Source organism: Eucalyptus grandis, chromosome 8 (assembly GCF_016545825.1).
Source record: "Eucalyptus grandis isolate ANBG69807.140 chromosome 8, ASM1654582v1, whole genome shotgun sequence".
NCBI lineage: Eukaryota > Viridiplantae > Streptophyta > Magnoliopsida > Myrtales > Myrtaceae > Eucalyptus > Eucalyptus grandis.
The window spans coordinates 23277228-23349316 of NC_052619.1; the positions used below are offsets into that span (position 1 = coordinate 23277228).

At 42.0% G+C, this 72089-nt stretch overlaps 2 protein-coding genes, 2 long non-coding RNA genes and 4 other non-coding genes across 8 annotated transcripts in view; all 8 read right to left on the reverse strand.

The window, feature by feature from the left end:
• Nucleotides 1-36896: 36896 nt before the first annotated feature.
• LOC104457227 lies at nucleotides 36897-40721 on the reverse strand. Its single transcript, XR_727475.3, has 2 exons — nucleotides 40598-40721; nucleotides 36897-39619 (listed from the first exon to the last, which is right to left on the reverse strand). It is a non-coding gene; the product is annotated as an uncharacterized LOC104457227 (long non-coding RNA).
• On the reverse strand, nucleotides 38952-39033 carry LOC120287950. Its single transcript, XR_005546203.1, has one exon. It is a non-coding gene; the product is annotated as a small nucleolar RNA R38 (small nucleolar RNA).
• On the reverse strand, nucleotides 39211-39304 carry LOC120287959. Its single transcript, XR_005546212.1, has one exon. It is a non-coding gene; the product is annotated as a small nucleolar RNA snoR20a (small nucleolar RNA).
• LOC120287958 lies at nucleotides 39368-39445 on the reverse strand. Its single transcript, XR_005546211.1, has one exon. It is a non-coding gene; the product is annotated as a small nucleolar RNA snoR64a (small nucleolar RNA).
• LOC120287974 lies at nucleotides 40277-40366 on the reverse strand. Its single transcript, XR_005546227.1, has one exon. It is a non-coding gene; the product is annotated as a small nucleolar RNA SNOR75 (small nucleolar RNA).
• Nucleotides 40722-47176: 6455 nt separating the features above from the next.
• On the reverse strand, nucleotides 47177-50482 carry LOC104457228 (BTB/POZ domain-containing protein At5g66560). The gene is made up of 6 exons (XM_039300742.1): nucleotides 49923-50482; nucleotides 49720-49789; nucleotides 49565-49624; nucleotides 48270-49523; nucleotides 48041-48169; nucleotides 47177-47921 (listed from the first exon to the last, which is right to left on the reverse strand). Exons 1-6 carry the CDS (start codon nucleotides 49958-49960, stop codon nucleotides 47418-47420), a joined length of 2055 nt encoding a protein of 684 aa, XP_039156676.1. The 5' UTR covers nucleotides 49961-50482; the 3' UTR covers nucleotides 47177-47417.
• Nucleotides 50483-53456: 2974 nt separating this feature from the next.
• On the reverse strand, nucleotides 53457-54362 carry LOC120286553. The gene is made up of 2 exons (XR_005545197.1): nucleotides 54149-54362; nucleotides 53457-53810 (listed from the first exon to the last, which is right to left on the reverse strand). It is a non-coding gene; the product is annotated as an uncharacterized LOC120286553 (long non-coding RNA).
• Nucleotides 54363-68318: 13956 nt separating this feature from the next.
• LOC104457229 (NASP-related protein sim3) overlaps nucleotides 68319-72089 on the reverse strand; it is a 4461-nt gene continuing 690 nt past the window's right edge. Inside the window, 6 exon segments of the mRNA XM_010072166.3 lie at nucleotides 68319-68851; nucleotides 68853-68944; nucleotides 69044-69314; nucleotides 69456-69546; nucleotides 69636-69839; nucleotides 71237-71487. Coding sequence (XP_010070468.2) covers nucleotides 68620-68851; nucleotides 68853-68944; nucleotides 69044-69314; nucleotides 69456-69546; nucleotides 69636-69839; nucleotides 71237-71487 — 1141 coding nt within the window. The 3' untranslated portion in view covers nucleotides 68319-68619.

Consider the following 72089-nt stretch of genomic DNA (forward strand, 5'->3'; position numbering starts at 1 on the left):
TTTCTTATTATATTACATGGTGGGGGCTTTTAGCAGGACGAGTTGTTCTTCTCTTCTTTGATTCAATTTATTAAATATCAGGACAATTACAGTGGGCGCAGAGGAAGAGATGAAATCGCGACGAAATCACGATAGTCTTCTCCTCCTTCCGTTAGATTTGACCGTTCGAAATGCTGAGTTGGCTGCCGTCCCTGGCAGGGCCGATGAGTTAGCAAGTCTTTGGGCCTACTTTGTGTCTATGCGGCTCACGAGTCATTATTCTTCAATGGAAAAGTATCGCCGAGACCCAACCGCGAGAATGAATTGCGAGCATGACTTTCCCAACTTGATTATAAAATAACATTGAAAGAATGATCCAAAGCCATATTCCACCAGCAGAGGAATCATGAAGAAATGAAATGGTAAACCAAGTGTGTTATACTGTTACTAGACAATATTTTATATCGAGGTGTTTTGTCAACATATTATTATTATTATTCATCCATATGACAAGAACATATACTTTAAAATATGGTAATATGTTGGAATAAGCAAGCTTTTAAAATGTTTCATCCCGATTTAATCTAGACCTTGAGACTTTCAAGAAGTAAAATAGCAAGAGGATATTCCCTCCTCCTATATAGAAGAGAATTTAAGGGGACAGAGCGTGCAGGTATCGACACGTTAAAATAAGGAACGCAGTCCTATTGGCCCACTTGAGTTACTAGGCAAGTGGGGCAGCCTCAATTCGGAGCTTTCTAGCTCTTCCTGCTAGGTGAGGTTACTCTATAATCAAACACCAAGGATCCAAGCAGTGTTGTCAACATATTATTATCATTATTATTCATCTGTATGGTAAGAACATCTACTTTAAAATATGGAAATCTGCACAATTCTCCCATCACGCTCCTTTGATTTTCTTCCCTCTTATCTTTCGGGTTTTGTTTATCTTTCCGCACGCTCGTAATGACTTTGACAAATTTGCACTCTTGGAAGGTTAAAGTTGAAACTTGCCCGTGCACTGGGGTATGCATTTTGTATTGTGCATATCCTTAGATGACGTCTCCCAAGATCAGGTCTCTCTTTCCTTTTTCGTGTCAAATGCTCCAAATTGGAAGGGATAGAAACGAGCGTCACGCGCTCGCTTCTCCTTTCCATCTTTTCTAGGCAAAATCAAGAGGTAATGCATTCATCCAAGGGAGGCTACAACATATAAAAAGGTGGTCTTAGCAGCTCCATCGGCAGCTGCAATTTCGAAAGTTTGTCACCATTGCCACGAATTGGTCCTCCCCTTCTTCTTAGTCTATATTCCCTTGAGTATCCATAACAGGTTGAATCCGCGGAGTGCAAATTATCCTTTACGTCTACAAAATGCAAAACACGGACACAAGCACAGTCTCATTCGTGGTTTGGCTTTCAAATCGAGCTCACTTGGTTCGTGGGGTCGCTCGCCCTTGGCCACCAGTGACCGAGAGGTTGCTTGTTCGATGAGTAGGTCACTTGCTGAAGCTGTACGTTTAATTTAAACAGGACAGCTTGAAAAACCCATCAATTGGACATCACTTATCGTGCGGCGGTGGGAGAGGGAGTGTTTGAGGCGAGAACAACCGAAGGTGGTGCGTTGGAGAGCGAAGAACATGAATCGGACATTTGGTCGGCTAAAATGGCACAAAAGCAGGTCAATCTCGTGCACTCGCTGATGTCTTAGCTTAGCTAACATCTGCCATTTTAAGGCATGCGAAGAAATGGAAGGCAACGACCTGGTAATGACATTTCTAAATGTCAAAATAGAAACAAGAACTCCAACCATTGACACCAAATGAACAGAAAACTTATTCATGAAAGTGCAATTGAGTCCTAAAAAATTTGAAAAATGTAGTTAAATTCTAAAACTTGTCAAATTTGTGCAATTTAATTTAAAAACTTGTTAACATTTTTCATTTGTCAAATTGGACGGAGTTAATAGAAGAAGTTTATTGCACCAACTAAATAAATTTTAGGAGTTGATTGAAATTTTCGAAATTTTTAGGACTTAATCACACTTTTGTGATAAATTTTAAAATTTGATTGTACTTTTTAAAAGTTTTAAAACATTAGAATTCTAAACTTATCCCCAAACATATCGTAGAAAGCTGACCGGGCCTAAGCGAGCTTGGGCGGGCCAAGTTGGGCCATATGCAAGAAAGAAGTGGATGGCTTGCCCAAGCCCGCCCATTTCTCCTTTCCGGCCGATCAGGCGCAGGTGTGTCCTGCGTGCCTCCCAGCCCATGTTAACCTCTAATTTTCACCTTAGGAGCGTTCTTTAGCCTGCTTCACTTTTTTTTTCTTCTTTCTTTCGATCTGTCTTCGCTCCATTTCTTAGAATGATCAAATGTTCTCATGTCCTTCAACCTAAAAGAGCAAATTCCTAGCGTACTTTGCATCCAATTTTCGGTTTGCCAATTGAGTGAATAGAACTAAACTTGTTATTCTCGACCCTCTTCGATTAGGAGCAATAATGACATAGAAAGTAGCACCAAAGTCCGTTGAAGCTTTCTCCACCGCAAAAGGAAGGCTGACAATTGTGCAAAAATGGCAATTTGTTGATCTCAAAACCGTATTGCGTGCGTCTAAGTAGGACTCCCAAGTGTGGAAGCCGATAACCTAGGAACTCAAACTTTAGGATTTGGATTGCGTTGATATCGCTTCGATGAGAATAGAGTAAGGGGGCGAGACTCAATCAATTATCTACAGACATGCTCTGGCTTTGATAATTGAATGAAAGATATCAGGGTCTAGTTCATCAAAGTTTCAACACGCAGCGTCCACCATCCTTTACACAGCCAAAAACATTTGAGCTACGAGTACAGCAGCTACTACAAACTATAAAGAAGGAAAAAGAAGTCCTAGATACTCACTACATAGTATCTCTTTGTATATACTTCACCTTCTGTTTTTTTATTCAGGAGGCCGGATTTTCAAGCCTCAAGTTTCTTCAGTGATGGTACTCAACTGTTTTTCCCGTTTGCCCCTGTCGCCGGCAAGGACGACAGGGGCGACCAGTCTGCCTTCCAAGCACTCTCGCAGGATCAAGGGGCCAAGCTCCCCGTAGCCTCGGCTCGGATCGACTCGGGACATCAGCTTCCTCAGCTGGGTCCGGGTCATGCGCACCTTGACTCGGACGTGGGGCCTCGGATGCGCCCGGGGGTGCACCTGCGCTTTCTTCCCCAGCCAGTTCCCATCTCCGTTATGGAATTGTCGTCAGTGCGAACGCGGATGGAAGAAGACCAAGATTCTGATCTTGCACGCGCGAGGAAGGGGGCTTCTAGCAGAACGACTTCTTCTTCTTCTCTTTGATTTAACTTATTAAACAGCAGGATATTTACAATGGGCTTAAAGGAAACGACGAAATCACGACGATGGTCCTTGTACTCTTCGGCCGAATATCGTGATTTTCAATCTAGATCTTACTCAGTTTCTGCCCCATGACGGTTGTCGCGCCTCCTACCGTTGGATTTGACCGTTCGAAATGCCGTGTTGGCCGGCGGATTTCTTGCGTGTTCGGCCTATCTAGAGAGAGCACGCTTTACTTTCTTTACTTGCACACGTAGGGTTGAGGTGACTTCTGCGGTGCCATGTGGGCATATCTGTGTCAGCAATTTAAACGGCAAGAGAAACGACAGCAAACAGAGACTTTGCAAGGCACGCAGGAACCGCTTCACCTGCCCAGGACCTCCTCGCGAAGACGGCCGCAGGCGGAGGGCGACCACCGCGTGACGGCTGCCGTGTCACCAGCGCCTCTCGGATCCAAAGTCAACTGGGGACTAGGCAAATCTCTGGGCCTACTTTGCGTCCGTGCAACACGCAAGTCGCTGTTCTTCAGTGGAAAAGCATCGCCGGGACCCGATCGCAAGAACGAATCACAAGCATGACTTTCCCCCTATGATTGGTTATGAACTGACCTTGAAAGAATGATCCGGAGCCACGGAAAGGACTCCACCAGTGGGGGAATCATGAAGAAATGGAACGGTAAACCAAGTGTGTTACTAGACAATACTTTATATCGTGATCTCTCGTCAACATGTTTTTATTATATTCATCCATATGACAAGAACATATACTTTAAAAAAATGGAAGCCTGCACAATTCACCCGTCACGCTCTTCTGATTTTTCTTCCCTCTTATCTTTCGAATTTTGTTCTTTCCACACGCTCCTATGACTTGGAAAGATTTGCACGCTTTGAAGATTTTTCATTTATTTCACAGAAAATAATTTTCAAAGAAACGTTTTTGAATTTTTCAATGTTCGTTTCATGGAAAATGAATTGATTGAGGAAAATATTTTCCATAAAGGGAAAAATGTATTCTAAGATAGGGAAAATGATTTCCACTTTTAGGAAGTTGAAAATATTTTCCACACCTTCTTTCACCTCACTTTCTTTTGTCAAATACATTTTCCTTTTTATTTTTTAATTTTTAAATCTATTTTTAAATGATTTTTCTTTTCTTTCTTTTTTTCTTTTTCATTGGTTGATCGCCATCGGCCAGAGAAACCAACTTTGACATAAGTGATTGGAAGATCTGATTTTTTTTTTTTTTTTTTTTTTTTGAAGACCGGTCTGATTGAATTTGAAGTAAAATTGAATGAAAGAAAGAAATTAATCATTGTCTTGTCAACTTTCTTATTTTCTTTCAATAAGACGATTGGATGGTGAAAAACGGGAAAGAAGATAACCTCGATTGGGCCTAAGTCATCTTCCCTTAGTCTGAATCTCAATCAAAAAGGAGTTCAACTAACTTGGAATACAAACCTAACCAGATTGGAATACTGGACACCTTAGCTTCTTCAAAAGCTAAGGAACAACTATGGGCTTGGGACGATAACTACCTCTAAGACGAATGAAGAAAGAAGGGGGATAATTTCTTTGAACATCTTTATCCCCAAATTCATCATCTGGAAGCAATCCACTTCCGTAATAGCATTGGCTTTAACTTCTTTTTGGTTACCCTTTAACAGACTCAACCTATTGCGGCTAATAGATATCTGCTTGCTTCTTACTTACTTGCAACCTTCATTTGATCTCCATCTTCAAGCTTTATAGCAAGGAAAGAAAGTAGCAAAAGGGGTATAGCGGGCAATTCGATCGAAGAAGAAAGAGAGATTTTCTAATAAAAAAAATGAGCTCTCGTCAGCATAGGCCGGAGTCTGTGTCCTTCTCAGCAAGATTGAGTAGGATTCCATGTTTTTCCTTTCTTTCACGAATTATGTTTTATATAGAAATAGGAAGAAAAGACGTAGCTCTCTATATGCTGTTAGCAAGATTCGTTACTAAATTCAACTATTTCAAAATTTCTACTTCATTACCTTTCTTTGAGCTCCTACACAACATATTCTTCTCCCTAAGAAGAATCATTAAGAGAGATGGATTCTTTTTGATAATTCATAGCTGCAACCTATCTTGTATTAGCGAAAAGTTACCACCCTCGATCACAAACTAAAAAATTTAGAAGAGAACGTATAGAGCGGATTTTGGGCTAGGTTCAAGGTAACCAAGGAGCGAACCAAGGCTCTACTGCTAACCAGTCTTCTTTTCCGACTCCTTCCTTTGAAACTACTAGCTATCTTAATCTAATTCATGCGCCTACTTAACTAGTGAAGCAGCCCGCTAAGAAGAGATCCTCCCCCCGCTCTCTACTAGTTTATGATGCCCCACGTACAAGATCTACCGGCAGGGTGTGAACCTTGTCTTTTAGATGTCTTCGGCAACTTCATGCTCATTATAAAGTCCATATAACTTCTAACCAAAAGATTCATTATTTATGAATCAAGTACCAGGTACATTGCCTCTTTGAGTGAAGAAGAGAAGGCCCATGCATAAAAAGTCTTTAGCCATGTTCGTCACCCTAGGCTCGCCCATTATTTTTCGATAGAATTGGATAGATGCGTGGGGATGTTTTACTCTGAAGCTATCTTCGGATGATGATTGGAACTTCTGGGTGTCATCTTTCATCTTTGCCTTGTTTTCTTTTCCTCCCATGCATCAATTCTCAAAGTCTAATTTCAGCAGGTTTTCTTAATAGATTGAGTGAGTCCATGAGTAAAGAAAGAGATTCCATTCTTCTTCATCTACGAATTGAGCTTCTCTCGATCTGAAAAATAATATTTTCAACTTCATCATAAGTAGGATAGAATGCTCAGCCAAGGAAGTTGGGAATAAGGGATAAAAAGAATCTCTATGTAGTAGATAAGTTTGAAGGGGGCGTAAACTCCACTACTCGAATCTAGTCTCGTATATATTCTTGACGAGGAAGGGTCTCTAAGGCCGTTAATTAGTGTGAGAAGGCGGCTTAGGTGACTTTGAAAAGACACTCTCTCCGGTAGTGGGTTGTAATTAATCTCAGCTTCCGTTGAGATGAGAACAACTTTCACTCTCTTGCTTTCCAGCGCCCCTCACTTGCAAGTAGAGGCTCTCGCTCCACTTTTCATAAAATAGAGAATGGTTTCCTAAAACGAGAAGGAGAGAGGGGAGGGTAAAGGAGTTTACTAAGAGGTGGAGGTCAGGGATTTTGAACTTACTTGTTTTAGTAAGCTACTTTTCTTTTGTGGAGCATTAGAGGTTGTTGCCACATGGCTAAGTTGAAAGGGCTTAAGTTTGACGCAAGGCTTTTTTGTTGTTAAGTTATAGGAGTATTAAGCAACATCCAACAGTTTCAATCCTTCTGGTTTGCCCTAAATAAAGTGCCTTAAGTAGCCCTCGAGGAGTCTATTTATTCTCTCCGTTTGAGCTATCATTCATGGGCTCTTTGTTAAGTTCCATGTCGCTCGAAAATGCAAGGAAAAGCCCCTCATGGGTCAACCAACCTGTGACTATGAAAAAAGGGTACTTGCCTAGTCTTTGCTAACTAGATATTTTGGTTCCCGGCGACCCTAGCCGACCCTCCCCCACCATCGCCGGCCCTTCCCAACGGCGACGGGTAGCGGCGGCGGGCGATTGAGGGCGATCCCTCGGCCGCCACCCCCCCCAATTGCCCTTTTTTATTTTAATTTTTAAAAGTTTTTAAAAAAATTTAAAACTTTTTAAAATTTTTAATTATTTTTTTTAAATATTTTGACTAAATTTAATTTTAAAATTATTATTTTTTAATATTTTAACTAAATTTAAATTAAAATTAAAATTAATTAATGTTTTATTTATTTTTTCCACGTCAGCCCAAAACGACGCCGTTTGCCGACCACTCCATAAGCCACTAGTGGCTGAGAGAAAGCGAGCAGCACCTTGTATAGGTTGGGCGGAGCTTGAAGAAGCGAGCCCCTTTCGGAGAAAGCCATTGCGCGCTAGCCTAGCTAGCTAACTTCAGCTAGCTGTTATCTTAGTTGTAGCGCGCCTTCCCTCCTTCTCTCACTTCGAAAAGATTTAGCAGTATTTTTCTTATGATGACCGGGTCGAGAGAGTACGATACATCGGTGAGAGAAATGTCTTTCCACTAGAATAGAACAAGTCCGCTGCGAAATGAAATGAAGTTTTTTTTTTTCAAAATCAGGAAAAGTTATTTATTTTTTATTTAGACTAATAAAATATTATGAAAGCTTAAGAAGGCTTCAACGTGCAAAATGGCGTCGTTTTTGGCGCGCTTCACCGGAAAAATGCCACGTCGGCATTTTGGTCAGATTTTGGCTGGATTGGCACTCAAGTGATCCATTTTACTCCGATTTTGGCACTTAAGTGTACCTTTCGTAAGTTATGGCACTTAAGTGTCCCTTTGGCCAAAGTTGTGGCACTTGAGGGGTTCGCATGTCCTAATTGTGTAATGTTAACTTGAGGTAGCGAATGAGACAACGCATGGATGGAAATTCTCCACTTTATGGCTGTCGCTTTCTAGCTCCAACACTCTGAATATCGGGTATGATTGGTGAGCTTTGCCGGAAGGAAGCTACTCAACCAATTTCGGAGGCTACTATCGGCGAAGCTTCTTTGCTTTGGAGCGTGCTAAGGGAAATTGGCTTCTACCACTATTCTTCTTCTCCCCGAGGGTTGCTTGCCTCTCCATTAGCTAAACCCTGTCTTACCCTCCCCTTTGACTTATATTTTGTTTTTATAAAGCAAACTTTCTTCAACCAAAAGGAAAGAAATCTCCAAGCAAGAAGGAGAGAGTTAAGATATCAAAGAGCCTCAGTCTAGTCACTCAACTAATCCACTTGCAAAGTGCTAGTGGTATATAGTAGTGTGGTAGTTGAGACTCTGTCCCTTCTTCTTCAATAAAGACACCCTCGTTGGAATGGGTCACCAATAGAAACGTTGGTTCAAATGTTGAAAATCTAACATCGGGACGAACTTTACGCTTACCTGCTCTGGGCAAACAAACTTGCCATTCATTCAACATTGCTACATTAAACATTCTCTTTTCCTCTTTGAATCAATAGAAAAAAAGAATTCCTTTGCGGCTTACTACGTACCTATCTTTCTCCAAAACCCTCTCCTTGGCTCCCACAATTGTCGTAGAAAGAACAAGAGCATCTATACCATCTCCTACAAATTCCGAAAGAGGATTACCAGCTACAAGTGAGCTGGAGCCTCACCACAGTCTGGGGAGGCTCCACCTCACCTAATCAGGCAAGGCTGAGTTCACCCAACACTGGCGAGCTCGAGTCCCGCCAAATCTAGCCACCTAGGCAAGGCTCGAGCTCACTCAATCGACCTCAAGCAAGCTCGAGCCTCGCCAAACCAGGCGACTTGGGTAGGGCTTGAGCTTGCTGACATTGGATGAGGTCAACCTTGTCTAATCTGGTAAGGCTTTAGCTCATTTATGATCGATCACCAGCCATTAGCCGCCAATGAAAAAGGAAATGAAAAAGAAAGAAAAATAATTAAAAAATCAAATAAAATTATAATAATAAAAGAATTATTGAGATTGGTGCATGAAGGAAAAGATTTCCTTATCGAACAGCAAAATATATTTTCTAATTCATTTTTAGATTTTAGTTAAACATTAGAAAATATGTTGATTTTCTTAAAAAATGATTTCTTGAAATGCTATATTTTCCGTCAAATAAGTGGAGCTTAAAGTTAGAAAACTTGCATGTTCATTGGGGTATGCATTTTGTATGTGCACGACCCCAAGATCAGGTCTCTATTTCCTTTTTTGGGTCAAATGTTGCAAATTCAAGGCCCACGCGCTCACTTCTCCCTTCTATCTTTTCTACGCAATATCAAAAGGCAATGCATGCATCCAAGGGAGGCTACGACATATAAAAAGGCGGTCTTGGCAACTCTATTAGCAGCGGCAATTTCAAAAGTTAATCACCATTCTTCTCTTCTTTTTTGTTTGTATTCCCTTGAGTGTCCATAATGGGTAGAATCCTCAAAATGTAAATCACGACACAAACACGGTCTCATCTACAAAGTGGCAGAAAAACAGCCCAAGTGCCATAACTTGGCACGGAGGGACACTTAAGTGCTATAATTTCAAAATGATACACTTGAGTGCCAGTTTCGAAGTTAAATGGAACACTTAAGTGCCACTCTAGCGAAAATCCAGCCAAATGGCTAACGTGGCAACTTTCCGGCGAGTTTGGTCCAAAACGGCGTCGTTTTGCATGCTAACGTGGTAGAGAGAATGCAAAAACGACGTCATTTCGTGTAAATAATAATATAAAAATTAATTAAATTAGATTTAAACTTAATTTTATTTAAAAAATTAAAAATTAAAAAAATTAAAAATTAAGAAAATTTTAAAAAAGGGGGAGGTCGAATGGGGCGGTTGAGGGCTGAGCCCTCGCCGCCGCCACCTCCCCACCGTCACCGGGAAGGGCTGGTGACGGAGGGGGGAGGGTCGGCCGAGGTCGCCGGCCCTCGGCCAACCGACGGCGAGGGGCGAGCCTCGCGGATCACGGCGAGGGCCACGACCCTCACCCAGATCCGGGCGAGGGCTCGCGGGCCCGGCGACCCCGGCCGACCCTCTTCACTCCGTCGTTGGCCCTTCCCGGCGGCGGCGGAGGCGGCGGGCTCGCGAGCCCTCGCCGAATCTGGGCAGGACCGCGACCCTCGCCCCAGATCCGGGAGGGCTCGCATGGGGCGAGGCCGGCCGACCGGCGGCGAGGGCCTGCAAGCCCTCGCCCGGATCTGGGACGAGGGTCGCGGCCCTCGCCGCGATTCGGCAGGGCTTGCAGCCCTCGCCGTCGGTCGGCCGAGGGCCGGCGACCCGGTCGACCCTCCCCCATCGTCGCCGGCTCTTCCGGTGAGGGCTCGGCCCTCAACCGCCCGTTCGACCTCCCCCTTTTTTTAATTTTTTTAATTTTTCTTATTTTTTTAATTTTTTGAATATTTTAAATAAAATTAAGTTTAAATCTAATTTAATTAATTTTTATATTATTATTTACACGTAGACACGAAACGGCGTCGTTTTTGCATTTTTTCCGCCACGTCAACATGCAAAACGACGCCGTTTTGGACCAAACTCATTGGAAAATTGCCACATCAGCCATTTGGCCGGATTTTTGCCGGAGTGGCACTTAAGTGTTCCATTTTACTCCGATATTGGCACTTAAGTGTACCATTTCAAAGTTATGACACTTAAGTGTCCCCCCGTGCCAAGTTATGGCACTCCAGGTGTCCCAACCTCCATCTACAGTCTAGCTTCCAAATCGAGCTCACTCGGTTCATGGGGTCACTCACCCCTGGCCATAGGTGACCAAGAGGTGCTTTTCGATGAGTAGGTCGCTTGTTGAAGCTGTATGTTTAATTTAAACAAGACAGCTCAAAACCCATTGATTTGACATTACTTATATAAGATGAAGAAGAAGATATAATGCAGCTGAAGCCAAATTAGAAATTGCAGGGGCTTGAAAACCGCTAATCTTGCACGATCAGTCTCATTAGCATTGTCTTCAAGATCTCTCTCTCGATTCCACGAAAGAATATCAATACCATCTTTGAAAATCTATACCTCAAACGGTTTGCTTGACCACTTTTTCGAAAAAATTGATCCTGAGTTTTCTATTGGCGGAAGATCTAGCACAGTTGACTTCAAACAATTCACGGCGACTCCTAGCCCAAATCATTTTAAGTTTTCATTTCAGCCTGCTTCAATGGAGAACCAAACAATTCATTATGAAAACCCATATCTGCTACGTTGATGAACTAAACGGCAAATTATCAACGCTTAAAAGGCAGGAACGAACCATTAAGGCTATTAGTAGAAGATGCCCACTTAGAAGTTTGCAACACGGAGCAGCCTGCGATCCTAAATCCAATGTGCAATACTAAAAGGTTCGTATTTCAAAACTGGGAGTTGTATCGAGACTTCGTATTGATTGCGAGACAAGCACTGACAGGGATCTGGTTTGCAATAACATGCAGATGAATAAGAAAGTAGGCTAACATTTTCATTTCAACTCTTTTGAGCAAAAAAAAAAAAAAAAAACTTTTCAATTCAAGTACAAAACAAACCGAAGTAACCAGCAGTTTGATCATTCTCACTTCAAATGTTAATCATCAATGCTATGTTTCCCACGTGAAGAAATCAAGAACAAATTGACAAACCTAGCTGGAAATTTTGGTCAGGTACATGAGTTTTTTGAGCTTATGAGAAAGAACCAGAGAGAGAGAGAAAGAGAGAAGCTCAAAGGTGCTTGATGAGAAGAAATGGAAGATAGAATATAACCTGTGTATGAAAGAATTGTAGATCCCGAACAATCAATTGAAATACCTCAGCTCTGATATTCTTTTTCAAAACTTCTGGTTCATCTTTTACATAACTTCAACTATTATCGAATACAGAAGTAGAAGAGAGAGATCTAAAGATGAATGGAGGAAAATCAGAAGTAGAAACAATGAACTAACACACTTAACTCTTCTCTCCTTCACTTGCCCTTTTATACTCAACACTTGTTTAACAACTTCTGTTATAGAACTATTATAACAGAATAACTAATATGAGAAACACGTGCATTTCCTCTGGTTGTGCAGCTCCTTCAGTTAGCTTGATCAGCTTCTGTGTTTCAGGTTTTGATGTCATGGATTGCCAGCTCATCAATTCAGCTCAAGATCGCCAGCTCATCTTACTTTGAGCTTCGTTTAGAAGTTTGCGACCTTCCCTCGCTTCAGCTTCCCGCCTCGTAACTTCCTCTTGACTTGCCTTAGTAACTTCCTCAGGTTCAACTTTTCTACTATCACCAGCTTCTTCATTCATCTGTACTTTTACTGTCTGTTTTATTTCTTTAACATCCCCCCTCAAATTGGGAATGGATAGAGCACAGATTCCCAATTTGATTCGCATATAAGAATGTGCTCTCCTTGACAGTGGTTTTGTAAAAATATCAGCTAATTTGCAATAACTTGGAATGTATTTGACATGTAATGATCCTGAGGATACCTTTTCTCGAATGAAGTGGAAGTCCACTTCAATATGTTTGGTTCGAGCGTGTAAGACATGATTCAGAGTAAAAGAGATTGCTTATTTATTGTCACAGTACAGATGAATAGGAGGAGTAAGAGAACAACCTATATCTCGTAATACAAAACTGATCTAAGTGAGATCAGCAGTGGTTGATGCAAGAGCACGGTATTCAGCTTCAGTGGAGGATCTGCTCACTGTGGGCTGTTTCTTTGCTGCCCAGGATATAAGATTGGATCCAAGATATGTGCAGAAACCAGTTGTTGATCTTCTGGTTTCTGCACACCCTACCCAGTCTGCATCTGAGTAACCATAGAGATGCATGGTACTTTGAGAATGAACGAATAAGCCAAGCTTTATAGTACCTTTTATATATCGCAAGACCCTTTTTAATCTGTTGAAGTCTGCAATTGTGGGTTGCTGCATTTTCTAGCAGAGTATATTTGTGGCATAAGCAATGTTTGGTCTAGTTAATGTGAGGTATTGCAGACCTCCAACTAGGCTTTTGTACTTAGTAGGATTGTTCAAAGGTATAGAATCATTGATCAAAATAGGTGGTTTTAATGAAAGAGGAGTTGAAATTGGTTTGGATTCTAGCATATGAGCTCGAGTGAGGAGGTCTAAGGCATATTTAGTTTGGCAAAGAAATAGATAATCAGTGGTTCGTTTAGCTTCAATGCCAAGGAAATAGTGTAAGGAGCCTAGATCCTTCATATGAAAATGAATACTCAGAGAAGTAATGAGACTAGAAAGCATTTGAGAGGAGCTTCCAGTTAGAATGATATCATCTACATACAGTAATAAGAGAATAGTTTCTGTTTCAGTATGCAGGATGAATAGGGAAGGATTAGTGGAGCTGCAGAAAAATCCATATTCTAGCATAAAGCTGCTAAATCTATCAAACCAAGCTCGAGGAGCTTGTCGAAGTCCATAAAGTGACTTTCGAAGAAGACTAACATGGTGAGGCTTTTGTGATTCTTTAAACCCTGGAGGCTGCTCCATATACACTGTTTCACTTAAGGTTCCATGTAAGAAGGCATTTTTGACATCTAATTGATGAATTTTCCACTGTTTCATCATAGCTATTAATAAGAGTATTCGAATTGTTGCATGCTTCACTACAGGGCTGAAGGTTTCTGTGAAATCAAGACCTTCTTCTTGATGGAAGCCTTTAGTTACAAGTCTGGCTTTGAGTTTATCTAAGCTCCCATCAGGTGCAAGTTTTGTCTTAAACACCCATTTGCAACCAATTACATTCATGTGATCATTTCTAGGAATCAATTCCCAGGTTTTGTTTTGATATAAGGCATCCATTTCTTCTTTCATTGCTTGGTGCCATCCTCTGTCTGCTAAGGCAAACTTTACTGATTTTGGTTCAACAGGAAGCTGATACTCAACTAGACATGCATATTTAGGATTTGCTTTAACAATTCCAGATCGAAGTCTAGTCTGCATAGGATGAGTTGAAGAAGTACCTTGTATATTTCCTGTTTCATAACTAATTTGTATTTGTCCTGTATTAGCATTTGATGTTAAAACGGGCTCTTGATTTGTAGGCATTTGTTCCTCAATGCTTGGAGATCTCTGATGAGATTCAATATCACTGGGAGCATTATTAACATCAATCTGCATCTCAGCATCAGGTACTATATGCATATGTGATATATCTGTAGGATTAACTATACTGATCTCATTGTCCTGCATTTCTGGAGTTATTTGAGTTAATCTAGTATGCTGCAAATATCCCATCGATATATTGTTTTGTGATTGAGCCTGCTTAGTAGAGTTGGAAATAGAAGATAATACTCCTCTTATCCACTGTTTGTATAGTTCAGATCCCTGCTGATACTCGGTATTTACTATATGAGTAAAAGGGAAGACTTTCTCATCAAATATTACATGTCTACTGATGTAGACTCTCCCATTAGTAGGCAAGAGACACATGCATCCTTTATGCTTCTCACTATATCCAAGAAAGATACATGTAAGAGATCTTGGATCAAATTTATGCTGTGTGTAGTGCCTGAGACATGGATAACAGGTTGATCCAAAAACTCGAAGATGAGAATAATCTGATGTCTTATTGTAGAGCTTATAATGGGGTGAATGCATATGCAGTTTTGTTATAGGAAGGAGACTGATAACATAAACTACTGTTTTGAATGCATCTACCCAATATCTCAGTGGTACTTTAGCATGATACATCATTGCTAGTCCCAATTCAATCACATGTCAATGTTTCCTCTCAGAGACACCATTTTGCTCTGGTGTATGAGGACAAGAGATATTCTGCTTAATTCCACACTTTTGTAGATAGTTCTGAAATTTATTACTAGTGAACTCTCCTCCTCCATCACTCTGGAAGACTTTGATCTTGTGATCAAGCTGATTTTCTATAAATCTTTGAAACATAATAAACACATCATAAACTTCTGACTTTTGTCTCATTGGATATATATCCAGCTATATCGAGAAAAATCATCCAAAAAAATGACATAGTAGGAGAATTTCTGAACAGATTGAATTGGTGATGGTCCCCATACATCGCAATGTATTCTTTCTAATGGAACATTAGAAATATGGTCTGAGAAAGAAAAAGATAGTGCTGAACTCTTAGCAACTTGACAGCTGCTACATATATTCTGAGCTTTAGAACTATACTGAATGAGATGTTGTTTCTGTAAAATCTTCACTGTTTTCAGATTGGTGTGAGCAAGTCTTTGATGCCAGACATCTTCTCCTACTTCCTGTTGAGTCTAGGTGAAGAAGACTGCTGCAACTTTAGGTTCCACCTGGTATAGCCCCTTGACCTTCCTTCCTAGCTTCACTGTTGTATGATTGTAATTGTCCTTCATATATACCCCATGTTTATAAAAAATAAAAGAGCAGGGATAATCATTTGTTAGTTTTGATACAGATAGAAGATTCTTTTTGATTGCAGGAACCATTAATATATCATTCAGTGGTAATTTGCTATTTTCTGTATTCAATATTCCATTACCAATGCATGAGATTGACAAATGAGATCCATCTCCTATCATGACAATGTCATTACCATTATATGCATTGTAGTTTCGAATCATACCAGGTTCTGAGGTAATATGTGAAGTAGCCCCTGTATCTAGATACCATTCTGAACCATAGGGTTCTTCAATGTGCACAGCTGCTAATGCAGTTGGTATTTCATCTGCCTGGTATGAGTTATCAAATCTATACCAACATCTGAGTGCTGTATGACCTGATTTCTTACAGATCTGGCATTGCAGAGGGCCATTACTTATAGGCTTTGTAATATGTGTTTGTCTATCACCATTTGAACTTTGTGGTGGATAAGACCTAACACTTTGATACCTCTGTGAAGGGTTTGAATATGGTCTAAATCCTTGTCCATAGTTAGGCTAGTTATCCTTATTAACCTGACCTTACTGAGTTGAATTCAGGTTATTCATTCTATTTTGTTGATTCCTTCCTGCTTCTGTAAAATTATTTCCATATTCCCTTCTATTGAGAGATTGACCTCTGTCATAGCTAAATTCCCCCCGAATATTTTCTCTTTGATTTCTGGGATTGACTTTCTGCAGACTTGTTCCAGTTCTTCTTTGCCCATAATAGGCCAAGTTAGTATGGTACTCGTTCACAGAAAATGTTTGCAATCTAGTTTCAAATCTCTCAAGTTGTGAGATAACCTCATCATACTCTGGCTAGGGTTTAAGGCAATACATGGTTGTCCTGAAGGTTTCATATTCAGAACCTAACCCTTCAAGTATGCCAAACATTCTGGTTATATCATCAACAGGCTTTCCAATTGCATTTAATTGATAACAGATGGTTTTGAATTCTCGAAGGTATTCACTTAATGATCTGTTTCTTTTCCTGCAAGCCTGTAATTTTCCTCTTAACTCAAATTCCTTTGCAACAGACTTCTATGTAAATCTATTTATGAGAGCTTGCCATACTTCGAATGAGGTTTCTAAGCCAATTATTAGACTTAGAATATTTTCTGATACCGCACCACTTATCCAGGATGATATAAGCTGATCAGTTTTTATCCAATCCAGGTGATCAAGATTCATCACTTCTCCTGCCTCAGTCTGTATCATTTGAGTAGGAGGTAATGTTTCACCATTAATAAAACCAATCAGATCTTGGCTTTTCAGAAATCTGTTGAATTGGGCTTGCCATAACAGGAAGTTTTCTTCATTCAACTTGATGGTGACGAAGTTAGCTATATTCACATGGATAGGAAAATGCTACTTCTGCACTCTAGTTGCCATTCTTATATGTTCAGAAACTTTGAAGATTCGAAGAAACAATCCAGTAAACTTTGAAGGTAAGCTAACTAACAAACAACAAGATCTTTATAATATCTTGCAATAAGAACACATCATATCTATCATTCCCAGGATTGTGCTCTGATACCATGAGAAGAAATGGAAGATAGAACATAACCTGTGTATGAAAGAATTGTAGATCCTGAACAATCAATTGAAATACCTCAGCTCTGATATTCTTCTTCAAAACTTCTGGTTCATCTTTTACATGACTTCAACTATTATCGAATACAGAAGTAGAAGAGAGAGATCTAAAGATGAATGGAGGAAAATCAGAAGTAGAAACAATGAACTAACACACTTAACTCTTCTCTCCTTCACTTGCCCTTTTATACTCAACTCTTGTTTAACAACTTCTGTTATAGAACTATTATAATAGAATAACTAATATGAGAAACACGTGCATTTCCTCTGGTTGTGCAGCTCCTTCAATTAGCTTGATCAGCTTATGTGTTTCAGGTTTTGATGTCATGGATCGCCAGCTCATCAATTCAGCTCAAGATCGCCAGCTCATCTTACTTTGAGCTTCGTTTAGAAGTTTGCGACCTTCCTCTGCTTCAACTTCCGACCTTCCTCAGTAACTTCCTCTTGACTTGCCTTAGTAACTTCCTTAGGTTCAGCTTTTCTACTATCACTAGCTTCTTCATTCATCTGTACTTTTACTATCTGTTTTATTTCTTTAACACTTGAAACCTACATAAACAAATTGAAATCTCAAACTACACATCGAAACAGAAACAAGAACTCCAACCATGGGTACCAAATTGATAGCAAACTTGTCACAAAAGTGCAATTAAAACTTATTAGCATTTTTCGTTTATTAAGTTAGATGGAGTTAGTGAAATAACTTGTTTGCACATACTTGACAAGTTTTAATATTTGATTACACTATCTGAAAGTTTTACAACTCAATTACATTTTCATCCCAAGTTTCATAATTTAATTACACTTTTTAAAAATTTTAAAACTCAATTGCACATTAGTCTTTCATAATAAGTTTTAAGATTTCCAGCACACTATCGAAATATATTGCAAAAAGCCGACCAGGCCTAAGCGGGCTTGGCGGGGCCAAGTTGGGCAGAGTGCACGTAAGAAGGGAATGTCCTGCCTCGGCCCACCAGCTTCTCCGTTCCGGCCAATCGGGCGTGGGTGTCCAGCGTGCCTCCAGGCTCCAAGCCCATGCTCACCTCTCATTTTCACCTCAGGAATGTTCTTTAGCCTGCTTCGCTTCCTTTTGTCTTCCTTTTTTAGATGTTCTATTTCTTAGAATAATCAAACTTTCTCATGTCCATCAAACTAAAAGAGCAAGTTTCTAGCATACTTTGCATCTAATTTTCGGTTTAGCAATTGAATGGATTGAAATTGTTATTCTCGAGCCTTTTCAATCAAAAGCCATCATGACTTCGAAAGATAATATCGCAATCCCTATAAGCTTTCTCCATGGAGCACCCTTCACCATGCATCCGCAAAACGGAAGACCGATGATCATGCAAAGTTTGAAATCTTTGATGAGCTCAAAACCGTATCGCACGAGTCTAAATAGGACTCGGAGTGTGTGAAAGCGGATAAAAGGGTCCTAAGAACTCGAATATTAAGGTTCGAAAAGGCGCTCATGGCGATTCAATCTGTGTAGACAAAACAAGTGCTCTTTCATCCACAGACATGCTCTGGCGTTGATAATTGAATGAAAGATATCAGGGTCTAGTCCATCAAAGAATCAATACGCAGCATCCACCATCCTTTACACAGCGAAAAACATTTGAGCTACAAGCACAGCTACTACGAATCATAAAGACGGGAAAAAAAAGTCCTAGATGCTCTCTACAAAGTATCTCTTCGTATGTACTTCACCTTCTCTTTTTATTCAACATCGCCGGATTCTCAACTTTCAAGTTTCTTCGGAGATGGTACATAGCTGCTGTTTGCATTCACCGCCGGGGATGATGACAGGGGCGGGAAGTCTGCCTTCCAAGCACTCTAGCAGGATCAAGGGGCTGAGCTCTGTGCTGATATTGTCTTGAATTCCACAAATTCAATCAGGAAATCTAGGAAGACTTGAAGATTGCAAGCTATTTGTTTCCTAATATATTTCCTAGATTTTGGTTTTAAATTTGATAGTATCTTTATGGTGGAATTCCTTTCCTACTAGGTTTAGGAAAGTGGGGATCTAAAGATCTATTTATTTCAGCAATGTACCTTGTACTCTTGACATATGCTCAAATAAGAAATCGTCTCTCTCTCTCCCGTGGACATAGGCGGATCGTTTGCCGAACCACGTAAATCTCCGTGTTCTTGATTATTCTTGTTTTTCTTTCTCATCTAGTTAGGGTGTTCTTCCGCACAACAATTGGTATCAGAGCAATCCAGGTTCTCTGTTCCTGTATTGCGACTTCTAACTAGATGGCTAGAAAAGGTTCAACCGTTCGATTTGATATTGAACGATTCACCGGGAAGAATAGTTTTACACTATGGCGGAGAAGGATGAAGGATCTGTTGATTCAACAAGGTTTATCAAAGGTTCTTCTTGGGAAGATCAAACAAGCCGAACACCATCACTGATGATGATTGGGCTGACATGGAGGAGAGGGCGTGCAGCGCAATCCGATTGAACCTATCGGATGAGGCCCTTCAATATGTAGCGGAAATCGAATCTACTCCGGAGGTATGGCTCAAACTCGAAAGCATTTATATGACGAAATCTCTTACGAACAAGTTGTTCTTGAAGAAGAGATTGTATTCACTTCAGATGAGTGAAGGAGGAGATCTGTTGGAACACCTTAACGTGTTCAATAAGATGATTAGTGAACTTACAAGCTTGGAGGTAAAGTTTGAGGATGAAGACATAGTGCTTCTACTACTGGCATCGTTGCCGGATTCGTTTGACCACTTGGTGACTACGCTCCTTTATGGCAAGGAAACCCTAGAGATCGGAGAGGTGACTGCTGCCCTAATTTCAAACGACACTCGGAAAAGGGCAAGTAGTTCAAAATCTTCGAGAGAGGGACTCTTTGCAAAGGAGAAAAACAATCAAGGAAGAGGAAGATCAACGGATCGAGGATCGAGCGGTAGGGGTCGATCAAAATCCAAGGGAAGGTTCAAAGGAAGATGCTACGGGTGTAATCAGGAAGGGCATACCAAGAGATTCTGTCCAAATAAGAACGATAAAAAGAAGAAGAGCTCAGATGAGGCAAGTATAGCCGACAGCATTGAGACCAATGATGGGGACGTCTTGTCCATATCATCGGGGAAGGACACCTTTGAAGATTCGTGGATCATGGACTCCGGATGCACTTTTCACATGCGTCCTCATCGAGAAGCCTTCGATGAATACAAGGCATATGATGGTGGTTCAATTCTCATGGGTAATGATACTTCGTGCAAGACTGTGGGTGTTGGAACCGTGAAAATCAAGATGTTTGATGGCATGATTAGAACCTTGGCAGATGTACGTCATGTTCCAGGTCTAAGGAAGAATTTGATCTCATTGGGAGCACTTGAATCCAATGGATGCAAGTACATGGCTCAAGGTGGAGTCTTGAAGGTGATTAAGGGAGCTCTGGTTGTTCTTAAGGGACAGAGGCACGGGAACCTATATCGACTTATAGGAACCACAGTGCAAGGTGGAGCATCTGTGTCCACGGATGCTAGCATGGAGATAGATAACACTTATCTATGGCATATGCGTCTCGGGCATATGGGAGAAAGAGGATTGATAGAGCTTCACAAGAGGAATGCACTCAAAGGTATAAAAACATGCAAATTAGATTTCTGCAAATTTTGTGTGTTTGGAAAACAATGCAGAGTTCGGTTCAATGCTGCAACTCATACAAGCAAGGGCGTGCTCGAATATGTACACACGGATGTATGGGGTCCTTCACCGGTAAAGTCAAAATGAGGGAAGGAATACTTTGTGACATTCATTGACGATTTCTCTCGCAAAGTTTGGGTCTACTTCATGCGACACAAAAGTGAAGTCTTTGAAAAGTTCAAAGAATGGAAAGCTAAAGTTGAGACTTCAATGGGGAAGAAGGTTAAGTGCTTGAGATCGGACAATGGAGGAAAGTACAAATCGACACCTTTCACTTCACAGTTCCGGATACTCCCCAACAGAATGGTGTAGCGGAAAGGATGAACCGGACCTTATTAGAGAGAGCTCGAAGCATGAGGCTACATGCGGGACTGAGCAAGGAGTTTTGGGCAGAAGCTGTCTGCATGGCATGTTAACTTGTGAATCGGTCTCCATCAACTGCAATTAAATGCAAAATTCCTGAAGATGTATGGATTGGTAAAATTGTCGATTATTCTAATTTAAGAATATTCGATTGTCCTGCTTTTGTACATGTGCAGAGCTCGAAACGCTCGAAGTTGGATTCAAAATCAAAACAATGCATATTTCTCAGTTATGAGAAAGGAGTGAAAGGCTACAAATGATGGGATCCAAGTGAGAAGAAAGTTCTGATGAGTAGGGATGTTATATTCGATGAATCTGCAATGTTGAAGTCAAGTTGCGTGCCACGCGCGGCTGCTGAAGAGGAGAGTGATAAATCTATCGTTAAGGTGGAGCTTGAAACCAAAGAATCTACAGAGAATGGCGAGTCATCCGATGAAGCTCCGGAAGTCAAAGAAACGGTAGAAGTTCCTCGTACCATTGCGACGGGTCGAGGAAGGCGCACTCCCAAAGCACCGGAGAGGTACGGTTTTGAGGATATGGTTGCTTATGCTCTTACCGTAGGCTCTGGCGATCCAGGCTCCTACCATGAAGTTTTGAAAAGTGATCACAAAGAAAAGTGGATGACCGCAATGATGGAGGAGATGGAATCGTTACAAAAGAATGAGACATGGGAACTTATGAAGAAGCCCAAGGATCATAATGTCATTGGTTGCAAATGGGTTCTTCGAAGAAAGGAAGCAGCAACGGAGAAAGAGCAAGAGAGATACAAGGCCCGACTTGTTGCTAAGGGCTATGCACAGAAGGAGGGGATTGATTACGACGAGATATTTTCCCCTGTTGTAAAACACACATCAATTCGTGTTTTACTAGCTATGGTAGCCATGTATGACTTGGAGCTTGAGCAGCTAGATGTGAAGACGGCATTCCTTCATGGTGACTTGGAGGAGAAAATCTATATGGAGCAGCCCGAAGGCTTCAAGGTGGAAGGGAAAGAGGATCATGTTTGTTTGCTCAAGAGATCACTTTATGGTTTGAAGCAATCTCCGAGGCAATGGAATAAAAGGTTTGATTCTTTTATGCTTCGTATTGGCTACATGAGGAGTGTGCATGATTCTTGTGTCTACTACAAAGTTTTGGATGATAAGTCGTTTATTCTGTTGATGCTCTATGTTGATGACATGTTGATTGCTGCAAGAAAAATGAGAGACATTAATTCCCTAAAGTCTCAGTTAAGTAGTGAGTTTGATATGAAGGATCTTGGTGCTGCAAAGAGGGATCCTTGGCATAGAAATCTTTCGAGATAGACATGCAAGTAAGCTTTGGGTGAATCAAAAGAAGTATGTTGAGAAGGTCTTGGAGCGGTTCAACATGGGTAAAGCTAAACCGGTTAGTACACCCTTAGCAAATCACTTCAAATTATCTAAGAAACAATGCCCTGTTTCACATGGGAAGTTGTAAAGATGTCTCGAGTACCCTATGCCAGTGCAGTAGGGAGCCTCATGTATGCTATGGTTTGTAGCAGACCGGATTTGGCTCATGCGGTGAGTCTCGTTAGCCGATACATGAGCAATCCGGGTAAGGAGCATTGGGAAGCTGTTAAGTGGATCTTTTGTTATTTGGCTAGAACTATTGGAATGGGTTTAATGTTCAATTCCAAGGGAGGATCGATCGATTTAGCAGGTTATGTTGATTCAGACTTTGCTGGTGATTTGGACAAGTGAAGGTCCATCACGGGATATGTCTTTACTCTTGGTGGTGGAGCTATTTCGTGGAAGGCAATGCTTCAAGCTACTGTAGCATTGTCTACAACCGAAGCTGAGTATATGGCAGTAACTGAGGCTGCGAAGGAGGGAATATGGCTGACTGGTTTGGTCACAGAGTTGGGTATAAAGCAAGAAAGTGCTACATTATATTGTGATAGCCAGAGTGCAATATGTCTCGCGAATAATCAAGTGTTCCATTCTAGAACGAAACACATTGAAGTACCACAAAATTCGAGAATTTGTGGAGAATGGTAGCATTGCTTTGAAGAAAATCCATACTAAAGATAATCCCGCAAATATGCTCACGAAGACGGTTACTACAGAGAAGTTCAAGTCCTGCAGGGACTTGATTTCTCTTACTCATCATTGAAGTTGATGGAGGCCGCACTGATCCAGGTGCGGGCGTACCTTTGCGAAGGTACAGTGGAGGGAGAGATATGTTTGTTTTCTTGGTTCAAGTGAAGGCTTGTGGTTTATTCAAGCCAAAGGTGGAGATTTGCTGATATTGTCTTGAATTCCACAAATTCAATCGGGAAATCTAGGAAGACTTGAAGATTGCAAGCTATTTGTTTCCTAATATATTTCCTAGATTTTGGTTTTAAATTTGATAGTATCTTTATGGTGGAATTCCTTTCCTACTAGGTTTAGGAAAGTGGGGATCTAAAGATCTATTTATTTCAGCAATGTACCTTGTACTCTTGACATACGCTCAAATAAGAAATCGTCTCTCTCTCTCCCGTGGATGTAGGCGGATCGTTCGCCGAACCACGTAAATCTCCGTGTTCTTGATTATTCTTGTTTTTCTTTCTCATCTAGTTAGGGTGTTCTTCCGCACAACACTCTGCGTCGCCTCGGCTCGGATCAACTTGGGACATCAGCTCCCTGAGCTGAGTCCGGGTCATTCGCACCTTAACTCGGACACCGGGGCTCGGCTGCGCTCGAGGGTGCACCTGCGCTTTCTTCCCCAGCCAGTTCCCCATCTCTCTCTCTGTGGGACTGAACGAGGAGGGCGTGTGGCGAGCACACGAGATGGTTTTATCTATGTGTATGGAGCTGTCGTCAGTGAGAACGCGGATTGAAGAAGACCAAGATTCTGATCTTGAACGCGCGGAGGAATCTGTAGATCTCTTTGAACTCGACCACTGGCTGTTGGTTTTTTATTATATTACATGGCGGTGGTGGGGAGCTTTTAGCAGGACGAGTTCTTCTTCTCTCCTTTGATATAACTCATTAAATAGCAGGATAATTACAGTGGACGCGAAGGAAACGGCAAGCTCACGTTAGTGGTCCTCGTACTTTCCGGCCTAAAAGCGGAAAATGTCTATCTAGATTTGCCTAGTTTTGGCCCCAGAATGGCTGTCGCATTCTTGCGTTTCTCCGATCATTTATTTCGGACATTTAGTGTTAACGTGACTTTTACGGTGCAAGTAGGCATCGTGCCAACGATTGAAACAGCGAGAGAAATTACAGCACAGGGAGACTTTGCAAGGCACTGCGACCACCACACCGCCCCGGAGAAAATATTGGCCCGAGACCACCTTGCAAAGACAGCGGCTCGGAGAGGGTGGCAGCCGCAAGCGATTTGAAAGCGACATGGGTGTTTGGGGGTTGGGGGGAGGTCTGTGATTGGGAAGCAGTGGAAAAGAAAGCTGGTGGCTGCCCTCACCGGCGCTCTTTGATCCAAAGTCAACCGACGACTAAGCGAGTCTCTGGGCCTACTATGCAACCACGTGACTCGGATCAAAGACAACCGACGACCAAGCGAGTCTCTGGGCCAACTATGCAACCACGTGACTCGCGAGTCGCTGTTCCTCAACGGAGAAGTAATCACGGAGACCCAGTCACAAGAACGAACAACGAGCATGACTTTCCAATGCGATTATGAAAGAACGTAGTAGGGGTGATCCGGAGTCATGAAAAGGACCCTGCCGGTAGAATCACCAAGAAGGGAATGGCAGCAAAGCGTTCTAGACGATATTTTATATCGAGATGTCTTATCAACACAATCTTATTCATCCATTTGAAAAGGAATCCATACTTTAAATATGGTAGCTTGTACAACTGTCCATGATTTTCTTTCACTTTATCTTGCCAGTTTTGTTCTTTCCACAGGCTCGTACTGACTTGAAAAATTTGCACGCTTTGGAGATTAAAGTTGACACTCTCAAGTGCTTTAGGGTATGCAATTTGTATGTCCACAGCCTTAGATGACGCCTCCCAAGATCAAGTATCTTCTCTAGGCAATATCAAAAGGTAATTCATTCATCCCAGGGAGGCTATTTTAAAAAGGCGGTCTTTGCAAATTCCATCAGCAGCTGCAATTTCGAAAGTTTGTCACCATTGCCACGAATTGGTCCTTCTCTTCTTCTTCGTCTGTATTCCCTTAAGTATCCATAACAGGTTGAATCCGTGGAGTGCAAATTATCCTTTACGTCTACAAAATGTGAAACGCCGACACAAGCACAGTCTCATTCGTGGTCTGGCTTTCAAACCGAGCTCACTCGGTTGGCGGGGTCGCTCACCCTTGGCCACTAGTGACTGAGAGGTTGCTTGTTTAATTAGTAGGTCACTTGCTGAAGCTGTACGTTTAATTTAAACAGGATAGCTTGAAAACCCATCAATTGGACATCACTCATGTAAGATGAGGAAGAAGATGAACAGTGCAGCCGAAGCCAAATAAGAAGATATCGTGCGGCGGTCGGAGAGGGAGTGTTTGAGGCGAGAACAACCGAAGGTCGTGCGTTGGAGAGCGAGGAACATGAATCGGACATTTGGTCGGGTAAAATGGCACAAAAGCAGGTCAATCTCGTGCAGTCGATGATGTCTTAGCTTAGCCAACATCTGCCATTGTAAGGCATGCGAAGAAATGGAAGGCAACGACCTGGTAATGACATTTCTAAATGTCAAAATAGAAACAAGAACTCCAACCATTGACACCAAATGAACAGTAAATTTATTCACGAAAGTGCAATTAAATCCTAAATTTTTTAAAAATGTAATTAAATCTTAAAACTTGTTAAATTTGTGCGATCCAGTTTTAGAACTTATTAGCATTTTTCATTTGTCAAATTGGACGGAGTTAATAGAATAAGTTTATCGCACCAACTTAACAAATTTTAGGAGTTGATATAAATTTTTAGGACTTAATCACACTTTTGTAATAAATTTTAGAATTTAATTGTACTTTTTGAAAATTTAGAACATTAGAATTGTAAACTTATCCCCAAATGTATCGTAGAAAGCTGACCGGGCCTAAGCGAGCTTGGGTGAGCCAAGTTGGAACATATGCAAGTAAGAAGTGGATGGCTTGCCCAAGCCCGCCCATTTCTCCTTTCGGGCCGATCAGGCGCAGGTGTGTCCTGCGTGCCTCCCAGCCCATGTTAACCTCTAATTTTCACCTTAGGAACGTTCTTTAGCCTGCTTCACTTCTTCTTTCTTTCGATCTGTCTTCACTCTATTTCTTAGAATGATCAATTTTTCTCATGTCCTTCAACCTAAAAGAGCAAATTCCTAGCGTACTTTGCATCTAATTTCCGGTTTGCCAATTGAGTGGATAGAATTAAACTTGTTATTCTCGAGCCTCTTCGATTAAGAGCGATCATGATATTCGAAAGTAGTACCACAGTCCCTAGAAATTTTCTCCACCTCAAACGGAAGGCTAACAATTGTGCAAAAATGGCAATTTGTTGATCTCGAAACTGTATTGTGTGCGTCTAAGTAGGACTCCCAAGTGTGGAAGCCGATAATCTAGGAACTCAAATTTTAGGATTTGGATTGCGTTGATATCGCTTCGATGAGAATAGAGTAAGGGGGCGAGATTCAATCATTTATCTACAGACATGCTCTGGCTTTGATAATTGAATGAAAGATATCAGGGTCTAGTTCATCAAAGTTTCAACACGCAGCATCCATCATCCTTTACACAGCCAAAAACATTTGACCTACGAGTACAGCATCTACTACAAACTATAAAGAAGGAAAAGGAAGTCCTAGATATTCACTACATAGTATCTCTTTGTATATACTTCACCTTCTGTTTTTTTATTCAGGAGGCCGGATTTTCAAGCCTCAAGTTTCTTCAGTGATGGTACTCAACTGTTTTTCCCGTTTGCCCGTCGCCGGCAACGACGACAGGGGCAGGCAGTCTGCCTTCCAAGCACTCTCGCAGGATCAAGGGGCCAAGCTCCCTGTGGCCTCGGCTTGGATCGACTCGGGACATCAGCTCCCTCAGCTGGGTCCGTGTCATTCGCACCTTGACTCGGACGTGGGGCCTCGGCTGCGCCCGAGGGTGCACCTGCGCTTTCTTCCCCAGCCAGTTCCCCATCTCCGTTATGGAGTTGTCGTCAGTGAGAACGCGGATGGAAGAAGACCAAGATTCTGATCTTGAACGCGCGAGGAAGGGGGCTTTTAGCAGAACGACTTCTTCTTCTCTTTGATTTAACTTATTTAACAGCAGGATATTTACAATGGGCGCAAAGGAAACGACGAAATCACGACAATGGTCCTTGTACTCTTCGGCCGAATATCGTGATTTTTAATCTAGATCTTAGTTTCTGGCGCATGACGGTTGTCGCACCTCCTTCCGTTGGATTTGACCGTTCGAAATGCCAAGTTGGCCGGCGGATTTCTTGCGTGTTCGGCCTATCTAGAGAGAGCACGCTTTACTTTCTTTACTTGCACAAGTAGGGTTGAGGTGACTCCTGCGGTGTCATGTGGGCATATCTGCGTCAGCAAACAGAGACTTTGCAAGGCACGCAGGAACCGCTTCACCGGCCCAGGACCTCCTCGTGAAGACGGCCGCAGGCGGAGGGCGACCACAGCGGGCGAGGGTCTGTGACTGCGAAGCAGCGGCAACCGTGACGCGGTGGCTGCCGTGTCACCAGCGCCACTCGGATCCAAAGTCAACTGGGGACTAGGCAAATCTTTGGCCCTACTTTGCGTCCGTGCAACACGCAAGTCGCTGTTCTTCAGTGGAAAAGCATCGCCGGGACCCGATCGCAAGAACGAATCACGAGCATGACTTTCCCTCTATGATTGGTTATGAACTGACCTTGAAAGAATGATCCGGAGCCATGGAAAGGACACCACCAGTGGAGGAATCATGAAGAAATGGAACGGTAAACCAAGTGTGTTACTAGACAATATCTTATATCGAGGTCTCTCGTCAACATGTTTTTATTATATTCATCCATATGACAAGAACATATACTTTAAAAAAATGAAGCCTGCACAATTCTCCCGTCACGCTCTTCTGATTTTTCTTCCCTCTTATCTTTCGAATTTTGTTCTTTCCACACGCTCCTTATGACTTGGAAAGATTTGCACGCTTTGAAGATTTTCCATTTATTTCACGAAAAATAACTTTTAAAGAAACGTTTTTCAAATTATTCAATATTCGTTTCACGGAAATAACTTGACTGGGGAAAATATTTTCCATAGAGGGAAAAAAGCATTCTAAGATAGGAAAAATGATTTCCACTTTTGAAAAGCTCACTTTCTTTCACCTCACTTTCTTTCGTCAAATACCTTTTCCTTTTATTTTTAAAATTTTTAAAATTACTTTTTTTCTTTTTCTTTTTCTTTTCTTTCTTTTTCTTTTCATTGGCCAATCGCCGCCGGCCAGAGAAACCAACTTTGACATAAGTGGTTGGAAGATCTGATTTTTTTTTTTTTTTTTTTTTTGAAGACCGTCTGATTGAAGTTGAAGTAAAATAAAGAAGTCAAGGTTATGACATAAAGAAATCAATCATTGTCTTGTCAACTTAAGGTCAAGTTTCTTATTTTCTTCCAATAAGATGATTGGATGGTGAAAAACAGGAAAGAAGATAACCTCAATCGGGTTTAAGTCATCTTCCCTTAGTCTGAATCTCAACCAAAAAGGAGTTCAACTAACTTGGAATGCTAACCTAACCGGATTGGAATACTAGACAGCTTAGCTTCTTTGGAAGCCAAGGAACAGCTATGGGCTTGGGACGATAACTACCTCTAAGACGAATGAAGAAAGAAGGGGGGATAATTTCTTTGAACATCTTTATCCCCGAATTCATCATCCGCATGCAATCCACTTCCGTTAAAGCATTGGCTTTAGCTTCTTTTTGGCTACCCTTTAACAAACTCAACCTATTGCGGCTAATAGATATCTGCTTGCTTCTTACTTACTTACAACCTTTAGTTGATCTCCATCTTCAAGCTTTATAGCAAGAAAATAAAGTTGCAAAAGGGGTGTAGCGAGCAATTCAATTGAAGAAGAAAGAGAGATACTCTGATAAAGAAAAGGAGCTCTTGTCAGCATAGGCCAGTAATTCGTGTTATTCTCAGCGAGATTGAGTAGGATTCCCTATTTTTCCTTTCTTTCACGAATTATATGTTATATAGAAATAGGAAGAAAAGGCATAGCTCTCTTTCTACTGTTAGCAGGATTCGTTACTAAATTCAACTGTTTCAAAATTTCTACTTCGCTACCTTTCTCTGAGCTCCTAGACAACAGATTCTACTCCCTAAGAATAGTCATTAAGAGAGAGGGATTCTTTTTGATAATTCATAGCTGCAACCTATTTCATATTAGGGAAAAGTTACCACCCTCGATCACAAACTAAAAAATTTATAAGAGAACGTATAGAGCGGATTTCGGGCTAGGTTCAAGGTAACCATGGAGCGAACCAGGGTTCTACTGCTAACTAGTCTTCTTTTCCGATTCCTTCCTCCGAAACTACTAGCTATCCTAATCTAATTCATGTGCCTACTTAACTAGTGAAGCGGGCCCACTAAGAAGAGATCCTCCCCGCTCTCTGCCAATTTATGATGCCCCACGTACAAGTTCTACCGGCAGGGTGTGAACCTTGTCTTTTAGATGTCTTCGGCAACTTCATGCTCATTATAAAGTCAATATAACTTCTAGCCAAAAGATTCATTCTTTATGAATCAAGTACTAGGTACATTGCCTCTTTGAGTGAAGAAGAGAAGGGTTGTGTATAAAAATTCTTGAGCCATGTTCGTCACCCTAGGCTCACCCATTATTTTTTGATAGAATTGGATAGATGCGTGGGGATGTTTTACTCTGAAATTATCTTCAGATGATGATTGGAACTTCTAGGTGTCATCTTTCATCTTTGCCTTGTTTTCTTTTCCTCCCATGTATCGATTCTCAGAGTCTAATTTAAGCCAGTTTTCTTAATGGATTAAGTGAGTCCATGAGTAGAAAAAGAGATTCCATTCTTCTTCATCTACGAATGGAGCTTCTCCCGGTCTAAAAGGTAATATTTTCAACTTCATCATAAGTAGAATAGAATGCTCAGCCAAGGGAGTTGGGAATAAGGGATAAAAAAAATCTCTATCTAGTAGATAAGTTTGAAGGGGGCATAAACTCCATTACTCGGATTTAGTCTCGTACATATTCTTGCTAAGGAAGGGTCTTTAAAGCCATTTATTATCGTGAGAAGGCAGCTTAGGCGACTTTGAAAAGACACTCTCTTCGGTAGTGGGTTGTAATTAATATCAACTTCCGTTGATATGAGAACAACTTTCACTCTCTTGCTTTCAGCGCCCCTCACCTGCAAGTAAAGGCTCTCACTCCACTTTTCATAAAATAGAGAATGCTTTCCTAGAATGAGAAGGAGAGAGGGGAGGGTAAAGGGGTTTACTAAAAGGTGGAGGTCAGGGATTTTGAACTTACTCGTTTTAGTAAGCCACTCTTCTTTTGTGGGGCGTCAGAGGTTGTTGCCACATGGTTAAGTCGAAGGGGCTTAAGTTCGACGCAGGGCTTTTTCGTTGTTAAGTTATAGCAATATTGAGCAACATCCAATAGCTTCAATCCTTCTGGTTTGCACTAAATAAAGTGCCTTAAGTAGCCCTCGAGGAGTCTATTTATTCTCTCCGTCCGAGCTATCATCCATGGGTTCTTTGTTAAGTGCCAAATTGCTGAAAATGCAAGGAAAAGCTCATCATGGGTCAACCAACCCGTGGTTATGAAAAAAGGGTACTCGCCTGGCCTTTGCGAACTAGATACTTTAGTTCCTGGCAAGTAGTTTATTTATTTATTTGTTTGTTTGTTTTTATGTGGAATGTTCATACAGAACTGAACCTAAACTAATTGTGTAATGTTAACCTAAGGTAGTGAACGAGATAGCAATTGGATGGAAATTCTCCACTTTATGGCTGTCGCTTTCTAGCTCCGACACTCTAAATATTGAGTATGATTGGTGAGCTTTGCCAGAATGAAGCTACTCGACTAATCCAGGAGGCTACTATCGGCAAAGCTTGTTTGCTTCAGAGTGTGCTAAGGGAAATTGGCTTCTACCACTATTTTTCTTCTCCCCGAGGGTTGCTTGCCTCTCCATTAGCTAAACCCTTTCTTATCCTCCCCTTTGACTCGTATTTTGTTTGTATAAAGCAAACTTTCTTCAACCAAAAGGAAAGGAAATCTCCAAGCAAGACGGAGAGAGTTAGGATATCAAAGAGAGCCTCGTCTAGTCACTCAACTAATGCACTCATGGAGTGCTAGTGGTATATAGTAGTGTGGTAGTTGAGACTCTACCCCTTCTTCTTCAATAAAGCCGCCCTCGTTGGAATGGGTCACCAATAGAACCGTTGGTTCAAATGCTAAGAATCAAACATCGAGACGAACTGTAGGCTTACTTGCTTTGGGCAAACAAACCTTATGTTCATTCAACACTACTACATTAAACATTTTCTCTTTTCCTCTCTACATAATCAATAGAAAAAAGAATCCTTTGCGGCTTACTACTTACCTATCTTTCTCCAAAACCCTCTCCTTGGCTTCCCACTACTGCCGTAGAAAGAACAAGAGCATCTATACCATCTCCTACAAATTCCGAAAGAGGATTACCGGTTGCAAGTGAGCTGGAGCCTCACCATAGTTTGGGGAGGCTCCACCTCACCTAATCAGGCAAGGCCGAGTTCACTCCACACTGGCGAGCTTGAGTCCAGTTAAATTTGGCCACCTGGGTGAGGCTCAAGCCTCGCCCATGTGGCCAGATCTGGCAAGGCTCGAGCTCACTTGACCGGCCTCAAGTGAGCTCGAGCCTCGCTAGATTAGGCAACCTAGGTGAGGCTCGAGCTCGCTGACATTGGGTGAGCTCGGCCTCATCTGGCAAGGCTCTAGCTCACTTGTGACCGGTTACCAACCACTGGCCGCCAATGAAAAGAAAAGGAAAAAGAAAGAAAAAGAATTTAAAAAAATTAAAAATCAAATAAAAATATAATAATAAAATAATTATTGAGATTGGTGCATGAAGAAAAAGATTTTCCTTATCAAACAGAAAAATATATTTTTTTAACTCATTTTTAGATTTCAATCGAACATTGGAAAATACGGTGATTTTCCTAAAAAATGATTTCTTGAAATGCTATATTTTCCGTAAAATGAGTTGGAGCTTAAAGTTAGAAAACTTGCACGTGCATTGGGGTATGGATTTTGTATGTGCACGGTCCCAAGATCATGTCTCTCTTTCCTTTTTTGGGTCAAATGCTGCAAATTCAAGCCCCACGTGCTCGCTTCTCCCTTCTATCTTTTCTACGCAATATCAAAAGGTAATGCATGCATCCAAAGGAAGCTACAGCATATAAAAAGGCGGTCTTAGCAACTCTATTAGTAGCGGCAATTTCAAAAGTTAATCACCATTCTTCTCTTCTTTTTTGTTCGCATTCCCTTGAGTGTCCATAATGGGGAGAAGTACACTATCAGTGCCATAAGTTATGTACGGCGCTCACTTTGGTGTCAAAAGTTTCCATTGGATCACTTAAGTGCCAAAAAGTTTGAAAAACAATCATTTTAGTACCAACTCTGTTCAAATTGACCGGAAATCCGACGTGTCACTTTTTTATTAATTTTTTACGCTGATGTGGCTTACCGAACAGTACAGTCAGCATGTAAACCACAAAACGACGTCGTTTGGTGTCTCTCCCCCAATTCAAAACCCTAAACCCTAAATCTGCCGGATAATCTCAGCCACCACCGCCCTCTTCTCCTCCCTTGCCGTCCTCTCCGCCACCACCCATGGCACTACCAAGCACGGCCACCTCCTCCACTACCTCAACAAGTTTAGCAACCGCAGCGAGCAAGTCACCATCAACCCCTCCGCCTCCTTCGAGAATCTGCGCCTCCATAGTGCCTACGTCGCCCTCCAGGCCTTGAAGAAGGCCATCCTCTCCCACCCCCAACAACTTCACCATTAACTGGGTCAACCCCAACGTCTGCGGCTACTCCAACATCTTCTGCTCCCTCGCCCTCGACGACCCCAGCGACCGCACCATTGCTAGCGTCAACCTCAACCACAGCGACATTGCCGATGATGGGCTAGTCGCCGTCCTTGACAACCCCCGCACTCGGTGGCCGCAACTCCGACCCCAACCCCGACCTCGACTTGGCCACTCAACGGCCAAGTCGAAGGCCATGATCTTGCTCAAGTGCAAGCCTCACGTCGCCAAGCAATGGCGGCCGAGAGAGCTAGGTCAACGGCCGAGTGAGCTAGGTCGATGGCTGACGAGGATCGGAACCCTAATTTCAATCTCCAAATTTAAAAAAAAAAAAAAATCCCAAAATGAGTTATGAGGCATCATTTTTTTGAGGCCATCCACTTAGGACAGCAAAACGAAGTCATCTTCTTAAGGAGGATGGAAAACGACGTCATTTCTCAAGCCATGTCAATTTTTTTTAAAAATATAAAAGCCACATAATCATTTTGGCCGGAATCTCTCGCCGGTAGCACCAAAGTGATCGTTTTTCCTCCAATTTGGCACTTAAGTGATCCGATTGAAACTTTTGGTACCAAAGTGAGCACCGTACACAACTTATGGCACTAATAATGTACTTCTCTCGTCCATAATGGGTAGAATCCTCATAATGTAAAACATGACACAAACACGGTCTCATCTATGATCTGGCTTTCGAACAAGCTCACTCGGTTCATGGGGTCGCTCACCCCTGGCCACAGGTGATCAAGAGGTGCTTTTGATGAGTAGGTTGCTTGCTGAAGCTATATGTTTAATTTAAACAGGATAGCTCAAAGTCCATCGATTGACATTACTTATATAAGATGAAGAAGAAGATATAATGCAGCTAAAGCCAAATTAGAAATTCCAAGGGCTTGAAAACCGCTGATCATGCACAATCAGTCTCATTATCATTGTCTTCAAGATCTCTCTCTCGATTTCACGAAAGAATATCAATACCATCTTTGAAAATCTATACCTCAAACAGTTTGCTTGACCGCTTTTTTGAAAAATTGATCCTGATTTTTCTATTAGCAGAAGATCTAGCACAGTTTAACTTTAGATAATTCACGATGACTACTAGCCCGAATCATTTTAAGTTTTCATTTCAGTCTGCTTCAATGGAGAACCAAACAATTCATTATGAAAACCCATATCTGCTACGTTGATGAACTAAACTGCAAATTATCAACGCTTAGAAGGCAGGAGCAAACCATTAAGGCTATTAGTAGAAGACGCCCACTCAAAATTTTGCAACATGGAGCAGCCTGTGATCCTAAATCCAATGTGCGTTACTGAAAGGTTCGTATTTCAGAACTGGGTTGTATCGAGACTTCGTATTGATTGCGAGACAAGCACTAACAGGGATCTGGTTTGCGACAGCATGCAGATGAATAAGAAAGTAGGCTAACATTTTTATTTCAACTCTTTTGAGCAAAACAAAAAATAATTTTCAATTCAAGTACAAAACGAACCGAAGTAACCAGCAATTTGATCATTCTCACTTCAAATGTCAATCATCAATGCTATGTTTCCCACGTGAAGAAATCAAGAACAAATTGACAAACCTAATTGGAAATTTTGGTCAGGTACATCAGTTTTTTGAGCTTATGAGAAAGAACCAAAGAGAGAGAGAGAGGGGGAGAGAGAGAGAAGCTCAAAGGTGCTTGAAAGTTGAAACCTACATAAATAGATTGAAATCTCAAACTACACACCGAAATAGAAACAAGAACTCCAACCATGGATACCAAACGGATAACAAACTTGTCACAAAAGTGCAATTGAATCCTAAAAATTTGAAAGTGCAATTAAATTTTTGAACTTATTAGCATTTTTCGTTTATTAAGTTAGATGGAGTTAGTGAAATAACTTGTTCATACCAAATTAACCATTTTTTTTAAGATTTGATTACACTATTTGAAAGTTTTATAACTCAATTACACTTTCATCCAAGTTTTATAATTTAATTACACTTTTAAAAATTTTAAAACTTAATTACATTTTCATAATAAATTTTAAGATTTCCGGCACACGTCTAAATATATTGCATAAAGCCGACCAGGCCTAAGCAGGCTTGTCTTGCCTCGGCCCACCAGCTTCTCCTTTCGGGCCGATCAGGCGTGGGTGTCCAGCGTGCCTCCAAAGCCCATGCTCACCTCTCATTTTCACCTCAGGAGTGTTCTTTAGCCTGCTTCGCTTCCTTTTGTCTTCTTCTTTTAGATGTTCTATTTCTTAGACTAATCAAACTTTCTCATGTCCATCAAACTAAAAGAACAAGTTTCTAGCATACTTTGCATCTAATTTTGGTTTATTAATTGAATGGATCGAAATTGTTATTCTCGAGCCTCTTCAATCGAAAGCCATCATGACTTCGAAAGATAATATCGCAGTCCCCATAAATTTTCTCCATGGAGCACCCTTCACCATGCATCCGCAAACGGAAGACAGACGATCATGCAAAGTTTGTAATCTTTGATGAGCTCGAAACCATATCGAGTGAGTCTAAATAGGACTCGGAGAGTATGGATTCTATGGAAGCCGATAAAAGGGTCCTAAGAACTTGAATACTAGGGTTTGAAAAGGCAAACCAATCTATGTAGACAAAACAAGAGCACTTTTATATACAGACGTGCTCTGGCGTTGATAATTGAATGAAAGATATCAGGGTCTAGTCCATCAAAGTATCAATACGCAGCATCCACCATCCTTTACACAGCGAAAAACATTTGAGCTACGAGCACAGCCGCTACGAATCATAAAGACGGAAAAAAAAAAAGTCCTAGATGCTCTCTACAAAGTATCTCTTCGTATGTACTTCACCTTCTCCTTTTATTCGGCATCGCCGGATTCTCGACTTTCAAGTTTCTTCGGAGATGGTACATAGCTGCTGTTTGTATTCACCGCCGGGGATGATGACAGGGGCGGGCAGTCTGCCTTCCAAGCACTCTCGCAGGATCAAGGGGCCGAGCTCCACGTCGCATCGGCTCGGATCGACTCGGGACATCATCTCCCTGAGCTGAGTACGGGTCATTCGCACCTTAACTCGGACGCCGGGGCTCGGCTGCGCTCGAGGGTGCACCTGCGCTTTCTTCCCCAGCCAGTTCCCCATCTCTCTCTCTCTGGGACTGAACGAGGAGGGCGTGTGGCGAGCACACGAGATGGTTTTATCTATGTGTATGGAGCTGTCGTCAGTGAGAACGCGGATGGAAGAAGACCAAGATTCTGATCTTGAACGCGCGGAGGAATCTGTAGATCTCTTTGAACTCGACCACTGGCTGTTGGTTTTTTATTATATTACATGGCGGTGGTGTGGAGTTTTTAGCAGGACGAGCTCTTCTTCTATCCTTTGATATGACTCATTAAATGGCAGGATAATTACAAGGGCGCGAAGGAAAAGGCAAGCTCACGTTAGTGGTCCTCGTAATTTTCGGCACGAAAAGCGGAAAATTTCTATCTAAATTTGCTTAGTTTTGGCCGCAGAATGGCTGTCGGATACTTGCGTTTGTCCGATCATTTATTTCGGACATTTAGTGTTAACGTGACTTCTACGGTGTGCAAGTAGGCATCGTGCCAACGATTGAAACGGCGAGAGAAATGACAGCACGGGGAGACTTTGCAAGGCACAGCGGCAGCCACACCGGCTCGAGACCACCTTGCGAAGACAGCGGCTCGGGGAGGGTGACCGCCGCAAGCGATTTGAAGGCCACATGGGTGTTTGGGGTTGGGGGGGGAGACTTACTGTGATTGGGAAGCAGAGGGGAAGAAAGCTGGTGGCTGCCCTCGCCGGTGCTCTTGGATCCAAAGTCAACCGACGAGAAAGCGAGTCTCTGGGCCTACTATGCAACCATGTGACTCGCGAGTCGCTGTTCCTCAACGGAGAGTTAATCACGGAGACCCAATCACAAGAACGAACAACGAGCATGACTTTCCTATGCGATAATGAAAAGAACGTAGTAGGAGTGATCCGGAGTCATGGAAAAGGACCCTGCCGGTAGAATCACCTAGAAGTGAATGGCAGCAAAGCGTTCTAGACGATATTTTATATCGAGATGTCTTGTCAACACAATTTTATTCATCCATTTGAAAAGGAATCTACACTTGAAATATTGAAGCTTGTACAACTGTCCGTGATTTTCTTTCCCTTTATCTTGCCAGTTTTGTTCTTTCCACAGGCTCGTACTGACTTGAAAAATTTGCACGCTTTGAAGATTAGAGTTGACACTCTCAAATATCTTCTCTAGGCAATATCAAAAGGTAATTCATTCATCCCAGGGAGGCTATTATAAAAAGGTGATCTTTGCAAACTCCATCAGCAGCAGCGATTTCAAAAGCTGTCACCGTTGCCATGGATCGATTCTTCTCTTCTTCTTCGTTTGAGTGTCCACAATAGGTTGAAACTGCGGATTGCAAATTATATTCTTTTGGTCTTCAAAATGTGAAACAACACACGGTCTCATCTAGGGTCTAGGTTTCAAACCGAGCTCGCTTGGTTCGTGGGTCACTCACCCTTGGCCACGGGTGACTGAGAGGCAGCTGAAGCCAAATAAGAGATTTCAGGGGCCTGAAAACTGTAGATCCCACACCATCAGTCTTATTAGCATTGTTTTCAAGATCTATCTCCCAATTCCATAAAAGAATATCACTACAATCCCTGAAAACCTATACCTCAAACAGTTTACTTGACTGCTTTTTGAAAACATTGATCCAGAGTTTTCTATTGGCAGAAGATGTAGCACAGTTTACATGAGACAATCTACAGTGACTACTAGCCTGAATGATTTTAAGTCTTCTTTGCAGCCTGCTTCAATGGAGAACCAAACACTTCACCATGAAAACCCAAATCTGCTACGTTCATTAACTAAATGGCAAATCATCCATGCTTGGAAGGCAGGACCGAACCATTAAAGCTATTAGTAGACGCCCACTCAAAAGTTCACAACACAGCAGCCAATGATCCTTCCAATGAATCCAAAGTGTCATACTCATCATTCATACTTCAGAACTGGGAGTTGCATCCAGACAAGCATCGATTGCAGGACAAGCATTAACAAGGAAATGGTTTGCAATAGCATGTGGATGGATAAAAATGCCGGCTGACAATTTCAATTCAACTCTCTTGTACAAAACAAAAATCATTTTCAATTCAAGTACAAAAAGAATCAAAGTGAATAGCAGTTTAATCATTTTCACTTCAAATGTGTCAATAAATCAAAAACAATTAGACAAACCTAGCTGGAAAATTTGGTCTGGTGCAGAAGTTTTTTGAGCTTATAAGAAAAAACCAGAGAGAGCAGCTCAAAGGTGCTTGAAACCTACATAAACAAATTGAAATCTTAAGACCTAGCTTGATATCTATACATCGAAGGCTATCATTGAGCTGATCTATATAGACTGAGTCTAGCATAAGGTTTCACAATAGTGAGCATATAATTTAGTGAAATGTATCAGTCAAAAACTTCATGCATCCTGCAATTATTGGTGCATCATACGACAAATACTCAAATCTCTATGTTCTTCACAAAAGACATGGTGCACCTAGGACACAGTTCAGCCAACCAGTGCTCCGGCATCAGTTAGGTTAGTATCCATGTTGAACCTGCATAATCTAACAACACCCAAGTCGCCAAAACCGTGCAATCTCAGAATATAGGCTCATATTGGCACAAGGAAACCATTGAAAAAACAGAGTGAAATTAGTAATCCAACCTCTGTTTGGATAAGACAAAAATGTCGTTACAGTACAACAGAACTAGCGTCTAAAAATATTAACTTTGTTCCCAAAATAAGTTGAGAGAGAAAAACAAGGGTAGGTGTACGAAAGAAAAAATTAAAGTGGAAAGAAGCAAGCGTTCCTTCCAACCTGGGAAGGAAGAAACGCCAAATCATTCCCTTTGATGAAATGCTTATTCCTACAAATGCATCATAAATAAGTAAAGGAATAGCAATTCCATCTATTTCCCATTTCCTTCCCTGAAAACATGGCCTGAAGTTCTAGCCCTTCTACATCAGGGCTGCTTTTATACTAAAGTGTGATCACATGAGCAGAATTGAGAAGGAACAGCAAAAATTCCTCCAATCTTTCAAGCAAGCAAACAAAAGTACTGTGGTTGTGTCAGATTTACAAATTTCAGCACCTGATGCATCAGCCAGGGATAACTGTAATATTTATATCTCATCATCCACAACGTTTTTGCTTTCTGAAACACGATGAACAGAGATAAAAATAAATAAATAAATGACCAAACAAAACAAGACAATCGTTTGACTCATTCGCCATTTGTATGGTACTGATCAATACCATCTACTGATTCAGAAATGGAGGAAACAATGTACATATATAAACACACAAGTATACACAGAAGAAGCCTCAGACCGTCCTAGTTCAGAAATTTCAACACCAAAAGCCAAGCCCATAAAAACCTGCCTTCAGGAATTTAATCCAATTTGTCATCACTGGCTTCCATTTAAAATTGATAACAAAAAACAAAACTAATTTGACAAGAAAATATAAGCCAAGAGAAGCATCAGATCTTCCTATTCAAAGTGTTGAATCATTATACTCAACGCAGAGCATGAGTACTCAACCACTAGAAAAAGCTCGTCATTTGCTATCTTAAAAAGCAGATCCTCCCACTGCAGAAATTAAAACCATCCATAAGCAAGCAAACAGGCAGAAAAACACATTACCCGATAAAAAAACATCTGCATTGTCAATAAAAGAGAGAAGATGGGGAAGACGGTGGTCTTGAATTCGCAACAATGGATGACATTACCTGATAGAAAACAAAGTGAATGTAGCAGTTTGTTCATTTTCACTGCACCCAGTGATTTGATAATACCATGTTTCCCATGTGAAGAAATCAAAACAAATTAAAAACAAACCTAACTGGAAAATTTGGTCAGGTTTCTAATCAAAACACAAGTGTTTGAGCTGATGACAAAGAAACAGAGAGGGAGAAAGAGAGAGAGGAAGAGAGCAGCTCAAAAGTGCTTGAAACACAATCACAGGGTGTTCCTCAAAGCAGTATTGAGAGAGTAAGATGGTTTTATCATCACGGCCGCAATCATCCTCCTCTCTCAACAAAACCTGAAGAACAATCAACAAGAGCATTGCAGAAACTGAAACAAACCGAAAACAAAAGACCCACCAAACCAGAAAAACAGAGCAACAGCAACAAGACACAAATACCCAAAAAAAAATCCTTTTTTTCTCAAATTTTCATAGGACTCAAGCGGCAATTGTTCAACGCAGACATTCAGTATGAGTAGGAGGTTAGAAAATCATCAAATATTCATCAGATGATTTTTCTTGTCATCATCACTATGCCCAAATCTCAACCATACACACCCAAGATTTTCCCCAAAAAAATAAAAATAAAAGTACAAAGCAAATAAAACAAAACAATCTGCGATTCGGGAATCGAAGGAGTTCCTCTCAGACAAATGCCTCGTTTGTCGTCACGATTTTAAAAGAATGGATTCAATCGGACTCGTCATCATATATTTGTACATCACTGAGAAACTCCCATCTCAAAAAACCTAAAAAAGATTCGAACTTTACAAGAACAAGACCGACCCATGATTGAACAATGATGAACAACACGGTGCATCGGAACACCGAGCTCGAAGATGGGCAAAACCGGAGCAATCATTCACAATTTTTCAAGCTGGAAAGAAAGCTACTTCGGATCCCTCTATGCTTCGAATTAATCAATCTGCAAACCTAGCGAAGAGGGGGCAATAAGCGATACCTGAGAGCCGCTCAAGGAGTTCGAAGCTCGGCGACGGGCGAGAGATTGGAGACGCCGTGGGGTTTTTATAGGGTCGCGAGGCGAAGGGTTCTAGGGTTAGGGTTTTGCCCGTTTTCGCTTTCGCATTCGCAGCGCAAGCGGAGGTGGGGAAGACGCGGGGAACGGCGTCGCGGGCGAGCCGGATCGAGGCCTCTTGGCCCAATGGGCCTGAACGGGCCCATCGGTCTGGGCCGAGCTTTTTCTGTTTGGGCTGGAGCCCTCCCAATTTGGGCCTGTCGGGCCCGCCCAACTCCTCTCGTTTTATTTTTATGAAGAAAATGTCATGTTTTTGTTCTTCTATCTGAACGGTGGGTTACAAATGATATGAATAGTTCCATGCATTGCACCAAAGCTTGTGGAGCCTATGCAGGCAAGAGATGAACTTACAGACCAAGGGCAAGACTACTAACTAGTAACTACGATATAAGTCATGAGCGGTAGCGAAATCAGAGGCATTCTGGCTTTAGAGGCAGGAAAGCCGGGTCCAAAAGGAGTTTGATTGCAACCCATGGCCGGGTCAAGGAACCAATTCTTTTGGAGACTTGGATTTAGTTGATGAAGAGGTGTTTGGATGATAAATTGTATAGAGTCTCGATAAAAGATGAAGAAAAAGCTCTCTTTACCATCACATGTTAATTTCCTTTTGTTAATATTTGCACGTGAGCGATATGCATATTTGCAATCTACCAAACCAAACGTCAAATTTTAGGTCTTTTAGTACACTTATTCTCGTAAAACCACTTATTAGGGCCTGTTGGGCTAGCCCAACTCCTGTCATTTTATTTTTTGGAACTACAATATAAGTCATAAGCGATGGCTGACACCGGAGGCATTCCGACTTCAGAGGCAGGTGAGCCGGGTCCAGAAGGAGTTTGACTGCAACCCGTGGCCAGGTCAAGGAACCAATTCTTTTGGAGATTTGGATTTAGTTAATGAAGTGGTTTTTGGATGATAAATTGTATAGATAAAAGACGAAAAGAGCTCTCTTTACCATCACCTTAAATATTTTTTTGTTAAGATTTGCATGTGAACAATATGCGTATTTCCGGTCTATCAATTAGAATGGTAAGTTTTAGGTCTTCAACACATTTGTCTTTATATAACATTAAAGATCTACCAATCAAAACGTTAACATGTCAAATCGGTGCATATAAGTCCTTTTATTAGTTCCATTCAACTTCATAAATGAAAAATGCCAACATGATTTTTTTTTATCGTTATTTTCTCTAATCTATGTGGTAATGATGTGGCTATAACGACGTCTTTTTGGTCCAAATATAATTTTTAGTAGAAATTTTATTTGAGTTATATAAATAAGAAAAGAAAATTTCAAAAAATACCAAAAGAAAAAGGGAAATGCAAGTGAGGACTTGCAGCACTCTATGCCACCCCACCATCACTGAAAAGGACTAGCAAGGGTCGTCGGGTCCTAGCCAAGTGTCGGCGACCCTCATTCAAATCAGGTGAAGGCCACCAATGGTAGCCCTCAACTAGATCTTCTCACCATTCCCCCACCATCACTGGCCTTGCTTGAGTTTTCTTTCTTTTTTGTGTTTTTTATCAGTTTGCTTTTTAAATATAATTTAAATAAAAATATGCATTAAAAATTAGATTTAGACCAAAACAAGTTTCGGCTTTATATTTAATGTTGTAGCCACGGCATCGCCACATATCAGGGAAAAAAAAATAATGTCAACATTTTTCGTTAGTCAAGTTAGACAAAGTTATCATGAGGATGCGATTGCATCAATTTTGACAAGTTTTAAGACTTATGTTTTAGAACTCAATTATATTCTCGTAACAAATTTTAAAAATTTTAATACACTTATCACTAATATATAAATAATTTTTTTCACCTAATTGGGCTTACCTTTAGTCAATTTGAATTAAATGAAAATATATAATTAAGAGAGACTAATTTTTGGATGATTAAGATGGACAGCACAAGTTTTCTTCAGCCAAGACCTTGATAATAACCTGCATTAAATAAATAAGATGAGGCTTATTACTCCTATTGATGATTCATTCTCTATGGCAGATTACAAGCAATAATTGCAAGAACTTGTCCATCTCATATGACTAACCAACTACCAAACACATAATTATGATGCAGACACCAAAACAATATCCTTTTACAACTAAAATGATTATCGATCTGAAAGAAGAAATCTTGGCCGAAATGGCAAAGTAGAATAAGGCGACTCAATCATTTATTGAGGTATATCTCCATTGTTTTCATTCACACTTCAAAAACAAAAAAAAGGGATCCATAAGCTGAGCCTTGTATCTAAGGATGTTAGATTGAATTGGAAAACCAAACCAAATTGAACCGGAGTTTTGTGCATTTTTGGTTTAGTTTCGATTCTAGTCCGGATAATAATAAAATAATCATTTTTTTTATTCCAGTTTAAATAATTTTGGTTAATCAAACCGAATCGAAAATAGCCCTTTTTTTTCTTAATATTACAATTTATTTCTATCGCCTTTTTCACTAAAACATCTTCTTAGCATCTTCTAAAAATCCAAACTGTTGACACTCCTACTCATATTTCAGACTCTCTTTTTTTTTTATGATCCATCCAGGGCGACGCGTAAGGTCATGTTATGAAGGACCACGCGCTTGCTACCGAACTCAAAACAAGAAGAAAAACAAAGAATTTCAGCTCCAGCCACAGGCCCATAAATAACCAAACATGGCCAGACATACGATGAAACCAAGGCGCACCATCCCCATCATCATCGTCTGGTCCACTCCACGTTCTGTGTCCCCATGGAAAACGTTCCTTCGACTGCACTCCAACGCAGCAAAGAGAAGCACACACCGTCGGAACAAAAAGGATAATATCTGTAATCATGACGAGGAAGCAAAGAAAGGAAGAAGGGCAACTCGATCTCCACTTCACTTCCCACCTGACCGAGTTCACGATCTCGCATCCCTTTGCATGGCGACAAAAGAGGAAAAGCGCGGGGCACCCTAATCATCGTTCTTGATCTTCTTCCACTTCTTCTTCTTCTTCTTGCTTTTCATGGTCTTCGTCTTCTTCCCTACTCCCACTCAAAAGCTTTGGGGGACCAGAAGGTGAAAAAAAAGTAATAGAAAGCAGCGCCATCCAACTGCGACCCCTCGAAAGAATTCACATCTTAAAAGCTTTGAATTTTCTGCTCCCCACTTTCATGCCCAACAAAGCGAGAGGCATGAAAGCAACAGCCATATTCAAAGCTACACCAGTTCCTCTCTGTCTCCATCTGCTCCACTAACAAAAAGAAGATTTTTTTCTTCTTCTTTTTTTTTATAGATATTTCCATACGACTAAACCCAGTCAATTTTCACCCAAGAAGATGCAAAATCGCCCCTAATCATTCGATTGCAGTTTGAAATCATGGCTTCAAATTTATCTACTTTCCTGTTTTTCTTAAGTTATTTTTTCTATGTAAGACCTAATCGTTGTTGTTAATAGTGGATATCCTATGCATTAAACGCACTATATTTTCTTTATTATTGTCAGATTTTATTATCAAATAGAAAATTTTCATGAAACACAATTCTTTTCTATGTCAACAAAGATATTTATAGATTAATTGTCAAGTGGAATCTAGAAGACTTTGACATAGACACTTTTTTTAACACAATCACTTTTTTTATAAACTTTCACTTTAGTTGTGCATATCAGTATATCACCATCAAACCCTCTTTATCCACTGCTATAGATGCATTACGTATGATGGGATAATCTAAAAAAAAAAAAAAAAAAAGCCTTTCTAAGTGATTTTCCAAAAAAAAAAAAAATCATGAGTTACATTCTCCAACGTGAAACTTAAAAAATATGAATTCAAATCAAAACATTGCATAAATTAGAAATTTTTTTTTAACAATGCCAATGAAATTCGATCAATTTGAATCATCAAAAGTTAATATCATCCATGAAGTTTTTACTGAAAATGTATTAAGAGAAGAAAGGGTTTGATGGTGATATGAACAACAAAAGTAAAAGTTTATAAATATGCGATAATGTTAAAAATTGTCTGTTAAAAAAATTTCTAGATCCTACTTGAACAAATTTGCTCCACCACATAAATAAGAATTAAATTTCTTGAAAACTTCTCTTTTCGACTAAAATTATTTCTATGGAAGTATAATCTAAAAAAAAAATAAATAATTTATTTAATATACATGGGATGCCCATAATAAGAAAAAAAAATAAAATATGTGAAATGCTTAATTATGACAACTACATCTCAAACAAAACAAATAAAATATAAAAAGGAAAATAATTAAATTTGGAGGCCCCACTTTAAATGGCAATCAACGATTAAGGGCAATGTCTACTTTTCAATGAAATTGGGTGGATTTTAGTTGGTAAAAGTATATATGTGAGTGAGTCAAGTGCACGACATGTATATAAGTTAGATTCAATATATACAAATTTACCTCCCTAAATATGGAGGATCTCAAAGGTCATTTTGAACAAAATTAGAGTAGCAACCATCTCGAAGCTTACAACTTTTATGGTAGTATGCAACACCACAAATATTGAGAGATCAAATGGGATGAAGGGTGATGGGAATCAAAGTAAAATATTTCAAGAAAATCAAAGTTTTGGTTAATCTATTGTATAAATACCTTCCTTTTCATTTAATTTTTCCCAAGGAAAAAGAGCGAAAACTGACTTAACGATTCTTAATTGTCTAATAGCGAAAGTACATGTTGAGCAATAACTATTCAATCCATCTTCAAACGTACGAATCCTTTTAAAATGATATAATCAATACATCATAAAGATCCCAAAAAGGTCACTATCTAATGCGAAAACCACACACTATGTCCACGATCGTGTCCGATCATGTGAGCTCATCATAGATGATAATACTAATCTCATACCACCAGCACAAGAACCAGAACTCTCTTTTTCGAGTGGGACTTGGTCACTGTGGTTTTACCTAATAGATAGATGACATGTCAGTACAGGCAGCCCCAAGGAGTGTCCTTCACCACCCACTGGACAACTCCACTTTAGACGCTTTGACGTCCCTATTGGTCGGACCTAGAATTGCAATTATTAGTCTCACTAACACATTATAAAACCAGAATTATTCCGCCACATTATTTCGCCCCAATAATGCCCTAAAGCTCTTCCAAATTTTTGACATCCGAAATTACCTTTCATCGCAATCATGATGCCTGCGTTCACAGAATCACCCGACAACTTCCATAATTCCCCCAGACCCCCCTCGAGAAATGTGCCCCCCTCTAAAGTTGCCCGATTTCAAAAAAAGGGCACCAGTGAGCCCCATCTGTTCATCTTTTCGATCCACTTTGATCCCCATATATTCTCCATCGCCATCTTCGACTAAGCAAAAAAAGCGTGGTTCGGATGTCAACCCAATTGGCCATCGCCTCAAAAGACGCATTGAATTTGGCACGTCGTCCGAATCATTGTACCATCATCAATTTTTTCTTTTTAAAGTAACATCATTAGAGCATTCGATAATGATTCGATTAACTTCGTTTCGAATTAAGTCTCGCCTCGATATTAGCGAAAGACGAAAGGCTCCGATGCATGAAGATTTTTCTCGTGTTTGGACGAATTGGGATGGTCGAATGAAAAGGGGATTGTTTAGGTCTTACAAAACGCCACCGCCCCCACATCCACCGCGTGCTAACTACATGAGGGGAGCGAGTGTTTGGTTATTTGATCCTTTTTTGGGTAATACCGGTCCAAAGCTAATCCGGAAACAAAGGGAATGGTTCAATAGGGCTAGGGACGGAAAATGTTGAAATTAGCTCATCTTGATGGGAACTAGGGCTCGGTGGAAGGAAAAATTTATGAATAAAGAGGGGTGTCTGCCAAGATGTTGGCTGGCAATCTACTTTGTCGCATGGCGATCATGTTCAGTAGGCAAAAGTTTTCTCAATGGAAAAATAATACAAGTGATTCTCAAATTTTGATCTAACATGCAATATTGTTGTCGAATTTTCAATTTGTTTAATATGATCCATAAATTTTGGTTCAATGTAAAATATTGTCCTTGAATTTTTAATATATTCAATGTGTTCTTCGAACTTTGAACATTTTTCATATAATATAAGGTCTATGTTGAACATTTACCATTAATTTAAGAATTGCATTAAACAAATTAAAAATGTAAGAACGACATTACACATTAAATCAAATTTCAAGGATGACATTGCACTTTGAGCAAAGCTCAAAAATCATATGTGCTGCTAGGATCTACATTGAACATTTACCATTAATTTAATAATTACGTTAAATAAATTAAATTTATAGACGATATTATACATTGGATAAAATTTCATGGATAACATTGCACTTGGAGGAAAGTTCAAAAATGATTTGTGTCGCTATTTATTCTTTCTGTAGCTAGGAATTGGAAAGATCGCGACTTGCAATTTCTAAGTTTGCCCAATTTTGGCAAATGAATCCGAATCTCAAAGGTGCTTTAAAGCCACTGTTCTAAGCTTTTAGGAACACTGTCTTCGCTTTGCTCCGACAAAGGCGAAACCCATCACAACATCAAAACGACTTTTAATTTTTCGTTTTGCTCACCTCGAATTATTTGGCATTCCGAAAGAACGAATTGACATACAAATTCCGTCGAATTGACATACAAATTCCGTCGAACCAAATCGGCGTTTAACCTCACATGAACTTTGATGCGCGTCGCAATTTCTCCATGCCCTAAAGATGCAACATACATGATGATCGGACTACTACGACGCCGCTCGGGGGAGGTTCGGACCCGGCACGGAGGAGGTCCGCCGTCAATGGCGATTCCGGTGCCTCCCCTTCCTCGTATCGACCACCGTCGGCTCGTGCGAGTCGCACACCTGGGTCTTGAACTTGCACCCGAACTTCCTCGTCAACGACCCTTTCCACCCTCCGTTGGCACGGCCGCCGCCGCCATCGTCACTGCCGTCGATCTTCTCAATCGCCTTCTTCATCGTCGAGCACTCCCTCTCCAGCTGGTGGACCCTCGTCCGCATGCTGTCCATGTCCAGCCTCAGTACCTGGTTCTCCCTCACCGCCGCCCTCCACGTCGCGCTCACACTCCCCTGTCCCACCGCCGTCGCTGCCGCCGCCACGGCTTCCTCTCCCTCTGACTCCTGCTCCACCACCTCCGCATCCTCTTCTTCATCTTCGTCATCGTCTTCGTCGCCGCGTCTCGAAGCCGACTGCCGGCCTGGCTCCATCACCGCCCCCGTCTCCGCCGCGAGCAGCGTCCCGGCGATCGCGTGGCGGAGCTGGAGCTGCTCGAAGAACAACACCTGCTCGACGACTACCGAATTGAGTACCGACTCGATTCAAATGATTCATAGCATCGAACTATTGACGATGATCGAGAAATGGACAGATTAAACGGAGCCTCGGCCGCCGGCCAACCTACCTGCACCACCACACGCAGCGGCAACCGCTCGTTCTGCGCGGCGTGCGTGCACGCCTCAAGCGTTAGCTTCTGGCAATCCATCAGGCCGCAGATCTTCTCCCGCTCCGCCTCGGGTATCCACGGATGCGCCTGAACACAACAAAAGCTCCATTTCATCAATGTTCCTGCTACAGTGGCGAAATTAGCTACACAAGTCTGATCGCCCGGCGCCTAGTCAAACTCGAAGTACCTTGAGATAAACATCGATGGCGCGGTAAAGGCCGTCGTCGAAGAGCCTGGCCTGCTCGGGGAGCGAGATCGCGAAGCTGTAGAACTTCTCCGGCTTCAGGTTCGCATCGGAGGCGATCTCCGAGAGGTACCCGTCGATCAGCTTCCCGACCAGCATCAGAATTGGCGACCTCTCGAGGCGGCCATCGACTCCGGCGGCGTCCAGGAAGTGGCCGAGGATCCTCTCGACGCAGTCCACGTCGTAGAGAGTCTCGTTGAGGTAGGAATAGCTCGGGATCAGGAGGTCGTCGAGCGTGGCTTCCTCGAGCTGCAGGCCGACCTTCCTCTCCAGCGACGCCCGGCAATCCTCCGACGCGTTGAGGATGATCGCCGTCCGCAGGAGGCCGAAGAGGAATCTCGTCGTCGTCGTCGCCGCCGCCGAGGACCGCGAGGCCGTCTTCCCCGGCGGCAGGTTCGCGATTATCGTCTCCAGGAGCTCTCTCTGTTCGCTCTCCGAAGGGACCGAGGAAGAGGACGACGACGACGACGGCAGCGGCGGCTTCCGGCTGGATCGCGAGACGCCCGGGATGTATCGCTTGGCGTAGTGTATCAAGCAGGTCTCGACGATTTCGGAGCTCAAATCGGCGTCTCTCATGGCGGAGATCAAGCGCCTGAACAGGGGCAAGCTCAGCAGCGACAGATCCTCCAGCCACGACTCCACATTGCTCCCTCTCGACTCCCTCTTCCTCCCCTTCGTCTCGATCCCGTTCCACAGTATCTGACTCGCCGCGCCGCCGCCGCCGCCGCGGCCCGGGTGGGCGGCTCCGTCGCCGACGGGCCAGCCGAACAGGGAGGGATCGGCGGAGGCGGCCTTGGCGACGACGGCCTCGACGCACCGCTGGGGGATCTCCAGCGACTCCGCCAGCGGCGTCACCCGCTCGCACGACCGCAGCGCCCGGATCGAGTCCTTCAAGCTCTTGAGCACGGACTGGGACAGGAACTTCTCCGTCCTGGAGATGAGGTTGTCCTCGGAGTAGCCCTCGGTCATCTCGAGGAACTCGCCGGCGCACCGGAGGGGCGCGACGTTGAGGGCGGAGAGGTCGATCTTGACGCCGTAGCAGAACTTGGCCGCCATCTCGAACGTCTCGGACCCGCCGGGGAAGCCCTGCAGCGCTATGTGGCAGTGGACCTCCTCAATCTCGTCCCCACCATCGCCGCCGCCGCCACCGCCGCCGCCGCCTTCCTCGCGGGGGTCCGAGGCCTCCGAGGCCTGGACTGCAGGGGGGAGGAGGAGGCGGCGGCGGCGGAGGAGGTCGGATTCGCCTCCTGCTCTGTAATCAGCTGGTGGAGCTTTCTGCTTTTCGACATCAGCGGGAACTGGAAAACGAAACAAGACGTCTCGCGTTAAGGCGTTTTCGCACTGAAAAAGACCGCAAGAAGACAGCGGGAGCCACCACGCGAGCGAGGCTAACCTTGTGCAGATGGAACGTCATGTCATCGACTTCGACCACAATGTCGCTGGGCAACCCAGTGGTGCAGAACCTGCGACGAAACAGGGCAGAGGAGGGGATGGGGAACGAAAAAGAAGAAAAACCCAGAAGAAGGTCGGCGCTGTTTTCCCCGGAAAACGGAAGAGAAAATCTGCAGGAAGACGGAGCGGGGAGGGGGCGCATACCATGCTTGGCCTTTGGAGCTGGTCTTCTCAGCAGCCATTTCTCTTGTTGTTTTCCTGTTTCTTGCTCGGGAAAAATCTCGATCTGCAACCAACCTGAGGGGAATGCTTCCTTTTCACAGACCCATCAGCAGCAGCAGCATCTGAGCGAATCTGAAGCGGCGACGCCCGCAAATGTCGAAGCTTTGGCGTGAAGTTCCTCTCCCGTTTTGCTCGCTTCCAGGGGCGACCGTGAAAAGCAGAGCAGAGAAAATCATTAAAGAAAGAAAAACAGAGGCAGGGGAAGAGAGAGAGAGAGCGGGGTAGCCCGGTAGGGAGTGGAATCCAGGAACAGGGAACGGACAAAACGGGGGGGAATTTAAGTTAAAACGAAATTCGGTTTTTTTAATTACCTAAAAAGGGGATCGGGTGAGGGGTGATGATTTCTTTTGGTTTTTCTTTTGAGAAAAAGTCTTTATTTGCTTTGGAGAATGGAGAAAAACAGGAGTCAAGAGGGCAGAATCTCACCCACTTCCCCACTCCCTCTATCTCTATTTTTCTGAAAGGTCAAAAAGCCAGGAAGGGAAAGGGGAGAGGAGAGAGAGAGAGAGAAGGAGGACTAGAATGGCAAGTCCCTCTTTAGGATTTTATTTAATCCTAAGACTATAGAAAGCATTTACCAAGCATCATCATCATTATCCATTAGCTTACCAACACCTCAGCAGATCAGTGATGAATCTAGGGTTTCCGATGGAGAGTGGTTTCTCGAATGTTTCCGCAATTTCTACAAGAAACGCCGTAACCCGCGGGCCTTTAATGTTTTACTATCAATGAACAAGATTTACTCTCTTTGAAGATCCGTTCCTAAAAGCAAATTGGCATGTGACATGCGCGGCTGCGCACATTGCTCACCTAGTAGATTTGACACTTGTTTAATGCTCGAAAAAATGCGAGATTTCAATGGACAAGAAGAACTTTCGATGTTCCGTATACCGATCGGGAACTTGAGAGGGGCGTTAGTACATTTTGCTTTAGTAAAATAGATACCCACGTCATTTTTTTTTTTTAAATTTTCTGGCCAATGCTTGGCTGCACTAATCTAGGGACGTACTTATCGAGGTGATTTAATGCGCTTTGCTTGTCTCAAGGCCCCATAGGTCATGTCCCTCTCCTGCATCTTTTGATCGTGAATACAAACTTTGTTTTGCCTGATGTGAAAAACAAAAATAGAAAAAGGGTTTTATTACATAATTATTTCCCTAGTTTTCTCGTGTCCGTGAAAGTTATTGTCTTGTTTTTTGTTTTTAAAGGGCGGTCCTTTTTAAAAAAAAAATAGAAGTGATGGGCACCAAACTTTGTACGTGACCCATAAACGTAGTGCTGAACAAGTCTTTTCTTGAAAAAAAAAAAAAGTGGTAATTCAAACATTTTCAAATTCACCAAAGGGTACATCACTTTGGACTTTGTAGAGCTCTCCCCGTACTCATTCATCCAACTTCTCATCTTTGTCTAGTTCGAGAGGTTCTCCTAGAAATGCAACTCAACAAGTCCAACATGCGTGTCTGCTATGAGCTCAGTTATAAGACTCAGATCTCACAATGACGGTATCAATATCTAATTTGGAGTTTACGAAACCTCGGTTCGACATGCCTTATCAAGCGTTAAGTAGGACTTGGTCCTAATTTCACGGGCACGGTCGAGATAATTGGCATATCCTAGTCTCATGCCGCAAGATCCTCCATCAAAACTTTGATTGAAGATGGATGATGATGTAAAGCCAGTCTGTCTGCCTGCCTCTATACCTCGTGTAAATTCTTATTGCACAAAGCGCTCTCTTCCTTTTGAAAAAATTGGTTAGGTCCTTGTCAATAAATAGAGCGAGAGATTGTCGCTCCAGCTAGCGAGACAGTACAAGACAAAACGGGGTTTTCCCGAAGGCCAGCTTCCTCTTTTTTTCTCTCCGTGTGGTGGACATTGGAGTTCTTAGTTGGACTCCTAACGTGCGTTCCGATTCGCACCGTGGACGTCGTAGGAGGATATGAATTATGCTTGCTCACAGGCACCTCATGACCCCATACAAGATAGACAGCTCGACGACATCATGAATGCCCCTGCCGATCTTTTTCACATCTCTAGTAGTTAGGGATGAGCATGATATCAAGATAAAACCTAGAACCTGGAACCGAAAAATTGAACCGATTGGAGCCTATTTGATTTCAGGTCTAAGGTATACAGTGTTAGTTCTAAATTAACTAACTTCGATAGATAGGTTCTAACTCCAGGTTTCCAATCTAGAATTTGGAACAAGTTTTTGTGTTTTTCTTGATTTATATTTTTATGCGATTCTGTGACATTTCATGGCGTCTAATAGTAAGTGCATAATTTGAAATCATTAGTCTGAATTTTCATTTTATGACTTAACCTTTTATTTTATTAATATTTCATAGTTATAATAAGTGAATTGTAATAACAAATAGTGGTTATTAAATATAATAATTCATCGTAATCGTTCAATTAATAATATAAGTAGAGTATAATAAATCTCGAATTCGATCCTGAAACTTATGACATGATATATATTTTAGGTTATAGGTTCTAGATCTTAAATGTTCCTAATGAGTAGATTTCAAATGAAATCTAAATGAAACTGGAAAACGCACACCCTGACAGCAATAAATTCGAGCTCGAGTCTTGCTTTTGAACGTTTGTCTCACCCGCGGTCCTAATCCAGAACCCGAATCGCCCCATTTAAATTCCATTCCACCTACCAGCACTAGCGCCCCTTTATGGCTCCTGCATTTATGGTCGTATTAATGAGTTGATGACGGGAGAATCTGAGCAAGAACCAGAACGCCCCCACAACGTGGTTGCTGAGTAGGCCTGCCGAAGGCTCTGCAGGACAGTACCAAAAGGGTCCTTTAAAAACCATGATTAGCGCATGATTAAGCATGACCTGTGCTTATACATGGGCTAATGATAATGACCGGGATGATGATTTGCGGAAAAAGGAAAGGGAACCCCACTCGACGGAAGCCGGACATCGCCAGATCGTTCGAGCGCGATCCGGACGTCACGAAAGATCAGGGATGTGTGTAATTTGCGCGAGAGGATGGCCTTTCGGTTTTGCTCGAGTTCACGCGCTTTGGCGGCTAATCATTGGATAAGCTGGAGGTTTTGGAGCAAAGCCCTTGTGGGTTATGCGCACGTAGGGTTCTTCTTCCCTTCCAAGAACACGACATTGGAGAGAAGACAGCAAGAGGCCAAAGGTTCCAAGCCAAAAGGCCCAGAAACAAGAACGTGATTTGCTGCTATATTTTATGTCATGGCCATGTTCTCTGCTAGAATCTTAGGCCAACTTTCTTAGCGCCTGAATTTCAAAACCTCTCTCTCTCTCTCTCTTCTCTCTCTGTGGGGGTAGGCTGTCGTGGGTTATCTTAAGTCAAGGTCAAGTGGGTTTTAGAAAAGAAGGCTGAAAAAGAGCACGAGAACCACCGGAAACCGTCCAAGAAGAAAGCACCAGAAACCGATGATCGAGTGGGGGGCGTTTACGCATATAGATTATAGCACGATGCACTCTGCACGGGGTTTCAACTTTTGAATATTTTACATGCTCGTGAGCAGCAGCACGACACCACACTGATTCGAGCATCATTGGTCAATTTACGTTGACCACGCCCGAACCCTCCGCCATCATTTATTCCCAATCTCTGTCTATCTACCGACACGCCAGTCTTCCAAGCCAAGCATTGGAAAAATTATGATGTTGCATAAAAACAAGGGACACGATCGTGTCCACGCTACTAGGGTTTTCTCTCTCCTCTTTATTTAGTGCTTCTGATTTCATTAGCCCCCACCAAGATCTAAGAACGTTGGGGGACTTCGTGCATCTTGAAGATCTCCCATCTTACTTACCTGCACAAAGTAAAATGAAAGGAACATGGTGACATGAGACAGATTCTCCCTGTGCTAGAAAAAAATGAGGATAAAGATTGAAAAACGATATGACATCTTGAACATTTGCAGTCGAAATGAAAAGTAAGGATGTCCAAGAGAATAAAGCATGCCATTCGATTGTAATCGGCCTCTAGTGAAGCAAACTGGGGTAGAAACTAGTGCACCTATGTGAAATCAACATCGTTTGACTACCCCGATTTGGGCTAAGCAAACGTCTTTTGAAGAAGCAAAATTCTGATTTCTTTTCACCCCGATCTATGTGATTTCTACGGAAGATCATGTGTATGGAGCTGTACCAGCAGCAGACGAAGCTGATGCTTGCTCCGACGTCGACGAGGGCATAACGACGCCGGGCCACGAGGTGCACATGCAGTGCTTGCCCTTCTCGATGCTGTTATAGAGGGTGGTCAGATGCTTGCCGCAGCCACCCCATGTGTACTTCCCGCACTTCTTGCAGTCGACCTTGTAGCACATTGTATCGACGCTCCTATACAATGTCACAAGACACTTCCTATGTTGAAATTCACAACATTCATTTCCCCGGTACAGCTATATATAGCAAATATCGCGTCATAAGAAATATCGATCTGTCGTGTCTTTTATTGAACAGCAAATTCTCTTTGTTCACATCTTCTGGTTTTTTCGTGCACACAATGCAGCATTCGTGACCCACCTTGCTTTATCCATTCGATTAACATCCTTGGTCCGGCCGCTCAAAGTCATGAATTAGGTATAAGTTCTCTTAAACACCATCGAAAATGGACAGTAACATGTGGTGGCCGTGGCTGTCGACATGATGCAATTTCATTGTAAGAACGTCATCAGCTTGGCCATCATTCTTGTCATCGTTCTTATTACTTTAAGCTCGCGTAGTACGGGAAACAGACCGACAAATCTACGCTGTCGAGGAGCACAACGGCCATTTAATTTTTGCAGAAGGGACCTACTCTTGTCGTTCTTGACAAGTTTCCGTCTGTTCTTTTTCCCTTGGCGTAGGACTAGACGATCCCTCACGGACACAATCGTGCAGACAAAAGGGCGTTGCTTTACGTTACATCATTTCCCGTTATCATGTGTTCGCTTGGGAAAAAGGTTCGCTCGCTACATCAAAATCGAAGGCCCCTCCTCAGCGACTAGGCAAAATGGCATCTGCTTGCCCTTTGCCCTTGTCGCTGGCAAGTGTTGTATGCCTTTCGTTACCCTTCGAGAATCTGCACCACATCGAGCAGTAGCACAGCCCTTCCGGCACATCGTAGATATTACATGCCTTGATGAATTTGAAAGTTCCAAGTCGCAATCACTTTTTAATTGACTCCGTAAAGACGGAGTGTTCAACTTACACAAGAAAAATTCGACAGCATGATTTGTACACTGTATTAATTTGTCTCGGCAGACAAATTACAGACAATATGAAGTTACATAAAAACTAGATTACCAGAAACGATGATAATTTTAATAAGTAGGAGTCCAATGGAATGAATATCCACCGATATAAACGATCACGCACACGGAATACTCCACCGGAGGAACCAAAGACGAAGACAAAGTGTTGCGACCCAATTTTGGGGGTGTGAACCACTAGTGGTTTGGACGGATTGCTAGCAGACTAACTCAGCTTCCCAGTCTCATTACCTCAGGTTTGAATTGTTAACATGCAATTGATTCATTAGAGTCGCCACTAACTATTTTTGGTGGGTCGATTAGAAACCCAAGTAAAATAATGGGAGATTATTTTACTCACTACGAACTGGTGCACCATGGATTTACGGGGACTTGGTTACGCTAAAATTCTCAACGCCCTTCCCGGTACCTTCTTTTATTTTAATAAATGTTAAGTGCGCTTGTTGATTTTAAATTATTTTCTAACATGTGTGGGTGGCTGTGTGCGCAAACCACCAATTTAACACTCAGAAAGCAAATGAATAAATTGCAGGACTTACCTCAAAGCAACGAAAGCATCCTTAGCAAATTAAAATCCACATCAACAACCCTAGATATGGTTTCTAATTAACACACAATTTTTATTTTTTTTCACTTTTAATGAAAATCATGCAATATGCAATGCAATATTAACTAAATGACCTAATTCTAATAACATGTAATTTGAATGGCCTAGCAAAAATAATAAATGTCATGCATCTCAATGAATTCTAACCCTAATGACGTGCATATGACAATTTTTCTTTTTCCTAAAGAATACATTTTTTATCCTAAAAAATAAAGACAAATCAACCTATGGCATTTTTTTTTTTTTTTTTTTATGAAATTCGAAATTAGGTGAAATATGAAAATTACCTAATTAGATTAAGATCCTATTTAATTTATATTAAGAATTAGGTTGAGCCACATCCTAATTTAAACTAAAATATTATCTTAACCTAGATAATCCTAAAATGCAATCCATTTAATAAAATACCTAAACCTATAGTAAATTAAGAAATTATCTAAATTAACTTAAGTGCAATTTCTATCCTAATATGCAATGACGTGCAAAATGTACCCCTAATTCTACATGAATTATGCATGATGATTTTTTTTTATGTTTTTCCTTTTTCCTTTTTTTTAAATTTCAAAATTAATAATTGCCAAATAATTAAACATGCAACAAATTAAAAGAACTAGCAAACCTAAATGAATTGATTTGATTTTTTTATTTTTTAAAATTCGAAATAAAATACCTATTGTGAACATGCAAACCCTAAAGCTACATTTTCTATTTTTTTAAGAAAATTAATTTAAGCAACACCACATCAAATCAAGCCATATTGATACACAAATTGACGAACATATCTCGAGCATGAGATCGGGTTGGCCAATTTCACATAAATCACGAATCGGATCTCGAGCGGGAGATCGGATTGGCAATTTTAAGTGATTGCGAGTCGGATTTCGAGCTTGAAAATCGGGATCGAGGAATCACTATTTCCAGACAATTTCATGTCATGGAATTTCAATTTCAGATTAAGGAATAATTACACTAAAAAGATAAAATAAAATAGCAAAATAATTAAAAAAATAAAATAAAGAAAATACCTAAATTTTCTTTCACTTTTCTTTTTTTTTTTCCTGAAAAAGAAAAAGAAAAAGAATAAAATAAAATAAAGCTCGGGGGTCCGGCGAGGGGAAAGCCTCCGGCTAGGGTTCCGGCGAGGGCGTGACGGCGGCGCGGCACTGTGGGGCTTCGGCGCGGGTCGTCGGGACAGCTCGTGGTCGTGGGCGGAAGAGGACCGCGGCCGGGCGGGTGCGGGAGGCGTCGCGGGGCGGCACGGCGGTGTCGGGACAGGCGCCGCCGCTCGTCCCACCTCGCCGCGCATCCGCGATCCGCACGTCCGGATCTCTCCACCCGCAGTCCGAAGCTCCGTGCCCCGTCCCGACACCGCCGTGCCGCCGCGACGCCCGCACCCAGCCTGTGCCCGCGGTCCTCTTTCCGCCCCGACGACCGCGAGCCGTCCCGACGACCCGCGCCGAAGCCCCCGGTGCGCGCGCCGTCACGCCTCGCGGAACCCTAGCCGGAGGCTTCCCTCGCCGGGACCCACCAGCTTTATTTTATTTTATTCTTTTTCTTTTTCTTTTTCAGAAAAAGGAAAAGAAAAGAGAAGTGAAAGAAAATTTAGGTATTTTCTTTATTTTATTTTTTTAATTATTTTTGCTATTTTATTTTATCTTTTAGTGTAATTATTCCTTAATCTGAAATTGAAATTCCATGACATGAAATTGCCTGGAAATTAGTGATTCTCGGCCCGATTTTCAAGCTCGAATCCGACTCGCAATCACTTAAAAATTGCCAATCCGATCTCCCGCCGAGATCCGATTCGTGATTTATGTGAAATTGGCCAACCCGATCTCATGCTCGAGATATGGTTCGTCAATTTGTGTATCAATATGGCTTGATTTGATGTGGTGTTGCTTAAATTAATTTTCTTAAAAAAAATAGAAAATGTAGCTTTAGGGTTTGCATGTTCACAATAGGTATTTTATTTCGAATTTTAAAAAAATAAAAAAATCAAATCAATTCATTTAGGTTGCTAGTTCTTTTAATTTGGATTGCATGTTTAATTATTTGGCAATTATTAATTTTGAAATTTAAAAAAAAAAGGAAAAAAGGAAAACATAAAAAATCATCATGCATAATTCATGTAGAATTAGGGTACATTTTGCACGTCATTGCATATTAGGATAGAAATTGCACTTAAGTTAATTTAGATAATTTCTTAATTTACTATAGGTTTAGGTATTTTATTAAATGGATTGCATTTTAGGATTATCTAGGTTAAGATAATATTTTAGTTTAAATTAGGATGTGGCTCAACCTAATTCTTAATATAAATTAAATAGGATCTTAATCTAATTAGGTAATTTTCATATTTCACCTAATTTCGAATTTCATAAAAAAAAAAAACATAAAAAATGCCATAGGTTGATTTGTCTTTATTTTTTAGGATAAAAATGTATTCTTTTAGGAAAAAGAAAAATTGTCATATGCACGTCATTAGGGTTAGAATTCATTGAGATGCATGACATTTATTATTTTTGCTAGGCCATTCAAATTACATGTTATTAGAATTAGGTCATTTAGTTAATATTGCATTGCATATTGCATGATTTTCATTAAAAAGTGAAAACAAAATAAAAATTGTGTGTTAATTAGAAACCATATCTAGGGTTGTTGATGTGGATTTTAATTTAACATTGCGTATGCTTTCGTTGCTTTGAGGTAAGTCCCGCAATTTATTCATTTGCTTTCTTGAGTGTTAAATTGGTTTGTGCACCTGCATGGTCACCTCACATGTTAGGAAAATAGATTTAAAATCAATCCAAACCGTTTGCCAAACATTTATTAAAATAAAAAGAAAGGTACCGAAAGGGCGTTAGAGAATTTTAGCGTAACCAAGTCCCCGTACTCCATAGTCTCTGAGTTCGTAGGAGTAAAATAATTCTCCCATTATTTTACTTGGGTTTCTAATCGACCCACCAAAAATAGATTAGTGGCGACTCCTAATTGAAAATCAATTGCATGTTAACAATTCAAACCTAAGTCGCGAATTGGTATGGGCTTGGGAGAGCCCGAGTTAAGTCTAGGCTTAACAATCCATTAGCCAAACCCTAGGTGGTTCACACCCCGAAAAATTGGTCGCGATGCCTTGGCGACTACTGGGACTTGAGTTAAAACTTTTAGTGGACTTAGGCCAATTTTCTTTTTGAAAAAATGTTTTTGTTTGGCAGCGAGGATCCTGTGTACGTCCCTAACATTTAAGGTGTTAAATGTTTTTGCAGGATGGGAGGTATAAGGGGAAGTGTTTGCTAACCTTTGTTTTGTAGGGAGGTGTAGGAATGTATGGTTTATTTTCATATATGAAGTGTTGCTTGATATAAAATGTTGTGCATGCCTTGCATCTAGCACTACACTATTGCACACACAACCCGCCGCCGGACCGGGCCGCATTAGATCATCTAGATGGTATTGAGATGTTTGCCACTCCGACCGCATGATCGCGGTACGAGTCGCCCATCTCAATCCCGGTTTCTTTCATGGTGTCAAGAGTACCCACTGTCCGCATGCTCGCGACCCGGGTCGGCTCTTTGATCAAGCCGGAGTCATGAGGACCCGACATAGTCCACAAGCTCGTGGCTAGTCCGATCATCCTTGTGGCTTCACTTTGATAAGCCTTATAGTGTAGAAATCGAGCCACTTAACATGCGCATGTCTATGTGATTGCCCATCATTGGTAAAGTAAGTTCTCTAAATTTTTGGCCTTTGCAATTTACTTACTTTATCGCATTATTTTGTCGGTCCATGGCATTAGGATTGTCCTGAGTCTTGATCAATATACAATGGGGACACCGGACATTCGAATTATTTTCCTCCAAGGGAAGAGCTTAGCATTTGGTGGGACAAGTTAGATCAAGATGGCCGCGTTTGTAGAGTCACATATTGGTCGACTACTTCCGCCGCTGCGTATCAACATCCATGTCGGCCTCGTCCAAGCACTCGCCCACCGTTGGTGCCCCGAGACTTCTACTTTTATCTTCGGCGGTAAGCATGAGCTCACTCCCACCTTGGAAGAGTATAGCATTGCCATAGGAAAATCCTTGAAAGCTGAATTGATTAGTCCACCTATCGGAATAGATCCCGTTATGACCTTATCCGATTTTCCGAGAATTAAGGAAGACGATTTAAGAAAGGTTTTAAAGGCTAACCGCAATGCATGTCCTTTATCTTTTCGAAACAATGTTTTGAGAAAGGCACTTCATCTCAAATGCGAAGGGTTTTCCTTTTGGCTTTCTTTGGGTTTATAGTTTTCCCTTATCGCAAGAATGCTATTAACCCTTTGATCGCTCAATTAGTTAAACAAGTGTTGGAAGGAAAGAATTTTGTAAACACTATTCTAACCGAAACTTTCCTTTCCCTCACTCATTTCAAAAGAGGTGGCGATAAGACTCTCCATTCCTCTCCCGAACTTTTACAAATTTGGTTTCTTTCACATATAAAGGGTTTGGTGGTCTAATGACTATACATGATGTTAGTAATTCCAACCACCCTATTATGAGATTTGAGAACAACCAAAAACATGCACCGGATTATCATTATTCTAGGTGGCTAGCTTTCAACTTCCAAGGGTTTCCTATGGCATGCTAAATGGTTCCAAGTTCGGGTAGCGAGACTCTCGTGTGGAGGAGTTGGCCCAATCCCTCTATTGGGATTCACCGGAGCATTGGAGTACTATCCGACTAGGTGACTCGTCAATATCAAGTCGTGCAAGAGCTTCCCGGCGTTACAAGTAGAGCCACTCCAAGTCAGTTTTGTCGATGGAAGCCGAGGCCATGAAGATTCCATTCTCACTATCAAATCAATGTGGGACATGTGCCATCCGCGAAAGCTCAAATGGCCCGAGGAGGAGTTGAAAGGCACAGAAAGGAAGTACTATGCCTCGATTAAGTACATCCAACAACACAAGATTCCCGAGAAGCCGCTTCCGAAGATACCGGAGGCGCCGTTGAAGATCACCAATCAAGCCGAGAATAAACGCCTCAAAAGAGTTGCTGAAAAAGCTCAAGAGGAGAACAAACGATTGCGTCGAATGGTGTCCCGAATGTATATTGATCAAGCCAAATGAAGTGCTTGAATCAATCTTGCTATTCTCATTTTTAGATTAATGTTTAGGAGTTTGAGTCATTTACTTTCCTAGTTCGTTTGCTTAGGACATATCAAATTTCTAGGCTTGTCAAAAGCTCCATTGATAAATAAAATTTCTAGAGTATTGCCATGGATCGGCGTATTTTCATATGAGATACTTATTTGTGTTCATTTCTTAATTTTTAGGTGATAACGGATCCGTCACGTTCGCCCATCATCACGCGATTAAGAGCGAGAATGGCTGAACAAACCGAAATGCGTGATCGTGTCTCCGCCGTGGAGACTCAACTCCAACAAGTACTCGCCTTACAACTTGTGACGGATCAACTCCAATTCCTCCAGGCAAATCCAAAGCCTGCACCCGCTCTTCCCGAAGTGGTTATCCCAAAGCAAGCAAACAAGGTTCAAACGATTGACGATGACATGCCCGGACCGGAAGATGATCCATTCTCGATCAATGTGGAAAAGGCTAAGCTTGTCAACATCCCTAAGACGGAAAGGTGATGAACGCTTTGCTAAAATGGAAGAAAAGTTGAAACAACCGCAGAGTCACGAGTTCACTCCCGTCTCGACTTGTCCGTGTACGAGAAAGTCAAGATGCCAAAGAAATTCAAAATGCCGGATTTTGAGAAATACGATGGTACTTCCCGCCCAAAAGCTCATCTTCGATGTACCATGTGCGTATGGCTCAATATGTCAAAAACGAGCCTCTCATGATCCAATCATTCCATGCAAGTTTGACTCGGGCCTCGCACTAAATTGGTATGTCATGAAGAATGTGAACCTACTCGACACTCCGGAATGAAGTGGCTGACGCATTTCTCAAACAATACAAGTTCAACATGGATATTGCACCTTCCCGAGAGGATCTCGAGAGGATGGAGAAAAAGAGGAGCGAGTCATTCAAAGAGTATGCCGTGAGATGGCGAAACTGCAGCTCAAATCACCCCGAGCCTACCGACAAGGAGCCGATGAAGTTATTTATCAAAACTCTCCCATCCGAGTTTCGTATTCGGATGGCCAAAGACGTACGTTGAAAGCTTCAATCAGCTTATTTCGTGGGGGAACAAATCGAGATGGGAATAAGGGAAGGATGGTTTACCGAACCATCGAGTAGAAGATTCTCCGCCAAGAAAGAGAAGGAGACCGCCGTAGACGTAAATATGGCTTATAGCCAGAAAATGCCAATCGCACCCGGCTATCCAGATGAATCCAAAGCAATGCAAGCTACCGGCCGTCAATCATTTGCCCAAGCAAGAAGGCGCTTCTCTCCTCTCCCCGGATCTCCATCCCAAGTGTTGGCAATTCTAAGAAAGAAAGGATTGCTTACTAGCGAACCAAAGCGCCCTAACCGCGAAAGCATTCGTAGTTACGACTCGACGAAGAAGTGCGACTATCATAGCGGTGAATTGGGACATTCAACTGATGAATGTTTCACCTTGAAACACAAGATCCAAAACCTCTTGGACACAAAGGCCTTTTCATTTTTCATCGCTCACCAAACGTCAAGAAAATCCGCACGGAGCATGAAGGTACGGTCAATGCTATCCTAGAGCCCGAAGTTGGTCGAATCAAGAACTCGAAGGTACATGTGGCAGATGCTTACAATGGCTTGGTAAGAGCTGGATATTATCCAGATCAGAGGATGTTCCTCTTTCACCGATGAAGGAAAGAGTCACCAGGATGGTGGATGACGGAATCATCGTTTATGCCGACCATAACTCTATAGTTTCCACTATTTCCCCCATCATTATTGATTGGGAGGAGGAGCAAGCGGCGCTCAATGCCGATAAAGAGGAAGTTGATCCTTCACTCGTGGACATGCCCCCACTTGAAGATGCATCCGACGATGAGATAATGATTGAAATGCCTCAACCGTATGAATATGTCAACAATAAGGCGGTCCCTTGGTCCTATGACCTAGATGTTGACCTCGTTACAAGGTCTGGTCGGACTTATTCTCAAACTAATACTCAACCCGCAAAACCCGTCACCGATGAAGAGGTTAAGGAGTTTCGGCCGTGATCAAAGCAAGCGAGTACAAGGTGGTCGAACAAGATTCATTACGAAAGATGCCCGCCTGCATTTCTTTGCTTGAACTCCCGCTACATCCCCCGTGCATCAAAAGTCTCTAATGAAGGTGTTAAGTGAAATTCGTGTACCAAACGGTCGAGGCACAAGTTGGAAGACTTTGTGGGATCGATCCTTCTTAAGGACATGATTGCCTTTTTCGATGAGGAATTCCCTCTTGAGGGTAGGGGCATAACAAGGCACTCTATGTATCCGTCAAGCATAAGGCTTCTCATGTGTCTCGAGTACTCATTGATAATGGGTCCGCCCTAAACATATGTCCACCGGCCACTCTTCATCGCCTTAAGGTGGACTCCGTCCAGATACATGCCGCAAAGACTTCGTCCGAGCTTTTGATGGTACAAAGAAGGAGGTGCTTGGGGAGATTCACCTCGATGTGCAAATAGGGCCGGTGGTTTTCAATGTTCCTTTCCGGGTAATGGATATCCCTACGCTTTTAATTTCCCGCCGGGTCGTCCCCGGATTCATACTCCGCGGTACCATCAAGTCTACATCAAGCCTGTGAAATTCGTAATCAAAGGGAAGCTAGTCACCGTCTATGGCGAAGAAGATCACCGAATTTATCATGAGACAAGCTATCCCCTATGTAGAGCCGACTTTGAGTTCGAATCGAGCTACCACTCATTTGAGTTGGTATCCACTATTCATGCTTCTCGAGACTCACCACCACCAACTCCCGAAGTTTCAAATGCTACTCTAATGGTAGGAAGGATGATGGTTGGGAATGGTTTTATTCCCGGCAAAGGGCCTTGGAAGAAATGGTCGGGATTCGAAACCCCATTGAAGCCCCTCGAGGTCCCGTGCCGGGATTAGGGTACCATCGAAGAGTTGGGGAAAGTTCGGGAGGACGAAGACAGAAAGGCGAAACCCGCCACCCGACCACATGTGCAAGAAAGGCAAAACCCAATACTCCCAAACATTCGCGAGACATTCCCCCGGTCCTCCCGTAATGATGCAGGATGAAGCAGAAGTAATAGATACCCCGGGGCAGCCAAGCGGAAAATTCGACTATCCGGTGAAGTATTCGGCTCCTCCCGGTTTCTATATTGATCCCCGCGACATTGTCCCTGATGGATGGGGTGGCATGGATGATCCGACACCCCGGAGATCGAAAACCCCGAAAATGCATTGGAAGGAATCTCTAGTCTCTTCGATGATGTCTTCATAGGGGCCATTGACGAAGGACCTCAGGAGAAGATGGGCTCTAGCCCACAAGAGTAACTCATTTACTGCTTTCTTACATTCCCCTGCGCGGGAATTTTTATCGCTTTCTAGGGCTTGTTTTTGATTTCTTCCTTTTCGCTTTCTTTTTAGGGCTTGAAAATTGCATTTCCATTCAATAAATGTAATTGATTGATGAATATCAATAAAATTACAAGTTTTATTTTGAGGGCATGATGAGGTACACCAAACCAGCCCGGTGATGATATCCAGCCGATAAAAGAAAAAGAAAATCCAAGGAGAATTCTGAGGCCTGGGCTCCATCATGCTTTCTCATGTTAAAATGTTTTAAAAAAAAAATGTTTTTGCCAAAATTTCAAAAAAAACAACAAAAAAAAAAACAACAAAAACATAAAAACAAAAGCATAGATTACTTTGTCTCGTCTTTCTAATTTATTTACTTCATGTCTCAGAGCAATCTTACGGCATACAAAAGTATGGAAATGGCCCAGCCCAATGCAACAAATGCTGACATTGACGACCTCGATGACTTGAATGAAGATTCCATTGAGGTGCAGCGAAGCTGGGAGCAACATGAAAAAGCCAAGGCTCTCACATCCGAGCAGATCGTCACTATTAATTTAGGTGACACCGAAGAAGTCAAAGAAATTAAAATTGGGGCAAATCTTCCCGAAGACGAGGCCGAGCGCCTAACTCGGCTACTAAAGGAATACCAGGATGTCTTTGCATGGACCTATGCCGACATGCCTGGTTTAGACCCATCAATCGTCGAGCATTGCTTGCCTACTAATCCGGGACGTACCACCTAAGAAGCAAAGGCTCCGGAGAACTAAGCCCGAGCTCTCAAAGAAGATAGAGGAAGAGGTGATGAAGCTTCAAGGTGGGATTCATTGAAGTCTCACAATACCCCGAATGGGTGGCTAATATCGTGCCGGTGATGAAGAAGGATGGTCGAGTTCGAGTTTGCGTCGACTATCGAGATCCGAACAAGGCTAGCCCAAAAGATGATTTCCCGCCGCCTCACATAGATGTCCTCGTGGATAGTACCGCCGGATTTGAACTATTCTCATTTATGGATGGGTTTTCCTGATACAATCGATAAGGATGAAGGAGGAAGACAAGGAGAAGATCGCATTTATCACCCCGTGGGGACCTTTCATTACAAGGTCATGCCCTTCGGACTCAAAAATGCGGGGGCAACTTACCAACGAGCCATGGTAACACTATTCCATGATATGATGCATCAGAGATTGAAGTCTATGTTGATGATATGATTGCAAAGACTCGGCCCGGAAGAAGCCATGTAGAAACCCCGAAGAAGTTGTTTGATCGACTCCGTGAATTCAAGCTTCGGCTAAATCCCACTAAATGCGTGTTCGGGGCAACATCCGGTAAATTACTCGGATTCATTGTAAGCGTAAGGGGATTGAGATTGACCCATCCAAGGCTAAGGCCATATGCGAATTGCAACCTCCATCAACAAGTGAAAGAAGTTCGGAGCCTCCCGGGAAGACGAATTACATAGCCCGGTTCATTGCCCAACTCGAAACCGCCAAGCCATTCTTCAAGCTCCTAAAGAAGAATGCGCGAGTCAACGGGATGATGAGTGTCGAGAAGCGTTCAACAAGTTAAAGCACTATTCGATGAATCCACCGTTCTTGTCCCACCATCACCGGGCACCCTTGATTCTCTACCTCACCGTTCATAGTGAGTCATTGGGTGCAATGTTGGCTCAGAAAGTCCTGTGGATAAAAAGAACGAGCCATTTATTATCTCGAGTAAGAAGTTCACCGTATCGTAGCTAAAATATTCTGATGTTGAAAAGACTTGTGCGGCATTGGGTGGGTATTGCATAGATTGCGACAATACACACCGCATTACCGACATTCCTCGTGACTAAGAATGACCCCATCAAGTTCTTACTTGATCGGCCAGCTTTGGTGGGTAAGTTGGCCAAATGGCAAATTTTGATTTCGGAATTTGATGTGCAATACATGCCACAAAAGTCGGTTAAGGGTCGAGTGATCGCCGATCTATTGGCCGGAAATTCAGAAGTTTCTAATCACGATGATGGTTTCCTTTGATGACCGTGTCTTGAGTGTAAATGAAGACTCATGGAAGATGTTCTTTGATGGAGCGTAAACTTGTCTGGTTCTGCATCGCAGTTCGATATCCCCTGCATGGACAGCACTATCCGGTAGCTGCAAAATTGATATTCCCATGCACTAACAATGTGGCCGAGTATGAGGCTTGCATCCCGGACTTCAAGCCGCAATCGAGATGGGTGTGGCCAAGTTAATGGTATTTGGAGATTCGGCACCGATCATATTACGTACGTAGGTGAGTGGAAGACCAAGGATGCAAGTTGCTCCCGTACCACAAGTACTTAGAAGATCTGGTAAAGGAGTTTGAAGAAATTTCATTTGAATACTTGCCAAGGTCTCATAATCAATTTATGGATGCACTCGCGACTTTGTCATCTATGTTACAAGTCACCGATGGGTTAGAGGTTGAGCCTTTGAAGATAGAGGTGTTGCCGGCTTCGCCATCAGTATGATTATAACGGAAGAACCTGATGGAAAACCGTGGTATTACGATATCATGAACTACATTAAAAGGCAGGAATTTCCCAAAGGAAGCACTCCTTCTGATAGGAAGTACATCACGAAGATGGCCTCAAAATTCTTCGTCAGTGGTGAGAATTTGTACAAGAGATCCTATGATTCAGTTTTGTTACGGTGTGTGGATGCAACCAAAGCCACTCAAATCATGCAAGAAGTGCACGAAGGAATATGTGGTCCTCATATGAATGGGCACATGATGGCCAAGAAGATTATGAGATTAGGCTACTATTGGCTCACACTAGAAAGTGACTGCATCAAGCATGTACGGAGTTGTCATCGTTGCCAGATCCATGGCGATAAGATAAATGTTCCTCCAACTGAGCTGCATCAATTTTCTGAGCCATGGCCCTTCTTAATGTGGCACCGGAGCTTCGGACCTGCAGGTGGAGAGATCCGGACGTCTGGATCGCGGATCTGCCGCGGCGAGGTGGGACGAACGACGGCCGCTTCGGGTCTGCCGCGGCGGGGCGGCGGGACTCCTGCATCGTGTGTCGGTGGCAAGGCGCCGCTCACGGGGCCGACGACGCGGTGGAGGCGGATCGTGGTGGTGCGGCCGCGCGGAGATGCGGAGGTAGCCGGTGGAGGCGGTGCTTGCGCTGTCGACGACGTTGGCACGCGCCGGCGGCGGCAGGTGGGCAACCCGGCGAGGAAGATGAACAGTGGCGTCCCCTTTTCTTTTTTTTTTTTTTCTCTCACGTCACTCCTTGTCTCTGTACTCTCTCTCTACTGTTTCCCTTCTGCAGACATGACTTTTCTTTTCTTTTTTTTCTGACTTTTTTTCTCTTCAAGACAAACCAAAGACAAACGGAAGAAAGCAATTTTTTCTTGATTTTTCTTTCGAATCCCCGCTCACCAGACCCCAAGAACTCCTCACGTAATTGCTCTTCAAAATTTCGAAAATCCCCCTTTTGTCCGTACGTGTGCAACGCCTTTTATAGGGGAAAATTTTAGATCTTTGAAGCAAATTTTATTTCCAATTTCACTCGTGCATAATTTTCTGAATATATCATTGCACTACATGTGATATTTCTTTTGTATTTTTCACATATTCTATCCAAAAAATTCCCTTTTGCACGAAATACACCTCGCAGTGTATATTACCCAAATATGTGAAAATCCTAATGCAATATAACACAAAAATAAAATTTCCCTAAACTATATGCCATGTGATTTTTTTATTTTATAGCAAAAATTAACCCTAAAAATTTAGGTGTCAACACAAAGCATAGCAGATTATATATCGTCTAGCATTCTGAGTAAAGCAAAAAGGAGAAACCCATCTGGCAGGACACTAGGCTTCATGCTTTCACTAAACAATAATCAATACCAACCACACCCTCCCTCCTGACCCAGCACGCACAGGCCACTACCGTTAAACAACCAAACAACTGAAATAGACATGAACAAACTCGAAATATACCAGAGGAAATTAAATGCCACTCAAATACCTTCCAGGGGTGTTATCTGATCATGAAGTTGGAAAACTGATTTCATGGGACAATTGCCTTACCGCATGAATTTCCTTCGAAATATCCAAATGACTCCAATATGTGAGTTGTAAAAAAACAAGGATCCTAACAACAGACAGAACCTAGATGCAGTCAATTAAGTATGAAGTACAGTAGTTAACCAAGGTTCACAATTTATAATAAGCATCCCGTAATAGAACCTCCAGATATATGCTAGGCTATGCAGGGTTGAGCATGGACTATGTCACATTGGGAATCAAACAACTTCAGGAATCATTACTATCTCGTTTCTCCTCGGACGAATCAACTGCAGGTTTCTTTGTTGGGCCAGACTGTGCTGTCATTGACACTCGCTTGACACCTCTTCCAACCACACCAAGATGAGTGACTCCAGCAGCACCGTTCGTGTGAGCAGTGGATGCTGTCGGGGAGTCAAAATCCCCATTGCTGTTGACTGTTCCTATACGAGAAGAGCTCATAGCAGCTGAGGACGCCTCTCTTCTCAATCTCCTTCGCCTTGGCAGATGCCATTCCAAGAATTTCAGTGAGAATTGACATCGGATTTGCAGCGAGCTGTTGCAGATCTTCCAACTGCAAGTCAAGAAGCATACTTTACACCACAATACAGGAAAAAAGAATTTAATATATGAAATTCCTAAAATAAATAAATAAATAAATAAATAAGCTTGCCTTCTTTTCCAGCTCACTTGAGAGGCCATTTAATGTTTTAATCTCAGCTTCCTTATCAGCTGAAGCCTTATCTGAAGGTGAATCACTGGATGATGGGTTGACATCTCCATCTGATGAAGCAACAGCTGATACTGCTGATTCAGAAGAAACCTTCACTTCATCCATAAGACGACGAACCCGCGATTTGCAGATAGATATTGCCTTCTGGCAGTACGGAATGGCTTCACCCGTCTTAGAGCCAATCTCCAAACACAAGCATATCCGAAAGTTTCTAACATCATAAGGTTAAGAAATTGCCGATAAAGGCTCAATCGTTAACAGCTGACATTCTGAATTCAGAAATAACTGACAAAAAAGTAGAAACATTATGAAAAAACTTCCATGCTTAGCACAATAATCTAAAGTAGGATACAGTTCTGCTATCTGTCGACTATCTGGTTCAACCAGTTTCTCCAACATGGACAGAGCTTTTTGATAGTCACTGAGAGAAGTTTCAATGTCCTCTGCATGGTAGCCAGAAGCGATGACGATAGTCAATCACCTTGTTTATATTAATAGCAAATTACACAACCAAAAATAAAACATGACCCACCTCTTTCCAATGCAACTTCTGCCAGAGCTGACAATATGTCCACCTTCTCAACTGTTTCAACAGAATGTTTTTCAAGGATTGCCCTTGCAATATCCAGCATCTTCCATGCCAAGTCCAGATCAGACTCATCTTCATCTGCTTCAGCCAGATCCTCAGCATCAGAATCCTCATCATCATCTTCTTCTTGGTCCTTCCCTCCAGAACCTATTATATGGGCAACATGAATGGTGGGCCTTAACCATATCTGGAAATCAGTAGGAATAGAAAGAAATGCTTCTCATTCTGTCTTATCATCCTAAGGAAAAGCACAACCGATAAATGTTACAGTGTCCCACTACACCTCCTTCATATATCCTGTTCAGCCAGCACAACTTCCATCAAATTACTCATCTGAACAGTATGAGATAAAAGCCCAAATGACACCTACTGATTTTCAGTGATGACTGCCTCTCTACTGTTGAGTGCGTGCAGAAAATAACCAATATCACGCACTCTGAAGAAAAGGAAGTGCAGTCTCCCTATTTATTCGGCAAAATAAGGATCGTGCCTAACTTCAGAGGACAAGGTCAAGAACAGATCTAGCAGATAAGACATGCTTCAAAGTATTTATTGAGGAATACACCACCAGCATGGCTGGCATAAAGATATTATGAATCGATTACAAGGCTAACACTGAATCACCAGCCAATCATATCGCTCACCCGACACACATTCAACCAGCTTTTAAGTTTCAAAAATCTCCCTTCTTATTGGCTGCTTTCTCCAGGTGTCGTCACGCGATATGATCAACGCAAAGAAAAATTTTCAAAATTTTCTTAATAAATGCAAAGTACTGGCAAGGCAGGCCTGAAAAACAATTCATATCATTTGCCTCCTGTATTCCAGGAGGAAAGTTAGAACACAATCATCTTTTTCAAGATTTTTTTCCTACTAGGCCAATGATAGCGCCAGAGTCCTTATCTAACAAATAACTTTCCAAACATCATAAACTGCCTAAAGATGTCTTGGTTGAAAAATATACCGGTTCATCCTTTAAGAAGATAAACCACAAATATCAGATGCTTTTCATGATAGTTATGCTCCTAGCAGAGGATAAAATTTATCACACTACGAGTGCAAGGACTCCAGTAGGCACCCATCATGAGTACCGAGTATTGGAATAATGGTTAACAATACACTGAGCATGATCTAGCTTGCACTCAGGGCCATGTTGTAAGTTTTAAAGGAAGATCTGCAAAGCTGCAACACTCAGGTTTTCCACTTGACCTTTTCTGACAAAGTAACCATAAAACCCTGCATTCACTTGCTTGAACCACAGATATTTTCCTATGGGAAGCTCTAAACATTAATTAGGCATGTAACCCAACAAGCAAGATATTTCCAATGATCCATCATTGATTAGCACAAAAAACAAGGTATCATAATCCAATAGTACTATTATTCCTGATGAACATCCAACTGCCTGAGAGAGCTACTGATTTTTCATTCATAGATGCTGCTGAAGAGACGTGATGCTTTGTGAAACTACCCTAGTCTAAAGATTCCTTAGGTAAATGATGCTTGGAAAATGATAATTCATGAGCAAGACACATGGCACGTACCATCATCTGTTGCTCCATCCTGATGATGTGAACTTCCATCCTGATCAATATTACTAGAAACAGAAGCTACAGAAGATTCACCACGTAAGTTACTTCTTTCTCCATCTTTACCAGATATTTGACTTTGGGCGTCCTTTTTGGGCACAGCACCCAATGGATCGGCCTCCTCTTGAGCCTTATATAGAAGCGCACATCCATACTTGTAGTATGAACTGACGCACTCCAGGGCGAGTTCTCCATGATGCGCCACCCTAATTTTTTTCATAAAAAGTTGATGACAGAGTATTCACATGAAGGGCAGAAAACAAAAAGATGAAGCAATGAATCAACAAGCTACAGGCCCCCAAAACTGAAGATATAGTCAATCCTCGATGCCAAAAGAGATACACATTGACAGGTATACAATCATCGTGATCAGAGTGACCCATACTCACAAGTTTTAAATAGATCGAACGCTACACAAGTCACCAAAGGCAGTTACTTGTGCTACACATTACAATTAGGTCTCCCATTCTTTTGTCCCGAGTCCATATAATCAAGGCAGAAGTCAAACACTATACACCGCACCTTCACATAGCAGAGAGAAATTCTAAAAGTAGCTACCATTCTAGATAGGGCCCAAAGGTCCGCATCCATAATCATCCATAATTCACGAGACAATACAAGCCGATGCGCAAATCCAAAGACGGGGCGAACGGTGCATACAAACCAAATCTTCACCGAACTACTTCTACGACTAGACGATAAAGGGCATGCCCAAATTCAGTTCCTGAACATCTACATAAACGTAAAGAGTAACAGAAAAGGAAATAAAAACCACACAAAAGAAAAGCCTTTCGGCCTGGGTTTCAGA

What these genes read in the sequence shown, in the direction of transcription:
- LOC104457228 (XM_039300742.1), bottom strand. Translation starts at nt 49,960, where the DNA reads ATGGCTGCTGAGAAGACCAGCTCCAAAGGCCAAGCATG. An exon ending in TGACGTTCCATCTGCACAAG is followed by an intron (nt 49,625 to 49,719) that starts GTTAGCCTCGCT and finishes TTCGTTTTCCAG; the next exon opens with TTCCCGCTGATGTCGAAAAG. An exon ending in TTACAGAGCAGGAGGCGAAT is followed by an intron (nt 49,524 to 49,564) that starts CCGACCTCCTCC and finishes CTCCCCCCTGCA; the next exon opens with GTCCAGGCCTCGGAGGCCTC.